Source organism: Poromitra crassiceps (genome assembly GCF_964638095.1).
Source record: "Poromitra crassiceps genome assembly, chromosome: 19".
In the NCBI taxonomy this organism is placed as follows: Eukaryota; Metazoa; Chordata; class Actinopteri; order Beryciformes; family Melamphaidae; genus Poromitra; species Poromitra crassiceps.
In genome coordinates, this window is record NC_139646.1 from 18,828,998 (window position 1) to 18,901,086 (window position 72,089).

Below are 72,089 nucleotides of genomic sequence, written 5' to 3' on the forward strand. Positions count from 1 at the left end.
GTGAAGCATGTGTGTAGGCTCACAGCTAAACAGGTGAAGCATGTGTGTAGGCTCACAGGTAAACAGGAGGTGAAGCATGTGTGTAGGCTCACAGGTAAACAGGAGGTGAAGCATGTGTGTAGGCTCACAGGTAAACAGGAGGTGAAGCATGTGTGTAGGCTCACAGGTAAACAGGAGGTGAAGCATGTGTGTAGGCTCACGGGTAAACAGGTGAAGCATGTGTGTAGGCTCACAGGTAAACAGGTGTAGCATGTGTGTAGGCTCACAGGTAAACAGGTGAAGCATGTGTGTAGGCTCACAGGTAAACAGGTGAAGCATGTGTGTAGGCTCACGGGTAAACAGGTGAAGCATGTGTGTAGGCTCACAGCTAAACAGGTGTAGCATGTGTGTAGGCTCACAGGTAAACAGGTGTAGCATGTGTGTAGGCTCACAGGTAAACAGGTGAAGCATGTGTGTAGGCTCACAGGTAAACAGGTGAAGCATGTGTGTAGGCTCACAGCTAAACAGGTGTAGCATGTGTGTAGGCTCACAGGTAAACAGGTGAAGCATGTGTGTAGGCTCACAGGTAAACAGGTGAAGCATGTGTGTAGGCTCACAGGTAAACAGGTGAAGCATGTGTGTAGGCTCACAGGTAAACAGGTGAAGCATGTGTGTAGGCTCACAGCTAAACAGGAGGTGAAGCATGTGTGTAGGCTCACAGCTAAACAGGTGAAGCATGTGTGTAGGCTCACAGGTAAACAGGTGAAGCATGTGTGTAGGCTCACGGGTAAACAGGTGAAGCATGTGTGTAGGCTCACAGCTAAACAGGAGGTGAAGCATGTATGTAGGCTCACAGGTAAACAGGAGGTGAAGCATGTGTGTAGGCTAACGGGTAAACAGGAGGTGAAGCATGTGTGTAGGCTCACGGGTAAACAGGTGAAGCATGTGTGTAGGCTCACAGCTAAACAGGAGGTGAAGCATGTGTGTAGGCTCACGGGTAAACAGGTGAAGCATGTGTGTAGGCTCACAGGTAAACAGGAGGTGAAGCATGTGTGTAGGCTCACGGGTAAACAGGAGGTGAAGCATGTGTGTAGGCTCACAGCTAAACAGGAGGTGAAGCATGTGTGTAGGCTCACAGGTAAACAGGAGGTGCAGCATGTGTGTAGGCTCACAGGTAAACAGGAGGTGAAGCATGTGTGTAGGCTCACAGGTAAACAGGTGAAGCATGTGTGTAGGCTCACGGGTAAACAGGTGAAGCATGTGTGTAGGCTCACGGGTAAACAGGTGAAGCATGTGTGTAGGCTCACGGGTAAACAGGTGAAGCATGTGTGTAGGCTCACAGCTAAACAGGTGAAGCATGTGTGTAGGCTCACAGGTAAACAGGTGAAGCATGTGTGTAGGCTCACGGGTAAACAGGAGGTGAAGCATGTGTGTAGGCTCACAGGTAAACAGGAGGTGAAGCATGTGTGTAGGCTCACAGGTAAACAGGTGAAGCATGTGTGTAGGCTCACAGGTAAACAGGAGGTGAAGCATGTGTGTAGGCTCACAGCTAAACAGGAGGTGAAGCATGTGTGTAGGCTCACAGGTAAACAGGAGGTGAAGCATGTGTGTAGGCTCACAGGTAAACAGGAGGTGAAGCATGTGTGTAGGCTCACAGCTAAACAGGTGAAGCATGTGTGTAGGCTCACAGGTAAACAGGAGGTGAAGCATGTGTGTAGGCTCACAGGTAAACAGGAGGTGAAGCATGTGTGTAGGCTCACAGGTAAACAGGAGGTGAAGCATGTGTGTAGGCTCACAGGTAAACAGGAGGTGAAGCATGTGTGTAGGCTCACGGGTAAACAGGTGAAGCATGTGTGTAGGCTCACAGGTAAACAGGTGTAGCATGTGTGTAGGCTCACAGGTAAACAGGTGAAGCATGTGTGTAGGCTCACAGGTAAACAGGTGAAGCATGTGTGTAGGCTCACGGGTAAACAGGTGAAGCATGTGTGTAGGCTCACAGCTAAACAGGTGTAGCATGTGTGTAGGCTCACAGGTAAACAGGTGTAGCATGTGTGTAGGCTCACAGGTAAACAGGTGAAGCATGTGTGTAGGCTCACAGGTAAACAGGTGAAGCATGTGTGTAGGCTCACAGCTAAACAGGTGTAGCATGTGTGTAGGCTCACAGGTAAACAGGTGAAGCATGTGTGTAGGCTCACAGCTAAACAGGAGGTGAAGCATGTGTGTAGGCTCACAGGTAAACAGGTGAAGCATGTGTGTAGGCTCACAGCTAAACAGGTGAAGCATGTGTGTAGGCTCACAGGTAAACAGGTGAAGCATGTGTGTAGGCTCACAGGTAAACAGGTGAAGCATGTGTGTAGGCTCACAGGTAAACAGGTGAAGCATGTGTGTAGGCTCACAGCTAAACAGGAGGTGAAGCATGTGTGTAGGCTCACAGCTAAACAGGTGAAGCATGTGTGTAGGCTCACAGGTAAACAGGTGAAGCATGTGTGTAGGCTCACGGGTAAACAGGTGAAGCATGTGTGTAGGCTCACAGCTAAACAGGAGGTGAAGCATGTATGTAGGCTCACAGGTAAACAGGAGGTGAAGCATGTGTGTAGGCTCACGGGTAAACAGGAGGTGAAGCATGTGTGTAGGCTCACGGGTAAACAGGTGAAGCATGTGTGTAGGCTCACAGCTAAACAGGAGGTGAAGCATGTGTGTAGGCTCACGGGTAAACAGGTGAAGCATGTGTGTAGGCTCACAGGTAAACAGGAGGTGAAGCATGTGTGTAGGCTCACGGGTAAACAGGTGAAGCATGTGTGTAGGCTCACAGGTAAACAGGTGAAGCATGTGTGTAGGCTCACAGGTAAACAGGAGGTGAAGCATGTGTGTAGGCTCACAGGTAAACAGGAGGTGAAGCATGTGTGTAGGCTCACAGGTAAACAGGAGGTGAAGCATGTGTGTAGGCTCACAGGTAAACAGGAGGTGAAGCATGTGTGTAGGCTCACGGGTAAACAGGTGAAGCATGTGTGTAGGCTCACAGCTAAACAGGAGGTGAAGCATGTGTGTAGGCTCACAGGTAAACAGGAGGTGAAGCATGTGTGTATGCTCACGGGTAAACAGGTGAAGCATGTGTGTAGGCTCACGGGTAAACAGGTGAAGCATGTGTGTAGGCTCACAGGTAAACAGGTGAAGCATGTGTGTAGGCTCACGGGTAAACAGGTGAAGCATGTGTGTAGGCTCACAGCTAAACAGGTGAAGCATGTGTGTAGGCTCACAGGTAAACAGGTGAAGCATGTGTGTAGGCTCACGGGTAAACAGGTGAAGCATGTGTGTAGGCTCACAGCTAAACAGGAGGTGAAGCATGTGTGTAGGCTCACGGGTAAACAGGTGAAGCATGTGTGTAGGCTCACAGCTAAACAAGAGGTGAAGCATGTGTGTACTAGGCTCACAGGTAAACAGGAGGTGAAGCATGTGTGTAGGCTCATGGGTAAACAGGTGAAGCATGTGTGTAGGCTCACGGGTAAACAGGTGAAGCATGTGTGTAGGCTCACAGGTAAACAGGTGAAGCATGTGTGTAGGCTCACAGGTAAACAGGTGAAGCATGTGTGTAGGCTCACAGGTAAACAGGTGAAGCATGTGTGTAGGCTCACAGGTAAACAGGAGGTGAAGCATGTGTGTAGGCTCACAGGTAAACAGGAGGTGAAGCATGTGTGTAGGCTCACAGGTAAACAGGTGAAGCATGTGTGTAGGCTCATGGGTAAACAGGTGAAGCATGTGTGTAGGCTCACGGGTAAACAGGTGAAGCATGTGTGTAGGCTCACAGGTAAACAGGTGAAGCATGTGTGTAGGCTCACAGGTAAACAGGTGAAGCATGTGTGTAGGCTCACAGGTAAACAGGTGAAGCATGTGTGTAGGCTCACAGGTAAACAGGTGAAGCATGTGTGTAGGCTCACAGGTAAACAGGTGAAGCATGTGTGTAGGCTCACAGGTAAACAGGTGAAGCATGTGTGTAGGCTCACAGGTAAACAGGTGAAGCATGTGTGTAGGCTCACAGGTAAACAGGTGAAGCATGTGTGTAGGCTCACAGGTAAACAGGTGAAGCATGTGTGTAGGCTCACAGGTAAACAGGTGAAGCATGTGTGTAGGCTCACAGGTAAACAGGTGAAGCATGTGTGTAGGCTCACAGGTAAACAGGAGGTGAAGCATGTGTGTAGGCTCACAGGTAAACAGGGTGCTATCAAGCAGGTGCCGCAGCCCCAGCAATTGTTGTGCGGCACTATTGTTGTTGCATTTCTCCCTCTGCATTTTGCCACAACGGCTGGAGGAGCCAACTTATCTTCCATTCATCCACCTGACGCTCCCTAAATGCAAAATCCTTTTAGCTCCTTTTTTTTCTGTTTGGCTCGTTCAGGAAAATTAATAACTGAAACCATAATGTTCTCCATCTCCAACAAGCCTGATTTAATACCTCACCTCAGAAAGCCTCTGTATGCACGCATCTGTGTCTGTCTCTGTACCTCTCTCTCTCTCTCTCTCTGTCTGGCTGTCTCTCTGTGTCTCTCTCTCTCTCTCTCTCTCTCTCTCTCTCTGTATCTATCTCTCTGTCTGTCTGTCTGTCTGTGTGTGTGTGTGTGTCTCTCTCTCTCTCTCTCTCTCTCTCTCTCTCTCTCTCTCTCTCTCTCTCTCTCTCTCTGTATCTATCTCTCTGTCTCTCTCTCTCTCTCTCTCTAGTGGCCGCTTGAACCTAGTGTGTGAACAATGTTGTGTGGAGGGCTTGCCTTGAACTAAGAGCCCTAGTAAACCCTCCATGATAAAAGATAATTTTCTCCTGAATGAGTCTAGTGTATTTAGGAGGAAGACAGAAGGAACGGTGGTACACTTTCACGAACCAATTAGCCAAATAAATACTCGCGTCCCACGAGTCCTCTTGCAAACACAATGCAAATCCAAGAGGATTTTGTTTGGTAAAATGGTGCATCATGAATTAATTTAAATTTCAAACACTCTTAGCGCCCCCTCCTCCTCCCTCACTGCCCACCCAGTCAGTAGCAATTAGCGTGCAGCAACAGAGTTTCAATCGGTCATGCCCAAGTCCCAAAATGTACTTTGAAAGTAAATAACGGCACTATCAATATTGCCGAGCTTCTAAGTAGCCATTTATACTCACCTGACATGTGGATTACTTTTGATGAATTCTAACAAAATGACAATTAATAACAGCTAACTACGAGGAATTTAATGTCCCCCCCCCCCCACCCTACCTCATTTGAGCTATGAAAAGCTAATGATGCCTTACAATACAAATAGGTTGGTTCAATTCAATCAATTCCGGGGGTGGATTTTCTTTCAAAATCCAAACAACTCTGAGGAATGTGAAGAATTATCATGTCCAATAGATTCAGAAATAACCGAGAAGGAATACCGTTATAAGTGAGCGAATCACAGTGTCTGCTTCCATTTTGAATTGAATGAAGTGTACGTTGAATAGATCCCAAGTGTTACTGCAGCGCACCGAACAGTGCAACTACATCCGTCTGTACCCAAACAGAAGTCACATCACTTCAGGGAGTGAACTCTGTGATGTATCGGCGTGGACGTTTTAATAGACTTTCCAACGGGATCTTTTCAGTATTCATTTCACAGTTGCGTAGCTACAAGAGGATTTAATTTGTCCGGGCCAAACACGGTGGTCTCTGTGACTCTTTGACTCGCACTGTGAGATTTGGAGTAAGTCCAGTTTGGTGGCTAGTGGCTACACAGCTAATTGTCTGTGAAATACAGCATGCCCATTTCAAGCCAAATGATATTTCTCCCTTTTCCATCATCTGCAATTCCAAAGCAACGGGGTCGCTCAATGGCACCGAACCTAATGAGCCACTGAAAACCAATACATTTCTGTATTGTTAAGCACATGGCCTTATAATCCACGTTCACAGTGTCCTTTAGCAGTACCTATACTTCGTTATCTACGCGAGGACATCTGGTGCATACTGTATGTACTGCACGTCAGGAGGACCATGCGGAGGGCTTCTTTTGTTTGTTTACGGTTCATGTTTGAGACAGAAATTGAGGTCGCTCGAAAGCAGGGCCGTGTATATAGAAGAGTCGCGACATCTCCATTCACTCCAAAGGACCAGTTTTTTTTACTCTCAAGAGTTCCAGGGAGTAAGGTCCTGGATTAAGCAGCCCTGCAGCAAAATGAACAGTTTGTGTTGTACTTTGAAAGTTTTTTATTTTATTTTTAGAATCAAATTGTACATTATCAGCTTTATTTTAGCATTCAAAAGTAGCGTGAGACACCCTTCCTGGCTGTTCATTGGCTAATAAATCACGCATTTTGGTCCTGCTCGAAAAGCTCATCCTATCATGTGTCATGACAGAGAGGAAGCAGCCAGTCATAGCAGTCCTACAGTAAAGCCCGAGGGGGAGGGGGGGGGGGGGGGGGGGGGGGGGAGTCCTAGCTATTTATAAAAACCATGACAAGACACAAATGAAACAAGAAAGAAATGCTAAAACAAAACAGAAAAAACAACAACACACTGCGGAGGTCTGCACATCAGGGCCCATGCAGAGAGGGCTTGTTTGAGGATCCGGAATTCGTCTTGGGCTCAGCCGCCGATGGTAGCCGGGTCTTTTTTCGAGAATCACTCACTGGAACCGAACACAGAGAAAGAGCAATTCAGCCAGCTGATTAGATTAGTGGACACGGGACGAAGAAAGTGTCGCTCGGCTGATTGAGAGAAAACGAAAGGCGGGCCGCGACCTGCTACAGCGGATCACATTAATTGTGCTTTAAGTCTGCTGGCCTGCGACTTAGCTAACACTCTCTTCTCTGGAACCCAATTTGTATGGAGCGTCTACGTGTCGCCCATGACATCCACGCGTGCACGCACACACGCACGCACCACACGCACACGCGCGCGCGCACACACACACACACACACACGCACACACACACATGTGCACACGCATGTTGCAGCTCAGGGGGTGATTAGAGAGTATGCTTGCTGCCTCCCAATGAGCTTCAGCACAGTGCACATATCTGCGGCGTGGTGCGAGTCCTGAGGGCAGAACATTCATCAAATGCTCATTGCTGATAGCCATCTTGTTAAAAGTCTGTTATATTGTAATTGCACAGGACTGCGGTAATGCTTGTTGCGGTTGTGCAGTTCAATTTGCGAGCCTGCTCTTAACAATACAGTTTGTCTCCGTAGTGATATACGGGGACTGGTTGACTCGCCTTGCTGTATTTCACCCAGGGTCCAGAACACGTTGCCAGATTCAAACGAACGGCAGCCGTTGCAGCTGTTGGACCAGGATGCGATGGAGAAAGCTATTTTTGGACAGTGAGAGCTTTGGAATACAGCCGTTTGTTGTTATCTAAATGTTGTAATGGCGCGATGAGATGTTCACACGCCTGTGTGCCGGGCGGCCGACCTGAGGTGGATCAGTGTCTCCCAACAACTCTCCCATCGAGGCTACGCAGCGCCGCGGTGGACAGTGAAGAGAGCAAAAAGTGCTCAAATTGGACACCAGGGAGCTCTGGACCAATTATGGGTGTGGGTGACCTATCAGTCACCCAACATGCTTTAAATAGCTGCTGTTGTCCACCAGCTGGGGGAAAAAGGCCTACAAGACAGGTAGCTGACCGATCGATCGATCTTCCTTGAGACTGGCGTTAATGAGTTGGTCAAGTTAAGTTGTTGGAAGTTTGATATATAACAAAATAGATCGTCTTTAGCTTTTCCATCTTGCTCTGCCAAGAAGTTAAGGTCCACCTTTTAAGGACTTGTTTCTCTAAACATAATTCCCCCCACACTTTAAATATCACATCTGATTCCAAGTGGGAACCCTTCCCGGATACCACCCATTGCTTCACCTTGATCTCTACTCTTCCTATCGCTGCTCATTAAATTCTCTGGAACCTTCTGACGTCTATCTCCAAGCTCTTCCTCTCATGTCATTTCCCCCCATCCTCCTCTCTCCTCTCCCCCGTCTCCTCTATTAGTCTTGTTCACAGGAGATTCCACATATCTTCTGCGTCGGTTTTAATACTTGTTGATCTCTCTCAGCTCTGTCCGTCTTTCTCTGGCAGCCTGGAGCACCAGACAGATTCACATGCTCGTGGTTCCAACGCAAAAGCCCAATTCTGTCAGCTTTTTGGATCTGGTGAGGGCTCATATTTGTCATGAAAACTTGCACTCCCTACAGTGGCCACCCTATATACAGTGACCACATAAAAAAACATGTTTGTGAAATACACTTTTTGCACCTTTCGAATTAGAAGTCAAGCAAATATGTGATTCTGTCTTGTCTGCATTTTCATGATGAGAACAAGAGTGAGTTCTGCCTGTCCCCAGGACATTAAACTGAGGATTTATAGCTTAAAGACAGGCTTAACACAGACCAACCAAGTTGCAAGGTCGTCAAGCTAGCCAATCATTGTGAAGGAAGAATACTCCTCAAGGCACTGTCTCCACCAGCTGTCTGACCCTTTCTTTAACCGTTAGAATACCAAATCCCTGGGACTTTCAGTTTCAGGATTGTTTCATTCTCTGTTTGCATTTTGTCTTAATGTTGTCAGGGAGAATATAAGAATGACATTTACAAAATGTAAAAATAATAAAAATATTTCAATGCGGTGTTAGAAAGGTTCCCTCCCGCAGGTGCCTATTCATGGCGGGGCGGCCTCCGGATCCAGCCGGCCCCATGGAACTATCGTGAATGATGACATCATCAGTGACGTCACAATGGGAACCGCGAGCAGCGATGACATCACAATGGGAACCACGAGCACTGATGACATCACAATGGGAACCACGAGCACTGATGACATCACAATGGGAGCAATGACATCCTCATTTGGGGCGGCTGTGGCTCAGGAGGTAGAGCGCGTCGTCCACCAACCAGAAGGTCGGTGGTTTGATCCCCGGCTCCTCCAGTCCGCATGTCGAAATGTCCTTGGGCAAGACACTGAACCCCAAATTGCTCCTGATGGCCGTGCCAACACCCTGCGTGGCAGCTGGTCGCCTTCAGTGTGTGAATGGGTGAATGTAGGCACTTTATATGCTTTGGATAAAAGCGATATACTGTATAAAATGCAGTCCATTTACCATCCATTTACCATCATCGGATGTGACGTTTCGGTGATGACGTCATCAGAGCTGATGATGTCACAATCGTTTAATCGCATGTCATAGGCGCCACCAGGGACAGCTCAATGGGGAGGCGCGCGACATGTGCCAGCAGTACGTTCAGTACGTTCAAGTCTGACGACGTAGATCACACGTTCACTCCACTCCATGCTGGACGTGAGGAGCTGGACCACTTGCTTGCTTACTTATGGCTCTTCTGGGAAACCCTATTCTCCACCACACTTTACAGGAGGTGCTTAATGCCAACACTACTTTCACAACCATCCAGTTGGCAGCCAGCGGGATATGGGTACGTGGGGCCTCCATCGTGCCGTGATAGGCACGCCTGCGGCAATGCATGCTAGCAATGATGAATCGAGCTTATCACCCAAGGGCAAGAACACTCTGCTAGCCAACCTGCTGAGGAGGAAGGTCCTCCAGGAAGCGGCGTATCAGGTTGGTGTGTCAACGAGTGGCAGAGACCTTCTTGCGACGGATTGGGCAGACTCCGGTGGGCCCGGCCGGATCTCCAGAACAGCTAGTCTGCACAGATTCGGGTAATTTCACAGCCTAGTGTGCTGCCTGTTTCGCCTCTCCAAAACGGCATTAGGTGGTGGAAAATACTGAATGATTTACTGGACTGGATTCCTGAGAGGATGTTAATGTTAGATCTATGTCTATGCACGCATATGTGTGTGTGTGTGTGTGTGTGTGTGCGTGCGTGCGTGCGTGTGTGTGTGTGTGTGTGTGTGTGTGTGAGAGAAGAGAGAGAGTGCTTAAATTCCTGTGTGTGTGTGTGTGTGTGTGTGTGTGTGTGTGTGTGTGTGTGTGTGTGTGTGTGTGTGTGTGTATGTACGCACGGGGTACCAGTGGATGTTTCGGACTGCTGAACATATACTGAAAGCAGAGGCGGATCTTGAACCAGGCAGAACAGGCAGTCGCTTGGAGCCCCGTCCACTAGAGGGCCTCGCAGACCAGAGCATTTATTTTTTAGTTTCTCCCGAGTCCGTGCTAAAATTGCATCAGAACGACAAATTCATGAATGATGGCTGTCTCGGGCCGGGGCCCCCCCCTCAGTCCCCACTAGTTGGACTATTCCATGAATTTACTGCCGGATTGGCTGGTGTGACGGGGGAAGGAGGGCCCCCGGCACGTCACCAACCAATGATCACTTCACTTCTCCATGTGTAGGAAGTAAACGGGAACAGAACTCAAATGAATAGTAAACATGAAACGAATGTACCCCAGCGGTGATTCAAAAAGGAAAAAGAAAGAGGTTAAGGAAAACCCATGACCAAAATGGATGGAATATAGTGAAAATAAATTACCACCCATTTTGCTGGGGATCCCCTGGAATTCCCCTTGGGGTTCCCGGACCCCACTTTGAGAAGCACTACTATAACAAGCTGAAGTGTTTTCTTTTTACCACGTGCCTGCGCAGTGCGTGGTCAAGAGATTCAGGCATTCATCCATTCATTCAGTCAGTCAGGAATGGATAACGGCGATGATGTCATCAGTGATGATGCTATCAGTGATGTCATCAGTGCCATATTTGAGCTGTTGAAACGGTGATGATGTCATCATCAGTGATGATCTCATCAGTGCCAAACTTGGGCTGTCGAAAGATGTAGTTTCCTCGAATGGCCTCGAGTTGCATGAGGTCGCCTGCGGTCCGGGGCCGAATTTGCCCTTGCTTCTCTTTAGGATGAGGAGGTAGCCTATAGCTCCTGAATCCGAGCTAGTGTGTCATTCTCCTTGTGGTTTAATCTTCCTTCTGATGCCATGCTACACTGCTCACACTGACACAAACAGCTACTGAAGGCTCCCTCACAACCTCAGAAAGCCCATCGCACTGTCTCGACTCAGACAATTATAAGTTCTGTACGAAATTTGCCGCCTGTCCGACAGCATACCGTGTCAACCCTCGGACAGGCTATGACCACGCGTCGCACCCACAAACACGCCTTGCGTTGCTGAATAACTAACCGTCTGATGCGAAATGACATTTTTTAGATAAGAACAAATGGGGTCCTGCCCCCTTTTCTTCCATCCGCGGCCCAGCTCACTAAACTGTTTAAAGTGCTAAGGGGTTCTTTCCAATCGCCGCCGTGCGCTTTCAATGGGAGTGGCGAAAAGGTTAATGAATTCAACACTGTAAGCCATGACTCCCCTAACAGTGGGCACAGCCAGGGCTAGTGGGTGCTGCGCACCGCTCTGTGCAGCATGCTGATGAAGTCACCGCAGTAGGGGAGAGTGCCGCTGCCCCCTGAAGGTTGATGTCGGCAATTGCAGGCAAAAAGAAGCTGTGGAGATGTCAGATTTCACCCCCCCCCCCCAAATATCTGAAATGAGATCATCTCTCTGACCATCGCTCCCTGCTCTCCTCTTTGGATGAGGAATAACCGACTTGAGATGGGTTGAATCGAACCACTTTCTCTTGCCCTGGAAACGTATCAGACTTAATTACTGGAACTTTTTAGAACTATATGGTAATTAGAAGCAGCCTTGACACAATTTGAGATGTATTTTCACCTTTTGCATTCTCTTGTCGGCAACATGGGGGTAGTGTTTGAGCAGGATTCGAGAGAGGGGCAGAGTGCGAACACTACTGCATTGTGAGATCACCACACTCCTCCCTCTGTAATCTTCTCAGTAAGCAGCAGCACATGCAAATTCAACAGCAACCAAAGAGAACGGGGAGAGAGAGAGAGAGAGAGAGAGAGAGAGAGGGAGAGACTAAGGGAGAAAGTGTGTGTTTAAATGTGTTGATGCCACTTGGTTTCTGTGTGCACAAGTGCCTGTATGTATGTGCCTGAGGAAGAGAGAGAGAGAGAGAGAGAGAGAGAGAGAGAGAGAGAGAGAGAGAGAGAGAGAGAGAGAGAGAGAGAGAGAGAGAGAGAGAGAGAGAGAGAGAGAGAGAGAGAGAGAGAGAGAGAGAGAGAGAGAGAGAGAGAGAGAGAGAGAGAGAGAGAGAGAGAGAATGGTTTTGATCTTTGTGTATTTCTCCATCTCAGTATGGGAGCTGTATCTCACTCAGTAGCAGGGGACCTGAACCAGTGACCAGAAACAATCCCCAGACAGACAGGCTGTGCATATCCCTCCACCTGCCCCTCCGCTGTAAATCAAAGCCACATACAGTACAGCACAGCACAGCACAGCACAGTATAGCACAGCACAGTACAGTACAGCACAGCACAGTATAGCACAGCACAGTATAGCACGCCGCTCACGATTGACCAGTAGTACATCAGGTGGAAGAAAATCCAATTGATTTGATTGAGATATGATTTGCTTTGTGTACAGTGTGTCCATTACTGCCATGATTAAAACAATAACTCCCACTTGTTCCCATGGAAAGCCAGCGGAGCGTAAATTACATTATCGCCCTGATTCGCCGCGGATATAACTTGAGCCATGCGTGACATCGAGAGAGAGAGAGAGAGAGAGAGAGAGAGAGAGAGAGAGAGAGAGAGAGAGAGAGAGAGAGAGAGAGAGAGAGAAGAAAAAAACAACCTTTGAAGGCGTAGCGTTGTTCCACATCCCATGAGCCCCCATCATTCAGCCTGCGATCTGACGTATGGTTCAGCCTCCTGAGTCACAGGCCAGTGGCTTTGTGTTTACTCAGTAGTTATTAAGTCCATGGACTCATGGCCTGAGCCAGCGCTGTGTCTTTCTGCTCCCTGTGCACTTACCCCCTAGCTCTTAAAATGACGTGCTGCCTATGCTATGGGGGCCTGCGACTGGAGCGGCCCAGGCCTCCAGTCAACACTGTGGGAGGGAGAGGTCCAGGCCTCCAGTCAACACTATGGGAGGAGGAGGGAGTGGTCCAGGCCTCCAGTCAACACTGTGGGAGGAGGAGGGAGCGGTCCAGGCCTCCAGTCAACACTATGGGAGGAGGAGGGAGAGGTCCAGGCCTCCAGTCAACACTATGGGAGGAGGAGGGAGAGGTCCAGGCCTCCAGTCAACACTATGGGAGGAGGAGGGAGATGTCCAGGCCTCCAGTCAACACTATGGGAGGAGGAGGGAGTGGTCCAGGCCTCCAGTCAACACTATGGGAGGAGGAAGGAGAGGTCCAGGCCTCCAGTCAACACTATGGGAGGAGGAGGGAGTGGTCCAGGGCTCCAGTCAACACTATGGGAGGAGGAGGGAGTGGTCCAGGCCTCCAGTCAACACTATGGGAGGAGGAGGGAGAGGTCCAGGCCTCCAGTCAACACTATGGGAGGAGGAGGGAGAGGTCCAGGCCTCCAGTCAACACTATGGGAGGAGGAGGGAGTGGTCCAGGCCTCCAGTCAACACTATGGGAGGAGGAGGGAGTGGTCCAGGCCTCCAGTCAACACTATGGGAGGAGGAGGGAGAGGTCCAGGCCTCCAGTCAACACTATGGGAGGAGGAGGGAGAGGTCCAGGCCTCCAGTCAACACTATGGGAGGAGGAGGGAGAGGTCCAGGCCTCCAGTCAACACTATGGGAGGAGGAGGGAGAGGTCCAGGCCTCCAGTCAACACTATGGGAGGAGGAGGGAGAGGTCCAGGCCTCCAGTCAACACTATGGGAGGAGGAAGGAGAGGTCCAGGCCTCCAGTCAACACTATGGGAGGAGGAGGGAGTGGTCCAGGCCTCCAGTCAACACTATGGGAGGAGGAGGGAGAGGTCCATGCAGGCCTCCAGTCAACACTATGGGAGGAGGAAGGAGAGGTCCAGGCCTCCAGTCAACACTATGGGAGGAGGAGGGAGAGGTCCAGGCCTCCAGTCAACACTATGGGAGGAGGAGGGAGAGGTCCAGGCCTCCAGTCAACACTATGGGAGGAGGAGGGAGAGGTCCAGGCCTCCAGTCAACACTATGGGAGGAGGAGGGAGAGGTTCAGGCCTCCAGTCAACACTATGGGAGGAGGAGGGAGAGGTCCAGGCCTCCAGTCAACACTATGGGAGGAGGAGGGAGAGGTCCAGGCCTCCAGTCAACACTATGGGAGGAGGAGGGAGCGGTCCAGGCCTCCAGTCAACACTATGGGAGGAGGAGGGAGAGGTCCAGGCCTCCAGTCAACACTATGGGAGGAGGAGGGAGAGGTCCAGGCCTCCAGTCAACACTATGGGAGGAGGAGGGAGAGGTCCAGGCCTCCAGTCAACACTATGGGAGGAGGAAGGAGCGGTCCAGGCCTCCAGTCAACACTATGGGAGGAGGAAGGAGTGGTCCAGGCCTCCAGTCAACACTATGGGAGGAGGAGGGAGAGGTCCAGGCCTCCAGTCAACACTATGGGAGGAGGAGGGATAGGTCCAGGCCTCCAGTCAACACTATGGGAGGAGGAAGGAGTGGCCCAGGCCTCCAGTCAACACTATGGGAGGAGGAGGGAATGGTCCAGGCCTCCAGTCAACACTATGGGAGGAGGAAGGAGTGGTCCAGGGTGGCTTCATCATGCTTTATTTATGGGGCTGGAGTCGGTCCTGATTGAAAACCAATATGAAAGAGTCCATCCAACCCTCCCCAGCCTCAGGCAGTCTCACACCCAGGATGACAGAGAAAACATCACTGCTACAAACACACGCACACCGATACACACACACACACACACACACACACACACACACACACACACACACACACACACCTGCAGGTACACAAATACACACACACACACACACACACACACACACACACACACACACACTCACACACACACACGCAGGTACACAAATACACACACACACACACACACACACACACACACACACGCACGCCACACAGGTACACAGACACACACATACACACACACAGGTACACAAACACACACACACCCACGCACACAGGTACACAAACACACAAGTCGTTGCTGTCGGGTGAAAACCCTCTCATCTTTCCAGGATTTAATAAAAAACATGCATTGTCTCAAAAACGAGCATTTTTGAGTTGGTCCGATGGGTTTTGAAAAGACTTTTGGAAACAGAAGGTTACTGGAATTTCCCAGCTGGTAGAGCAGCATATCGTCCTTCTATTGAACTTGAAACATGAAAATCAACTTAGTGGGTTCTGCTATGGCAACGGCAAAATGTATATCATAAGTATAGGGAAGCTCCAAGGCGCATCGTCCTACACTGACTGCACACACACACACACACACACACACACACACATACACACACAGACACACACACACACACACACACACACACACACACACACACACACACACACACACACACACACAGACACACAAAACGACTTTAGATATGGATGCAGAAGCAACAGATAGATACACAGACATTGTATCATAGACATCATAGACATCATAGACTTTGCTTCAGTCACATTCTGACATGCTTTGATGCTGTGAGAAGAAGGTGTTTCCTCTGCTGGCGTGTGTCCTTCCACGTTGCTCTCTGGCTAGATGTTCTTCTCTTCACCTGATGTCCACTCTTTCCACTCGGCCCTGTTGAAGCTCTAAAGCGCACATGAAAGCCCCAGCTGCAACGGCGCCCCATAAATATTGCATGACACAAACATGATTTTGGCCAATTTACACTTTTCCCTTTGACAGCTCCATCAACAAGGGGCTGGCTGAGTCCCATGCATATAAATAAAAGATCAGGATGAACAATGGATATTTTTTGAAAAGGTTTTCTCTTCATGATGCACAGCGTGGATGCCGTGGCGTGGACTACAGAGGAGCGAGTGCTAGCTCTGCCATAACTTTGATTTTGTCTGTTCTACTGTGACAGTAGCTCTGGAACACCCCCCCACACGCGCACGTGCACACGCACACGCACACACACATGCACGCACACGTGCACACGCACGCACGCACACGTGTGCATGCACGCACACGCACACGCACATGCACACGCACACGCGCACGCACACACACACACACACACACACACACTTTCACTTTTTTTTTACAGTGCTATATATAAACTTCAAAGCAATAGGGAAAAACACACACGATCATGGAAATACAATGCAGAGATCCCTCTCAGGACTTGTGCTTTGCTGCAGAATGTTTAAAAATTAAACGTGCTTGTCGCAGCCGTTACAAAGTGCCAGACAAATTACTAGTAGCAATTGTGAAAACATGAAACGGCTCTCAAAATCCAATGTTTGACTGTGGAGCTGGTGTGCGTATACTGATGATGAAGTGTTGTCTGTTTGGTTGGAGTGGGATCACTCCCATGGACAGCGATGCAATACGTGTCGTAACACCTATATAGCAACAGGATGACAGGGCCTTTTATACATCCTGTTCACTGATCAATAAAGGAAGAAAGCTCACATCCTCTTAACAGCAGTGTAAGCTTGTCCTGTGACTTTTACATAAGTCTGAGGAACATACGGGTTTAATGGCTCAGAAAGTTTAGCAATACAATATACAGTAAAACATCATTCAGCTGTCTACATGTTCGTTTTTAACCTCAGAAAAACTTCAGTACCAAGGATAATGCTGGTATCTTTGGGAGCAATTTGAATCAGAGAGGCGCTCAAACCCCGACCGGTTTTGCCTGGAGCAAATAGCACGTTATTCATGTACAAACCCTCCTTTCAGCTGCTTGTAGCTCGTATTCAATTTGAAGTTTTTTGAAGTAGATACACACAGGGGTGATACAGTAGTACTGTAGATACTGGGGTGATACAGTAGTACTGTAGATACACACTGTGGAGATACAGTAGTACTGTAGATACACACTGTGGACATACAGTAGTACTGTAGATACACACTGGGGTGGAGAGAGTGGGCTGAAGTCTACGTGGCAATTAGTACAGGTGTGGTAGGGCTGAGTTGTCAGGTTGATGGCGTGAGTGTTTGTGCTGCTGCTGTGTGTGTGTGTGTGTGCGTGTGTGTGTGTGCGCGTGCGTGCGTGCAAGTAAAACCAGGAAGAAAAACCCCCCCATGATGACTTCATGCGCCAGTGAGCAGCCTCTGTCTGAATGCATGGGTGGGCGTGGCTCGTCCCCTATCCAGTTATTTTAATACATCCATGGCGCAGACGCCACTGGCTCCATTCCGTTTCCGTCACTTGATGACAACACAGGTGAGGATGGCTTCATCATGCATGTCCCGGTCTTCTGACCTCCACAGATCCTCACCTCTTTGGCTTCCAGTGTCTCGGTCATGACCACGACAAAGCTGAGCCAACACACATTCATGCACACTGAAACTCTGTTCTAGAAGTTTAAAACAATTCTAAAAACATGTGTAGTAGATAACCGGATTTCTGATCATAGCCTGGAAGCCTGGATGGTCTTTCTCCACAAGTTGCTGAAGTGTCAGCAACTGTCAATGCAACACTAGCTTACAAGTGTCTGCTGTGGTTAATATCCTGTAGCTGCCTGCCCCGGTCCTGTGGTGAAGCGCAGGGCTTACTGTGTTGTCTTGTGGCAGAGCTAAGATGCTAAGCTAACATTGGCAGTCGCTCAGTGTGGAGGAGGCTCTGCTGTTTGTACCCACGAGGCTTTTGTGCCACTTATATTTTACCATTTTGTGTGTGTGTGTGTGTGTGTGTGTGTGTGACACACTGTGTGTGTGTGTGTGTGTGTGTGTGTGTGTGTGTGTGTGTGTGAGACAGTGTGTGTGTGTGTGTGTGTGTGTGTGTGTGTGTGTGTGTGTGTGTGTGCGCGCGCGCGCGCGCGTGCGTGCGTGTGTGTGTGTGTGTGTGCGTGCGTGTGTCTGTGTGTGTGTGGCCAGGCGTGGTGAGCACAGCCTCAGGACTCGTGGAGTGAGCGCTGGGCTTATGGAGGATCTTTTCTCTCCCACACTCTCTGCTCTGACCCAAGCCAAGCCGGCTCTGATTTCCCTGGAGTGAGCTGAGCTCCACTAGCTCTGATATTCTCTCGCAAAGTTGATCTCTCCAGCAAAGTAATGGTGACAAGACATGTTGGCTCAGCTGATCACTCAGAGGAGCTTGGCACGGCCAAGAGGCGGAGTCAGCCTCGGCCAATCGATAGCCCTCTCAGCGTTAGTGCTTGGCCACCGTGTTCTGCATTGACAGAAAGACAGGCTTAGAATGTGCTGCCTTTATTTCGAATGTTCATCTTTTCAATCAATCTTTTCACCTTCTAGTCTCCAAGGTTTTACATCATCTGAGATATTGTTTTGTATTCACATGTTGTGCTACCGAATTCACATTTATGTACCTGCCTTCACTGATTTCATGGCCATATCTATATCGTATACCTTCAGTAGATGGTGCAAATCAATCAAAAGGAAATCCACATGTTTATGATACAACATCCTCAAATGAACTCAAGTACTGGAACTTTGACAGTTACAATTTGCTGTTCTCCGGTCAATTAAGTCATGAGACGCTTGAGAAACCCAGCTCTCGTCTCTCATCCCGCCGCCTGCAGCTGTTGCAAACAGCTGTGGTCAGATTTTCTCATGGGCATCATGTAATTGGTATCATACAAAAGTCCCTGTGTCCCTCTTGAACGCTTCACTCCCTGAAACAAAGTCACTGCAATGTGCAGCAGCAGTGCCCTCCGAGTGCCAGCTGCGTGTCTTAGCAGAAAATCATAATTGTTTTGTTTACTTCGACAAACGGTGCAACCACAGAAATGCTGGTGGCAAGCAATCACCTGCATCAGGAGGGTAAGTGAGAGTCTACAGAGTATTGATTTCAACAGCTTAATAGTTGGCCTTCAACTATTCCACTTGAGTCTGTAGATGTAATATCTAAATATATATTTGACAATTCATGAACATGCATCTTCTCAGAACAGTTTACAGCTCCGGGTGATGAGAATCAGGTGTCACATCACGTGGAATGGGATCGAACCAAACTGTTCTGAATCTGTTAAACATCTACAGACAAAAGCGAAACAACAGTTGAATTCTTGAATGTCAAACTAATGAGCTTTTGAAACGTTACCAATACTAGACTCTGTAGGCGGACTATCCAAATAAAGTGTTCCCATGTAGGTAAACAAAAGCGGTTGAAAGCAGATGGCTTTCGCAATCCCAACGACTTCTTTCTTTGCAAAGGTCTTTAGCTCTGATCTATTCTGGACTTCAGCCATGGGAACCTGTCACATCCATCAGCTCATGTTTTGTTTGCTCTGGCAGATGCATTTTTACGAATTGGTCCGGTGGTGATGTCAGGCTAATTCTGGACAACTGGCAGAACAAAACACCCAGAACGTTGGAGATTGTATCAAAAGTAATTTTATTTTGCTCAAACACAATAAAAAACCTCTATAACAAACGGCATAATAAATAAGTCGACATAAATAATAAGGATATATAAATACATAATGTTTCAGTTCCAACAGTGATCAAAACATTTCATGGATGGACATGGACACAGTGGTTCCCCTTTGAACTTCCCACCACCCACATTCTTCCGAGCCTCCGGCCCTCCCGCCCCCCTCCATGCATCCCCCCCACCCCCCTCCATGCGTCCCCCCTCTTCCCTGGCTGTCACTTCCCGGTCCTCTCCAGTGGAACCTCTGCTCTCAGCATTCTTCATTGTGCTTTTGTCTTCATGTGACCTCAGGGGCTCCCAGTGGGTTTTCCCAGTCAGGCAGGCCTGCTGCACACTATCTTATGTTCTCTCCCCCTCTGGAACTCGTCTCTCGTTGCTTCGTTTCACACAGTTCACCTTCTGGCCAGTCGCCTTGTTGATCTTTCTGCAGGAATAAGATACAACAAGAGGATTGAGATTAAGAGAAAGGACCAACTAATTCCAAACATATGTATTGTGCAAGGAGTCACATGCTGAACACAATGCTTTGAAAGAAGACTTTACAGATGTGCTCCTGAATGAAATATCAATAGAAAAAAAGCGACTACCAGTATTATGCGGTGTTGGGCAAGTTACTTTCAAAATGTAATATACTACATATTACTAGTTACTTTCATTTGAAAGTAATAGATTACTGTCTGTGTAGAGTAACTCATTACTTATTATACACTACTTTTGCATTACTTTCACCAAAATAACTGCAGTATCAGAATGACATTGCCGCCCCGGAACCATCCCGATAAATAATTTAAACCGTCTTGAAGTCAGTGTAAACCATTCAAAATTCGAAATGTGGTCATTTTCCTTTGTTATTGTCATCTATAGTGGTTATTTGCATAAGAACCTTGGTATAGTTGGTGTGACTGAGTGGTGACGATGTTGCCGGTGTTGATGGTATAGTTGTGTGACTGAGTGGTGACGATGTTGTCAGTGTCGGTGTTGATGATTTGGATGTTGTAACTTACCTCCAGCATATCAGAAAGGCCCTGCCCAGCCTTGCAGTAGGATTCAGGCAGACATCCTCTGTGCTGTTGTCTGGATGTCTTTTGGTGACACTGAGAAAATAGAAATCAATATAAGTCAATATAACAATAACATGACTCATCACGGCAAATGTTACAGAGCTATACAGAAATTGAATGTTTGAGTGTTTATTTAAAACTCACATGACTTCAACTTTATCGCAGCCTTGAGTATTTTCCATGACTCTGAAATCTGAGAAGGGACCTGGGGTGTAGTTGACGGTTGTTTCACACGAACACCTGGATCCAGGAACGAACTGAGCTGCAGGGAGAAGATTCAGAAACCCATCAGACTGCAGCCTCAAGTGCTACGATGGAGAAGATTTCATTTTGCTTTTCTTCAAACACTGAAACAGTAGCTCCTTTACAAGATGGTTGCATTCATGCATCATAACCAAACAAATCAGAATAATCTTTTACAGTTGTGTTTGTTTTGGCATCAATACCGCATCAGGCACTGAAGGATGCTATCCTTTCAATTGAAGTATACAAAAAAGTTGAAGAAAACAAAATAAAGTTCACTTTAAAAGTGAAGTAAAATGAAGTTATAGTAAAAAAAACTCACCTTCGTGGAGTTGTATGCAAACTGCAATCACAAATCCCAGGAGGAGCAAGCAGGTTTTGGGTGAGAAGGTCATGTTGCTCTGCAGACAGATTGATGGGTGACAAGTCAAGAAATCCCTCCAAGGAGAACGAGAGAGCTTAAGATCCACTTGAGGGGAGAAGTGAAGACTGAAGAGCTGCTCTGATCCACTTGCCTTTTTATACACGTGCAGTGGGTTTTCCCAGAGCCTTTTCCCGGCAGGCTGAGGAATGTGTTCAGTGGGTGGGCGGGAATCGGGAGAAAGGGAAAGCAGGAGGACATACTCACACTTTAGCTTTACTAAGGTGAGTCAGCTACATATGGAAATGATGCATGCTTAAAGCTTAATACTTAAGCATTCATCATCCTGTTCATCTGATATGTTCCAGTGCAACCTAAATCTTAAACATACAGCTCCTTAGGAATAGGCACAGCTGGAGCCATAGGCTCTACGGCTTCTCGGGAAACAGCTCAGTCAACTTTTACAGACTTGCTGCTGTGAAACCTGATGACATCAGAGTTGCGGTCTCTTGGTGTCGAAATGCAATACAGTCATTTGAAAGGACCACACATTCCTACTAATTGCGTAATTCGTCAAAAGTGTATCCAAAATGACTGTGAATTTGCCAGAACATTTAATTGAAATTCTAATTAAATCTATTGAAGACATTTATTTGGAATCGACACAAAAAGGGACTGGAAAGATCAGTTCCAAGTTTTATCAGAGAAACAGGAAATAGAAAAGGTGAGAAACCTTATAATACACAAAACAGATTAGCCTACCTACAATAGTGCTAAAAAAATATATACAACACGTCAACGCAATAAATCAAAACAATAAATCAACACAATAGAGTATACCGGAAGACCTGGATGCTAACACTTCCAGTTCCTTCTTCTAAAAGTCAATGAGATGTTTGTATGGGGATTTTGGTTAACAAAAGTTTATGAAATAGCGAACTTTGTGTTCAGCAAAATAATCTTCACAAATGAGGACCACTATTATGATTTTCGAAGTGTAGGCTAAATGCATTTTTTTAATCGCGATTTTTGCGAAACGCTTCAAAAGTCATAAAAGTGGTCCTCATCTGTGAATATTATCTTGCTGAACACAAAGTTCGCTGTTTCATAAACTTTTGTTAACCACAGTAGACAGTTATTTCATGCATTTAACCAAAATCCCGATACAAAAATCCCATTGACTTTTAGACTTGGGAAGTGGAACTAGCATGACTAGCTGACTTGGCCTACAAAAATACGTACATAAATAGCTCTGATATGCTTGGTTGAGCAGCTACTCTTGTAAGACATTTTAAGTTTGGTGTTTTTGCTCAGGCAGCAGTGCCGCTTGTTGCTTCAAGTTTGCAGAACTAAATTGTATTTTTATTGCATTCTTTCTAGTTACTGGCAGACCCTTAACTTAACGTGAGCTGTTAAAGCTTATTTTCTAGGTACTTTGTGCTAAATGTATAGAAAGCAGGCCAAAAATCAAAGTCAGCTGTCACTTTCTCTTTTTTACATTAATTGCTATCAGATTTCTATTGAAAAGGCCACTGCAATTTGCATTTTTGCGTAACAAGTTATCAACAATTTATGCAGAAAATGTAGACTTCATGCACTCTTTCATCAGGTACAATCACTACTTCAAATCAAACAATGGCTTGTTACTAAATGTATCTTTCCATCGTAGTTAATCCAGGGGCAATCATGCCCTCAGCACTTCCACATATATATAATAAACAGTATTGTCCCTGCTCTGCAAGTCCCAGCAGAGACTTGAGAGACTTGTTGAGTCTGCTGAATGTCCAGGTAGCACTCAGCAGGGGGGTCCATGTACTTTTGATATTTCTATATTCATATAGACCTGGCCAAATTGGCTAATGTGAAAATTAAGTCAGTGATCAGCTGATATCAAAGTTCAATTTGTCTTGCGACAGAGGAGGGGAGACCAGACGACTGTGATGACATTCATGAGCAAAGGAAAGTAAGAGCCTGCAACACTGAAGTAGCAGTGTCCGTAGTGAGAAGCTGACTGACAATAAGAGACCTTTTTAATGTATTTGTCAAGTCAAAGCAACTTTCCCGAGAAGAAGAATGTGTAGAAATATGACTCTCTCTTCCGCCTCTCTCTTCTTTACTGTCATACCACACATTCCACAGAATCCACACATCCAACTGCTCCATGGCAGCCACAAAAACATGATGACGATGTGAGCAGTCATGAGCGGACTGCTATAATCTGTCTCTCTCCAAGGAAGCAGCTCAGATGCCAAGATGAGCAGCACCTGCTTCAGACTCGGTTACATACTGAAACAGTTAGTGGTGTGAATAATAACTTAAGACTCAGGATGAATCTCTTCCTGTCTGTGGCTGGTAGAGGGTCTGGTTTGGAACACACACTTTCTCTTCTTATGGAAACTCGTGACAGGAGGACTGTAACATACTACGGATGTCATTCACAATTAAATAATCCACATTCAGGTGCGATAAGCAAGGCTTTTACGATAGCGCAAAATTACCATAATAATGTATCTGCAGATGTTTGCCAACCCAATCACCAGAATAAAATATCGGGATTGTATGTTTTTGGAATCCACGGAAATGTATAGGTATGAACATTTCTGAACCAAAATATGTTGCTTTTCAAGTTTCTAAAACGTGTGGCATTTTATGTCTACTATCGCAACGTTTGAAACAAAGCGCCAGCTGATTTGAAAAGATCGCTGCCTTTCCGATGTTAAATGCAAATAAAACAACTTTGGTTATGTTTTTAGACAAGGCAAGTACAACAACTTGGTTAGGTTTAGGCAACTAAAGCAACTTGTTTAAGGTTATGGTTTGAGTTGGGGTTTAAAGCGAAAGTAAAACACGACATGCTTCGCCGGGAGTCAAACTGGCGCACTCTTTCTAAGATGGGAGCGCTACAGGTCTGCCAATCACAACGCTACTCCCGTAAGCCCGCCCCCACACATGATCCGCGCTAAAACAGCTCTGCGCCGCTGTGCCGTCGTTTCCTGTGGGGAAGAGCGCTGCCTCTCAACTATGCGACAGCACTACCCTTTGGCGTCGCGCTCAGCTCAAATTTGCCACCGTGCGCTGCGTTCAAAGTTCAAATAGTTTCAATATATATTTCATATTATGTGAAAGAAGCTTTAGGCGTCAGCGACATACTTCAACATGAGACAGTGGTGTGAATATGAATGTGACACGTCATAGGACAGTCGTTAGACTCTACATTATACTACTGTATAATGTTAATATTCACGCACAACAGGAAAAGCAACGTATTTTGGTTCAGAAATTTTCATATTGTACATTTTTGTTGATTCCAGAAACGTACAATGCCGACATTGTATTCTGGCGACTGGGCTGGATGATTTATAGGGTTAATGGTCAGTTATACCAGTGACTCAACAATTATGTTGCCAGGCGCCAACATTTCTGGCTTTCAGAACTTCCTGCCCATTGGAATTTAAAAACACTCCCAACCCACTATGACCCCCCACACACACACATACACACACACGCACGCACGCACGCACGCACGCACGCACACGCACACGCACACGCACACGCACACACACACACACACACACACACACACACACATACACACACACACACACACACACACACACACATACACACACACACACACACGCACGCACGCACGCGCACACACACACACACACACACACACACACACACACACACACACACACACATACACACATACACACACACGCACGCACGCACGCACACACACACGCACGCACACACACACACACACACACACACACACACACATACACACACACACACACACACGCATGCACACACACACACACGCACGCACACATACACATACACACACACACACACACACACACACACACATTGTCAACTGCTCAGCGATAGAGGATGAGCAACCAGCGTCACAATACACGAAGACTAAAAACCCTTCTTCTCAAGTCAAAAAAGCAAATATGACGAAGCCGTATTATTTGGCATCATGATTTATAACCTCTTCAATAGACTTTTCTGTTGTATCCCTGCTGTCATTAGCTATAGCTTTCTCTAGTCTCTATTGTTGCTGCAATTTCTTGGTCGCTGATCGAAGTCAATAGAAGTCATAGATTACTTGATGCGCCCTTTAAATAAACAGCTTTATTTCAGAGCCAATATGATGATAGCACATTGCAGAGCAGCAGTCTCTCACATCATTACACGCTCGTCACATTTCATTTTAATGTGCCTGGCTACAGATTTCATGTGCCTGGCTACAGATTTCATGTGCCTGGCTAGATTTCATGTGCCTGGCTAGATTTCATGTGCCTGGCTAGATTTCATGTGCCTGGCTACAGATTTCATGTGCCTGGCTAGATTTCATGTGCCTGGCTACAGATTGCATGTGCCTGGCTAGATTTCATGTGCCTGGCTACAGATTGCATGTGCCTGGCTAGATTTCATGTGCCTGGCTAGATTTCATGTGCCTGGCTACAGATTTCATGTGCCTGGCTAGATTTCATGTGCCTGGCTAGATTTCATGTGCCTGGCTAGATTTCATGTGCCTGGCTACAGATTTCATGTGCCTGGCTACAGATTTCATGTGCCTGGCTAGATTTCATGTGCCTGGCTACAGATTGCATGTGCCTGGCTAGATTTCATGTGCCTGGCTACAGATTGCATGTGCCTGGCTAGATTTCATGTGCCTGGCTAGATTTCATGTGCCTGGCTACAGATTTCATGTGCCTGGCTAGATTTCATGTGCCTGGCTAGATTTCATGTGCCTGGCTAGATTTCATGTGCCTGGCTACAGATTTCATGTGCCTGGCTAGATTTCATGTGCCTGGCTACAGATGGATGAAAACTTTCTAAACTGCTTATGGCAAGAAAAAAATTATCTGAAGGATCTATAATTAAGCAATATAGCATGAGAGCCAGTGTGTTGTGGCATATATATCCCGCTGATCAGCTGTTATCCCACGAGGCCTGTGGCCTCGTGGGATAACTGCTGAGCAGCGGGATATATGCCACAACACACGCAGCTCGAGTGCTATATTGCTTTTATAAAACGGTTTCCAAGTATGATAATATAATAATAATAATAATACTATAAGTCCGACTGGCATGGCATTCTGATAGAGTCAGTTGAAACACTACTGTAAGGCGGGACCTCTAGCAAGAAGATAGACGTGTGGGTGATTTGATTGGATCGTTCTGGAGACTGAAGTTGACATTGGCCAATCCTGGCGCTTGCTGAGAAGCTGAGAGCTTTCTGCAAAGCCCGACACCAACTAACGTTACGTCTTATTTAGAAATGCGGGGTTAACAGCCATTTTTTTTACATTAGCCCGCGTCTATTCTTGTACAAAACATAATTTTCTGCGAAGTATTAGTAAAGTTATAAGCAAAGATTGATTCACAAGGATCTGACAGCTGTCTCCGCCATTTTGTTTTTTCTACATTGTCATTTGAGGTAACCAAAGCCTTTTAGTAAGAGAGTTGCGCCATCATGCGTCATGGCTCTTCAAATAATAATCAATGGCCATGGGTTATGAGAGTGGTATACGGTATTTATACCATGGCTGTGAACCAATCAGATTGCTTGATTTGAGAGAGCCGTTTTATAATTAAGCAATATAGCATGAGAGCAAGTGTGTTGTGGCGAATATATCCCGCTGATAAGCTGTTATCCCACGAGGCCGATGTTATATATATATATATATATATATATATATATATATATATATATATATATATATATATATATATATATATATATATATATATACCATATATATATATATTACAGTATATATGTATTGTTTTTAGTTGATTTATTGTTTTAATCAATATATTTTATGTAAAACACTGAGTTGCTATATAAATAAACATATTATTATTATTAGTAGTAGTAGTAGTAGTAGTAGTATAGTATTATTAGTATTACTCGCAAATGGTAATATTAATCAGGTATTTGCTCACATTGATAATAATAATGGAACTAAGACTTTGATATCTTCAGTGATTATGGTTGCATCCTTTTGCTGTCAATTTTTAATATGAAGGTAAATGTAGATTGACAGCAAAAGGACACAACCATAAACACAGATTTATTATAATGATTAGATTATAACATAATACCAGGATTATACTATAATCTTTGTGAGACATGTTTGAGCGTGGCCCTGGATGTTGCTCTACCTTGAAGGTGTTGATTATAAGAATCTTAAGGAATGTTATTTCTAACAATATAGCGCTGATTGAGTTTAGTTTAGGTTATTTATTTATTCATTCTCTCGGTGAACATGGAAGTAAAGTAATACGACCACAGTGACAAAGTACGATGACAAAAATCACAGAAAGACTTAACACAAAGTCATTTTTGCAGGTGAGATAAAAGAAAGCCCAAGGAGCTTATAAAATCATCTCACCTCAAACCAAACAATAAAGATAAATCAGTCAAACAAAGCAACAGCAACAGCAGACATGGGACCAAGTCACTTTGGTCCAAGTCTCAAGTAAGTCCCTAGTCATTTGGTCCAAGTCTCAGGCAACTCCTAAGTCGTTTTGTTTTGGGCAAGTCAAGTCGAGTCGAGTCCTTAGTTAAGGCAAGTCAAGTCACTTTCCCCCGAAGATACTGCAGTCTTGCCTTCCATTATAAAGAAAAAAAGACAAGCTATTAGTACCTGTCTAATAGTGATATTATTGGCCAATTTATCTAACCTGTTAAAAAACAATGACAATGAATTGAATTTGTATTATAATTAAATGTAATCAAACAAAAGTCAAATAACGTTGTACTCAACTAACTACCAGCATATTAGTGTCTTCTCCTTGAACAATCAAAACCATCCAGTGAGAGGAGTGTGATTGACAGCCAGTCATCCAATCATGGCAATGCTATAAGGAGGAGCAGAGGTGAGTCATCCAATCATGACAATGCCATTTCCAGCTTGCACTCGCATACCGGATAACTTTACACAGACTCTTGACAAGGTTGAACATCTTAATATTTTATATTCAAACTGAAGTCAAGTCTCAAGTAATTTATTTTTTGTCAAGTCAACTCACAAATCATCAAAACAAGGACTCAAGTCGACTTGAGTCCAAGTCACCAAGTCTCAAGTCCCATCTCTGAGCAACAGAATCAAAATAACAAGCAAGGAGATAACTGAACACCAGAATCTGAATGAGAAAATAAACACAATGTTCGAAAATGGTAGAACAGTGAGATCCTAAAGAAACTATACGTAGAATTTTGCGCGTGTGTGTGTGTGTGTGTGTGTGTGTGTGTGTGTGTGTGTGTGTGTGTTCCACCTGAGCCACTGCCAAAATCAAATGTCAGGTGTTTAATGGCTGAGTGGACATGAATTGAGAGATCAGGAATAAATCTATTGGCAGATAAGAAAATCATAGTGTTGAGTGGAATTTTGATCTGCGATGTATTATCATGTCCCAGAACTGTGCAATGCAGTCAGTAGAAAAGAAATGTTCATTCATGAATATGTCACTAACATCTGGTCATGACCTGTTATGAATGTGCAAAATAAACCCCTTACAAAAGCTGTATTGGTAATAATTTAACCAGGATGCAGTGCGTCTTCACAATGTGCAGAACATCATCCCAATGTTGCCTTTATTTCGAATTGGTGCTGTATTTTGGACTGATGGTAGGTAAGGTAAGGTACTTTGTGAGATGGATTATTTGTATATGATTACCTCAATGCAGGGATCTCACACAGTCTATTTTGACACAATGCTCTATCTTACCCCTCTCTCCAGTTGTATTTCATATTTAAAGCCACAATTGAGAGTGTTTACACATCAGCTGCTTCTCTGGGACATGACAACCGAATAAAAGTGTGAATTGACTGTGGCAAATCTGCTTTAGATCACTCTACTGACACGCTGCAGTACATCTTATTGCTGAGCGCAGCTCACTGAAACTCAGTCCTTTCTAAATTAACGAGCTTTTGCAGAATAGATGATATCTATCTGCACCTCGACCATTAAAAAGAAATCAAATGTTGTCGACAGCCACATTGCTGGAGCAGCAATGAGTCTGTGTGAGCTGGTGCAATAGTGAGAGTAAAACAAGTTTACAGGAAATATAATGCAATGGGTGTCCGTAAGTTGCTTTTTTATCTACATGTCATTGCTGATTATGTTGTGATGCATCCGCTCCGGTCTCTTGACTCTGTATATTTCTCAAGTTTGGTCATGATCAGTTTTCCTACAGTAGAACACTTTCAGTGTTTGAAGTTATGACATACGCATGATAACATCTTCTGTGGAAACTCCTCCCTCTCCCTCTCACCACGTTTAACGGGTTGGACCGGGCCCAGTAAGACTACAGACAAGACCCAGCTGGAGACACTTTCCACATGGTCACATGATTTAGGGGAAAACGAAAAGTAAAGCACTAAGCGTAGAATAAAATAGGAAAGGACAGCACTGTTTCTGCACTGCATCTTAAGAAACAGAGAAAGTAATTGCTGAAGCTAGTTGATGCATTTCATCTTTATTCACCCAAATGTTTTATTCAAAATTGCACAAAAGGTCTTCAAAGATATCTGGGAAATATTTACAGCAAAAGCAATCTTTATGAAAGATATCCTAGAAAAGCACTCTTATCGAGTGAGGCAGAATACAGTATAAATTAAGGTGCTAATCAACTGAAGTTTATTCATCCTGCTTCATCTTCCTTCCTTCCTTCCTCGTTCACTTTAATTCAAATGTTCACTCATTCAAGGCCTCAAAGTGCAAGGAATGCATGCGATGCCACTTTGTTTTTGTTTTTTGTTTTGTTTTTTTTATATTTCCCCCCCCCCCCCCCCGATTTTTTATCCCATTTTTTATTCCCCATTAGTGCTAACTTAATTTATTTATCCTGGTTGCTACTCCACCCTCTGCCGATCTGGGGAGAGCCGAAACTGGCTCCATGCTTCCTCCGAGACATGGGCAGTTAGCCAGCCGCTTCTTTTCACCTGACAGAGGAAGCTTCACCGGTAGGACATAGCACGTGGGAGGTTCACGCTATTCCAACCAGTTCCCCTCCCTCTGAACAGGCGCCCTTAACGACCAGAGGAGGAACCACATTAGCAACCAGGATATTGCATGTTTTTGTGAAGGGGGTTCCTATATGAAGGAAACCCCCGGGAGGCACGGGGGAGAACATGCAAACTCCACACAGAAAGGCCCTTTTGACGACCCCACCCGGGCGGTGGGCACTCGAGGACATGCGGACGGGCAGGCATTCCTTCAGCGTTCACAGCGTCCCAGGTGGGAATCGAACCCGGGACCTTCGAGCTGTGAGGCGACAGCGCTTACCACTGCACCACCGTACCCCCCGATGCCACTTTGTTAACACATTGAGTGCCAGCGACGCCATATGGCGTCATTAGAAATTTACCGTAGGCTGCCAGCGACGCCAAATGGCGTCAGTAACTCGAAATTGTTTTTTTGACGGGGGGGTGTCGATCTATGCCTCTTACATCGCCTCTTACAATATGATAGCTATTGAATGTGTCTAACCTATTTTACAGAACCCTTAGGTGGCGACAGCGCACTCCAGATGAGAGAAAGTGGAGTAAAACCATAGAGTAAAACACACAGAAGAAGTCGTTTGGGAAGAGGAAATCGCATCGCATCCGTCCGTATGCAGCTGCTTCATTGAAGCATAACGTAGCTGTGCCCCTGCAGCAGCCAATCTGCTGTCACAATTGAGCACCTCGTGTCCGCTGCAACAATCCATTCGCATGATCAGCCGTGGAGTTCTCAACTGGAAGCATGGTGACATACACGCGGGTGTAAAAAAGCTGGACTAGCGGACTTTTCACTGCTGTGAGCACACGCAGAGCAAACGCACTCACAGCAGAGCAGAGCCGAGCAGAGAGATACTCCTCCCACAACGGGGGGGGGGGGGGGGAGGAGGAGGGGGGGAGGTGGGGCACGCAGGACACTACAGCATACAACACACCCAGGCAGCTGCAGCATTACATCAGAAAATATTAGCAATGAGTCAATGATGTGCTTGAAATGCTTCCTTTCACAAAAGGGTCATTATCTCAGCTCGTAGAAAAAAAGGGCTGTTTTTGGTCTAATCAAGCTATCTTCTCCGGCTCATAACTAAAGAACGGAAAATGGGATCAATAAACTTTTTTTTGCAGGTGATAGAAGAGAGTCTCATCGTTATTTGTGCGTGTTCAGTGTTTACATAGTAATTATTAAAGAAATTATATGACTGTTTTAAAATGCATTGCGGCCTATGTGGCACAGTACAGCACCTTTTGCCCAAGGGCCGTGGCACTCAAAGTGTTAAGGTAGCACTGCTGAACTGACTCTTGTAATTCTGTAATTCATGACGGATGGTGCCAGTGTCAAACCACCGTGCTGGGATCATTTAGTAATCCAGTCTTGTTTCCTCATGAAGGTAATCTGTTGCTAAGCTGAGCCTCTTGGCTCAAACCAGACCTGCGAACGGTGACTGAGCAAACACGTGGTCCAACATGTTGCGGTCAAAACGCTGTGATGTCTCGCAATCTGACTGGTCGATGAATGTGAGCGACACATCCGATAGGCCGATGGGAGTCCAGGGGGCGTGTGTGCTCGAGGAAGGGTATGACGATGGAGCCCCGGGTGTAGCGATGGAGCATCCTCCACTGGCACGGGGCGATGAGCGTCTCATCCACCGCCGGTGGCCCCTGAGCGGGCCGTGGCATGGGTAGGGCGCGGGCTGGGACAGCTCCCTGATGGAGTCCACGTATTCCTGCATGCTGTGGGTGGGGCACTCTGGGTCTCCGTCCTGTAGGTCGCTCTCCTGCATCTCACTGATGGTAGGCAGGATGTCCACTGTGGAGAGAAGATATCTGGGCTTCATCCTGCAGAGAGAGGACACTGTCATTGCGCCTTCTGTGGTGAACATTAAATCACATGGGTATCCACTCCTTTGAGACATTTCTTCATTGAAAACAAGATCAATGAGTTTTCATATAAACTAACTAATTACTTGAAGTCATTTAAGATAGTCAAGTCAATAAAGTTCCTTCCAACCACTCGCATGCACTTTCAATATTTAATTGATTTTTGTTCTAATCATAGAAACACTCTTTAAGCAAAGTAAGAGCATCCCCAGGTCAAACATAACATATGGGCACTATATATATGGGACGATAATAGCCACCAGAGCACTTTCCCTGTACCACAAGAGCATACTTCCCTCCCTTACTGTATAAATAGAGCTCCTATACCCACCCTCCTCTATGCGCTATACAGGAATATTAATATGATGACCCTTTTTAGGCAAATTCCCACTCCCGTTAATCAAACAACTCACCTGTAATGGCCTCCCTGAGATTTTCCCTCGCAAGGTTTGTGGCTGCCAACAGTGCTGTTCCTCAGGCTCTCAGTGTGTACAGAACATGTTGCGGTGAGATGAAGCCGGAGGTGAGATGAATCTGGATGGATTAGCCAGGCCGGCGAGGCTTTTACACTAAAGTGCATTAGCACAAACTAGGCTACCTGAGCTGATTATAGCACAGGGGGAAATGCTCTGTTTTGTCAGGCAGGTGAGAGTACATGTGGGCGGGGATGTAGGCTACTGTACAATAAGTGGGAAACAGGGTGGTTCGCGGGTGAGGCGGGGATCAGTGAGTGCATATCGATACAAGAGGCTGACCACCCTATTATCGCCCGTCCTGACTGCTCCTGGCTTTAGTGCTGGACCTCAGCTTTTATTGATTCGTTGAGGTTTGCGGTTAATTACATGATCAGTCTGTGGGTTTTCTCTGTTTAGACAAAGTGTTATCAAATGATATCATTTATAATCCGACAATACTTTTGTCCAAACAGGAGACAAACATGGGAGTGATTTTTTCAATTTACAGTCGTTTAGCTTTTTGTTGTTGCATTGTACTGGCACTAAATTCCAGTCACAACCTGTAACATCATTATAGTGTGCGTCAGTTAGTTGAATTAAGTATTTATGCCCCGTTAAGCTTAATAGGCGACAAAATGATGATTAAATTGCTGGATTAACCTATTTCTTTTTGTTTTGCTGTCGTTTCACTGAAAGTATTCGCTCACAGCCTGAGCAAATACAGTAGGTAGTGGAAGCTCATAGCTCCTGATTAGAAGAGTTTACAGTAAGTGTGTGCAGTCAGTGTGTGACTAATGTGTTTCACTTTTCATTGGCCTGGCTTTATTGACAGTCTGGATGTGAGGAGGCCAAAATAAGATAAGTGATAAGATAAGATAATCCTTTATTTCTCCCACAAGGGGAAATTACAGTGATACAGCAGCAAGTGGACAGGGTTAAAAAAGAGACAGCAACATAATAGCACATAATAGTCAACAACAGTAAAAACAGAATATAAATGCAGTGCATCCAGTGCATTTCATTTTGCAAGAAATATTAATTTATGCTATATTATTTCCTTTGGAAAAGTAAATCCACAGTCTGAAGTTCATCATATCTTTTTGAGTCTATTGTTATTAGTATACCTTTCCTATTTTCTTGATCAATGTCTTGTTTATTCAAAACAATAATTGAAAATCAAAAAAGAAATGTGCCAGTTATCAAATCCCCTCCTGCTCCCGGTAGTACTGAGGATTTAGTTTGCATTTTTAATTGCTCGTGCTCCTCTGTTTTGGATTCCATTGCCCCGCAAAAAAAAAAAAAAAAGCTAATCTAAGATCTGTCCTTGGTTTAATGATCAGACACGGTGCATAGAAGATCTTTTAGTGAAATATCAGTTGTCAGTTAAGGATGCGAGAGCAAAATATTTCTCAGATGCTATCTCCAGAAGTTGCCATAACTCCTTTTCAATGTCATTAACTCTCTAATTAATCCATTAATCCTCCTGGTTCCGTCGCCAATCCCCCACCAATCACCTGTGAAGATTTTCCAACATTTCTTCCTAAACAAAGTTGAGACTGAACATAGTTCCCCCGAACAAGGAGCTATCAATATACGGGAATACTACTTTACGCAATACCTTCCACCCATCTCCCTTCCTCTCCTCAATAAAATCATCATAGGCAGGAACCCCATCACCCCCTGCTGCCTGGACTCCATCCCAACTAGGCAAGGTTTTGGAAGACATTGGCCCCAGCATACATTGGCCCCAGCATATAGCCATACAGCTAGGGAGCTGTATGACCGCCTCCATCCCATGCTGTTTCAAACAGGCTGTGTTTCATCAATTATTAACATTTTTAAATAATCGCAACATATTTGGAAAATGATCTGGTTTTTGTGACCCGCTCCTTACAGAATCCACCGATATGATCTATGTTCTCCTTGCAGTGGATGTGGGTGATTGCTCTATCTTGATCCTCTTAGATCTCAGCACAGCCTTTGATAGTGTTGATCACAAAATCCTTATTGGCAGCTTGCAGCAGGGGGTAGGCATCTCTTATTGGCAGCTTGCAGCAGGGAGTAGGCATCTCTTCTTGGCAGCTTGCAGCAGGGGGTAGGCATCTCTTCTTGGCAGCTTGCAGCAGGGGGTAGGCATCTCTTCTTGGCAGCTTGCAGCAGGGGGTAGGCATCTCTTATTGGCAGCTTGCAGCAGGGGGTAGGCATCTCTTATTGGCAGCTTGCAGCAGGGAGTAGGCATCTCTTATTGGCAGCTTGCAGCAGGGGGTAGGCATCTCTTAATGGCAGCTTGCAGCAGGGGGTAGGCATCTCTTATTGGCAGTTTGCAGCAGGGGGTAGGCATCTCTTCTTGGCAGCTTGCAGCAGGGGGTAGGCATCTCTTCTTGGCAGCTTGCAGCAGGGGGTAGGCATCTCTTATTGGCAGCTTGCAGCAGGGGGTAGGCATCTCTTATTGGCAGCTTGCAGCAGGGAGTAGGCATCTCTTATTGGCAGCTTGCAGCAGGGGGTAGGCATCTCTTAATGGCAGCTTGCAGCAGGGGGTAGGCATCTCTTATTGGCAGTTTGCAGCAGGGAGTAGGCATCTCTTCTTGGCAGCTTGCAGCAGGGGGTAGGCATCTCTTCTTGGCAGCTTGCAGCAGGGGGTAGGCATCTCTTCTTGGCAGCTTGCAGCAGGGGGTAGGCATCTCTTATTGGCAGCTTGCAGCAGGGGGTAGGCATCTCTTATTGGCAGCTTGCAGCAGGGAGTAGGCATCTCTTATTGGCAGCTTGCAGCAGGGGGTAGGCATCTCTTAATGGCAGCTTGCAGCAGGGGGTAGGCATCTCTTATTGGCAGTTTGCAGCAGGGGGTAGGCATCTCTTCTTGGCAGCTTGCAGCAGGGGGTAGGCATCTCTTCTTGGCAGCTTGCAGCAGGGGGTAGGCATCTCTTATTGGCAGCTTGCAGCAGGGGGTAGGCATCTCTTATTGGCAGCTTGCAGCAGGGAGTAGGCATCTCTTATTGGCAGCTTGCAGCAGGGGGTAGGCATCTCTTAATGGCAGCTTGCAGCAGGGGGTAGGCATCTCTTATTGGCAGTTTGCAGCAGGGGGTAGGCATCTCTTCTTGGCAGCTTGCAGCAGGGGGTAGGCATCTCTTATTGGCAGCTTGCAGCAGGGGGTAGGCATCTCTTATTGGCAGCTTGCAGCAGGGGGTAGGCATCTCTTAATGGCAGCTTGCAGCAGGGGGTAGGCATCTCTTATTGGCAGCTTGCAGCAGGGGGTAGGCATCTCTTATTGGCAGTTTGCAGCAGGCGGTAGGCATCTCTTATTGGCAGCTTGCAGCAGGGAGTAGGCATCTCTTAATGGCAGCTTGCAGCAGGGGGTAGGCATCTCTTATTGGCAGCTTGCAGCAGGGGGTAGGCATCTCTGGCTCAGCTCAGCTTGCAGCAGGGGGTAGGCATCTCTTATTGGCAGCTTGCAGCAGGGGGTAGGCATATCTGGCTCAGCTCTCAACTAACTCCACTCCAGTATCATTTATCTAGGCAACTCATTCTACACCCCTGCCTATACTCCCTCTGGGCTCCATCTTAGGCCCCCTTCTGTTTTCTCTTTACAGTACATGCTTCCACTACGTACTTAATTATTTAGAAGTACAACATGTCATTGTTATGCCGACAACTCACATATCAACCTCCCCTTAACACAGATGGCACAGAACTTTCTTAAACGAAAATAAGACTGAGGTTTTATTGTTTGCCCCCCCCCCCTGGCTCCACCAATATCATTACCCAGAACCCGGATCATCAATTCAGGTATGTTAAACCACACGATAAAAACCTATAGAGGTGCTACTTGACCACTACTTGACCGCAGATCAGCTCAGTTGTAAGGTCTAGTTTCTTCCAACTTCCGGTTATTTCCAAAATCTGGTATACATGACCTTTTCTGTCTTTCTCTGAAAGTAATTCGTGCATTAATATTCTCCCAACTTGACTATGGTAACTGTCTCTGTATTTTGGCATGAATCAGTGTTCCATCTCCTTACAACCTGTAGCCTACAGAACGCTGCAGATAGAATGCTGTCTACATGTTAAAAGGGGGCGAAGAGACCATCACTACACTGGCTCCCTGTCCACTTCAGAATTCAATTCAAAGTTATCTTGTTTGCAAACGTTGCATGGTCTTGACGAACTCCTGACTCCCTACACACTGTTAGCCTGCTTAGTTCCACTGCCAATTAGCCATTCCATGGGCTCGACTGAAGGAAGCTGGCGACAAGGCCGGTTCTATCCACCTTATTTTTGAATGCCCCGCTGTAAAATAATTATGGGTACAAGGTCCGGTCTAGAACGTGACTGATTGTTGCAGCTGGCGCATTTCCTCAAAACGCCGACACTGGAAAAAAGTTGCTTGTCACAAACACTCGTTTGACCACTTATTTGAGCGAATGTAATAATGTTTTCTATCACATCCGCTATTTCTGTTCTCTTTGAACAACTCGGGATATTTATCGATGAGATTTTTTACCAAGCTGGATGTGATTTGCTCCGTTCGCAGTTCGCCTGCCTGCAGCTTTGAAACATGGTTTACAGACGGGCTAAGTTGTGTCCGTGTCAACAACGTAACGGTGGGAGGGGCCTGGGAGGATGACACCGGAAGAAGCACCCATATTTCACATAAGGCATCATGGCAGCTAGAAATAAGGTGGATAGCAGCTCCAAAATTGTGCAATACTCTCCCAGAAATGTTGTTATTCTGATTCAGTTGATGCTTTCAAAAGTCATCTTAAAACCTCATTTTACTTGCTTGCATTTTGTTCCAATTGATCTGGTCTCTGTGGATGTTTGTATACATGTGTGTGTGTGTGTGTGTGTGTGTGTGTGTGTGTGTGTGTGTGTGCGTGTGTGCGTGCGTGCGTGCGTGCGTGCGTGCGTGCGTGCGTGCGTGCGTGTGTGTGGGTGTGTGTGTGTGCACACGCACGTGTGTGTGTGTGTAGCCATGCACACTGCACACCATGTGTATCCTTGTTTTGTTTATGATCTGCATTTTTACTCCTACTTTGTTTTAAGCAATCCCTGTGCAACAATTTTGGTATACAAACTTGTTTTGTCTTTTAAAACGCTATATAAATAAACTTGAACTTTATTTCAACTAGTTGCTTAATATGAAAGTACTTTCACATTGAATGTTTTCCACAGAAAAAGACAACAATACTGATCTGTTCAGATAAATGATCTTTGACATACACTGGTCTACCACCACTTCTTTGGAAGTTTTCACAGGAATGGTTACTGTCAACAGATAGGAACGCGGTATGTGAGTCATTTTTCTGAGACACAGTAACACAAACTGGTGCCTACTGTATCTGTTGCAATCAGTGAAAGACAACTAACACACCGCACAACTTGTCATGTCACAGTTCTATCCTATATCTCACTTTAATATCACCTTATGCAGCCCCGCCCAATTTTTCTCGTGTTAGACGCAATTGTATTTGTTCTTCCCGTTCAGCGCTAGTTGGCGGCCAATTTCAAAACAAAATGTAACTATGAATGAAGTTTGGCAAAATTCAGAAGCTACACTGTTACATGTTCATAGCGTTACTGCTGCGAGGAGCCGATGGCTGTACCCGGTCGGCATTTGACGTTAGTTACAAAAGCACGTCGACAGTGTTTTCTCACTGCCAGTAGTAGCTGGGTTGACAGATACTAGCGTTAGCTAGTCCGACTGGTCACACAGCCAGCGCTCTCAGACCTCGCTGCTCGTTAAATATTTCCAAATAGGCGTTATTCTGATAAACTGGTCACACATTTGGAATGTTACGTTCTCACCCGGAAAAAAAATTAAAACTTTAAAACAGTTAGTTTTTTTGCTTGAAAACAGCTTTTTGGCAAGTCTAAAAATGATTACGGTAGGCGTAATCTACTTCCGGGTCTAAAACTGAAAGACGATAACAAAATGACGTTATGCGGAAGCGTCCTTATATGGGCATATAATAACGTGAATAAGCTAAGATTGCTCTTTACCAAACCATGAAAAGGGGGGGTGGGAGGAAATCAAATCCTATAGGCATTAGAGGGGAAGCCTTTGCATGAATACCTGCACATGTAAGGTAAGTGGAAGGAACAACTATTGTTCTCAGATCTGTGGCTTATATTTTACAGTTTGAGCACGCCGCTAATTTCTTGACATTATGACGTTATTCCAGTTCAGCCCTTTCATAATTCTCACTTTAGGCCACCAGTACATGCCCTGCACTCATTAGTCCATTAATGGTAATATGTTAGATAGAGCAATTCATCCTCATTAACATGTGACATAATCTGGACGCATTTAGACAAAGCCATGTTTTAATGAAAATAAATGGCAAAAATTTGCATCAACGATGGCCTCGCTGAGGGGGGTATGGTGGTGCAGTGGTAAGTGCTGTCGCCTCACAGCTCGAAGGTCCTGGGTTCGATTCCCACCTGGGACGCTGTGAACACTGGAGGAATGCGTGCCCGTCCGCATGTCCTCGAGTGCCCACCGCCCAGGGGGGGTCGTCAAAAGGGCCTTTCTGTGTGGAGTTTGCATGTTCTCCCCGTGCCTCCCGGGGGTTTCCTTCATATAGGAACCCCCTTCACCAAAACATGCAATATCCTGGTTGCTAATGTGGTTCCTCCTCTGGTCATTAAGGGCGCCTGTTCAGAGGGAGGGGAACTGGTTGGAATAGCGTGAACCTCCCACGTGCTATGTCCTACCGGTGAAGCTTCCTCTGTCAGGTGAAAAGAAGCGGCTGGCTACCATGTCTCGGAGGAAGCATGGAGCCAGTTTCGGCTCTCCCCAGATCGGCAGAGGGTGGAGTAGCAACCAGGATAAATAAATTAAGTTAGCACTAATGGGGGATAAAAAAAATGGGATAAAAAAATCGGGGGGGGGGGGGGGACGATGGCCTCGCTGTGTGGAAGAACACATGCTGCTGCATCCCTTCCTGTCTTATCTAACAGTGTTTCCTCAGGTTCTAATCTCCCCATGAGATCTGACCTCAGGGACACCGTGTGATCCTGACTGTAAAACACATCTCCTCGTCAACACAGCCCCAACATAGGCCCAGAGAAGAAGGCCAGAGCAGAAATAGATGAACCTGTGATTAAGAATAGCTGCTGAGGCTCAGGTGCTATAGACACACCGATGTTAAGGAGGATAAGATTAGCTAATGCCACCAACCTGATATCTTGTTAGTCTAGGCTGGTAAACCATCCGGTCACGTGAACTCACATTCTGTGTCGTTCTGCGTTTCCATCAGGCCTCCAGTCCTGGGCGGGCATTTTCAGAAATTACAACATGCACTAGCCAATCAGGGACCTGCCTCGTAGTTGACATCGTAACGGGCCAATCATGAGCGCTGCTGGCAAAGCAGTAATGGCTGCCTCCATAGCTCTCCAGCTCGAGCAGTAACGTCAAAGTTTATCGAAGTTTGTTTAAAAAGCCATAAGTGCAGTTATTGAAGAAATAGACTCAATAACAACAATTAAATAAGAACAGGAGTATGCAACAGCAGAGTTTATCGGAAATACGTTATTTTGCCGTTCTTCCAAGTGGATTTGTATTTAACTGGGTCAGACACTGATTGGCTGAAGTACTGGATACTTCCACCCACTGACATGACTGTGCAGCTCTGAGTCCAGCAGATCCACAAAACCAAACAGAATGTGAGTTCATGGATCCATGCATGCGACCATCCGTTATTAAAATCTATTGGCCTACGGCCACCCTGCCAATATTCTGGTCGCTGCTGCCACCGCACTGTTGTGTAGGCCTATTCATATTTGGGAGAAGAGAACGTCATTAATATCACATGTCGCTTTGTTGTGTGTGTGTGTGTGTGTGTGTGTGTGTGTGTGTGTCTCTCTCTCTCTCTTTCTCTCACTCCCCGACGAGGGAGGTGGAGAGAGCTATTGGGACGCTAATGGTAGCCTAATGGTTGGAAAAGATCGGCATTTGCTTTTTATTTTCTCCTACCTATTGTTGGTGTGGATATAATAAAATATTGTTATTAATGGCGGAGGGAGGGTCATGCATTTTCCTCCAGTCTCTCAGGGAGGGTCAAAATATTTGTAGCTCCAGGGAGGGTCAAGGAAAAACAAAGTCACCTCTGATAAATAACGAACAGCCCCTTAGTTATTTTGTTAGTCAGTTTAATAATTTATTTTATAGATGTATTTTCTATTGTCTTCTCTCATTTTTCTCTAATTTTATCATCTTAATTTACACTTAATATGTTCATTATTGTTATACTGACGACAACCTGTATTTTGCACATTGCGTTGGCACTGTTTAGTGAAACAAGCTCTCTACTGAATGTCAGGCAGCTCACTGATCCAGTGCTGCCATCTGTTGGTGCTCTACAATAACTGACTGCCTGACTCATGCTGTGGCCTCGTTCCAAGCAAGTAAGGGGTCAGATCTGCTGCAGTTCAGCCGCCTCAAATTCCTCAGCACTCAACAGCCTTTTATAGTCACTTCCTGGCAACCGGGCTCAAGGAACAGAGAGGAAATGTCCCTGCCTGTCCTTCAACTCTGCTTGTTCTATCACTGGTGTGATTATGTGTTGAATCCGACACTAGATGGCCCTGTTGTTAAAGCTTAGAGCCGACACTGATCTAAAAGCTTCTAATCCATAACTCGCTGCACTTCTCTCCTCTCCACCTACAAACCTGCTTTAAGGAGACACCCGGTGGAAAACATGAAGTGCAGCGTCCCTGGAAATATCATTCTGAGACTTTATGTGAACTCTATGGTCATCATACTATCACCCATTTACTCAATGGTCACATAAGAGAGCTGACCAGCTTGCACAGTAAACCAGCTCACTTGTCAAAATCTCAAGTAGGACAGAGATGGCCCAGTGGGTTCTTCTTGTTTGATGTGTATTGTGTCTTGAATATGTTTTTGTAATGTTTCCAAGTTCCCCTCCCCAAATTCAATTTCCATATTGCCAGGACTCGCTATAACAGTATTTTGTATAAAGTACAGAAGTGCAGTCAGTTATTTGATTTCTGCTTGCAAAACAAACAGAATTACAACTGTATAGTAGGGAAACATATTATGTGAAGTAAATCGACCCACAATTCAGTTTCCCATCTTTTTAACCTGGATATGGATACATATTTATTATACAATTAAATTATTTTTCTGCTGCTGCTGTTGTTGTTGTTGTTGTTGTTGAGGATGCTGATGCTGATGATGCTACATAATGTGGAATTATTCTGGCTTTGTTCGCTTGTAGGTATCCAAAAAAGGTTTGTATATCGTTATTGAAATGAGGCATAGGAAAGTTTGAGCCTGTGATAATTCCCCACAATGCCCAACTCGTTATAGGACACGACGGTGGACTCAGCCTCATGATTCAGGTTGAGTGACTCAACCTCGTGATTGAGGTTGAGAGCTGAATCCTCAAAAAACGACTGCTAAAGAAAGATCCTGAGCAGTCCCCATTCTTTCCTTTCTCCTTTTCATTGCTGTGACATGTGAAATGCATGTTGTTGAGGCATCTAACTGACGCTCTCATGCAAAATGAATGGGCACAACAGAATAAGCTTCAATTCCTCTATCAGCAAAAAACTGACAAGCAGCAACCAAAGTGAAGGAAGAGGAAAATGTCAGGACCCTTACTGCCTCTGTAACAGGGAGCATGCCGTGATCCTGTAACAGTGAGCGCTGCATGGGGAAAGACACAGAGGAAGAGCCAAGGAGGAGAGAGAGAGAAGAGATATTTTTAGAAAGCAAGAGGGGGACATCATTCAGTGGGAACATGGAGACGTTCTTGAAGAGTTGTCAGTCTGTGAGGGAAGATGGGGAGTGGGGAGTAACTGCTGTTCTGACTGCACTGGGAAGACCGCTGCGTTTAGAGCCAAGAGGGAGAAGAAAGAGTTCAGACCAGCTGGAGTCATGCAGGGACCACAGTCTGGATGTATTACTGGTCCATAGGGGCGGACTGGGGCAAAACAAATGGCCTGAGAATTTGTCCGTGGTCAGCCCACTCTCCGGACAAAGCATTTGCCGGGGGGGGGGGACCTTTATTCTTGACCTCATGAGAATTTTATGCAACTACGTCATGAAATGAGCCATTAAAAGACATTTTCGAGAAACGAGAAACACCTACAGTATCTAGTCCTGCTCAAGTAAAGTATAATCACATCACCTGAGCCCTTGAATACAACAAATAAATGAGTGAAATGTAACATAAAAACCTAGTGGCTGCAACAGAAACAAATCTACACTATAGACTTGTCTGCCTCTTGCGGGGTGTAAACGGTCTAAGGCCTGCCTCTGATTTTGGCCTTGTTAAAAAAAAATCAACATTTGAGGGGGCACTGACTTTCTGGCCCTGCCTATGTCAACAGCTGCTGAATTATCCTTAGCCATAGATGAGTAGTTATTATTGGTTATGTTAGTAAAGCTATATGACTAACAGTATCAGTAAAATATTAAAATGGTAGTATAATTTAATATTAGGTCATAATGTTCTGATATTAGTGTACTAGGCCTCTAGTGCTATACTGTAGATGTGTGTGTAGCCTTCTGAAGGCAGGAGGTGAAACTGAGTAGCACACAGTGTGTCTTGTTCATGGTGAACGCCCAACTGGAGTTCCTGGTTGGTTTAAACACTTCCTCCACCCTACCTCTACTCACTTCTCTGCATCAAATAAAAGCACCAGTGTTATCACAGGCTTGTAATCCACAGCTAGGTGAACTATTACTCGCTCAATGGGAGACACAGCGAGGCGAGGATTATTTAGTCTCCTTCATGTTGATAAGTGTGGCAGCGAGGCTTCCAATTCAACTGCAAGTGAGTCCAAGTCAAGCAGCCAGAACATCCATAGATGTGAGATGAAATAACAGCCTACATTTTCTTTTTCTTTTTTTTTCCATAAATTTTCCAAAAGAGCATTGTCTTTTCATGCACTTAGAGAGTGCACTTTTTGTATAGAATTTTTATATTGTAAAATGTTGATCCTATGTGCAAAATAACTCATTATTCATCAGTCAATTAAAATAATTGGCTGAAGAGGTTTTTCCATCCAGTCTGTCTTTGTCTTTATAGGGGATAACTGTCAAATTATATGATATTTTGGTCTCTTCCAAGACTTTCACATTTCCATATTCACCGTGCCCCATTGGAACCAATTTATTGTAAAATATATTTTTGGGAGGTAGGACCGAAGTGCAGAGAAAAAAAGGACTTCTAACACTCGGGTAGCCGGTGTTTTCATTCAGTTTATGGATATTTTTGGACTCAATACCAATTAATGTGTCTTTTTTTTTATGTCTTGAATGGATTGTTGTATTGTAGGTTACTTTAAAGTTAGTTATTCAATAAGTTCCAAAAGTCACAATAAACCATAGTTAATAGCTGGAGACAGCGATATTTATGCAGTAAATATCAATAATCTGTCTATCTATTTTCTAAAATACGAATGAATGAAAGTAAAGTAGGCTACAGATCAGATCATAAAAAATAACTAGAAACTCAGAAAGATTTCTAAACACTCGCACGCACGCATGCACGCTCACACACACACACACACACACACACACACACACACGCACACACACAGACACGCATGCCCACACACATTAACACACCCACCCTCGCCTACTCTTTTCCATAGACCACGGCCTAATTGATTCTCATTTTAATTATGTCTACCCAGGCTCTGTCTCTCTTCCTCGCTGACAACAAAACCGGCGCAGGCCTGCAGTCTGCCTCTCACACTGTGACCATGACACCTCCGTCTCCCTAAAGAGCAAGAAATAGAGGATCCACTTTGATGTCACTCCCCCGCAAAGTAAAGGTCAAAATAATAAATGTAGGCCCAATTGATGGGTTGGCAGGGGGGCCCAGGGGCCCGGGGCCCATTTTTGGACGAGTGCTCCCCTAAAGGCATAATGAATTCATACAGTCAGGCACATCCAAAGACGGCAGCAGCATGGGTCCTCTTGCCATGAAAAGGTTGATCTAAAGTCTGCAGACGAGCCTGGCTCCTGCTCCCACTCATTTTCTACACCATCACTCTCTCTGTTTCTCTCTTTCTCTCTCTGTTTTTCTCCCTCTCTCTCTCTCCCTCCCACATACACACACACACACATGCCACACACCACAATGCAATACAATGCATGCATGCATACATACATACATACATACATACATACATTACATACATACATAAATACATACAGTACATACATACATACATACATACATACATACATACATACATACATACATACATTACATACATACATACATACATACATACATAGCCTACATACATACATACATATATATACATACATACATACATACATACATACATACATACATAGTACATACATACATACATACATACATACATATATATATACATACATACATACATACATACATACATACATACATACATAGTACATACATATACATACATACATACATACATTCATAGTACATACATACATACAGTACATACATACATAGTACATACAGAGTACATACATACATACATGCATACATTACGTATACAAACACGCATGCATGAGCTTTGTGTATCTCTCTCTCTCTCTCATACACACACACACACACACACACACACACACACACACACACACACACACACACACACACACACACACACACACACACACACACACACACACACACACACACACACACACACACACACACACACATTTAAATACTTTTATTTGAATGCAAAAGTAGGGCAAATATGAGAGATCCAAATATTTTGGAAGGTAAAACCAGACACTGGATCCTATGGCTTGTAGAAAAGGGAAAAAGTGTAGCACAATGATAACATACAATCGATGGAAGCAGATGTAGGCAAGGGTACAGGCTGCCTATAGTGACTGATACTGAACAATATTTTGCCCATTATAAAAGTAGCTACAAGATAATCTGAATCATAACCTGTTGCATTAAGTGGCATGTGTCACTTATGCTAAAGACTGGACCAGCTGCAGCATAACAAGATGTTCAAAATGAATATTTTGATATTAACACTGGTTTTTCTATTAACAATTTAAGAATATCACGAATTGGAGCTATTAGCCTAGCTATACTAGCCTAGTGCAGGTGATGAGTTGCAACACCATAGCTCCCGCGGGCTTGTTACCAGCTGAGGGATAAAGCAGACTTGATCGCATGCAGGCCTGTGGTGCGTGCTGTGCCGTGCCGTGCCGCATTGTGCTGTGTGGTGACGCGCACTCAGATGGCTGTGATATGATTTCAGAGAGAAATGTAATTTCCCCATCAGCCACACTCCCTCAGCCGCGTTAAGATGCGCATTCATACCGAGCTGCCAGTTTCCTCCGGAGGACGGGACGGCTTCAGCACACCGAATCACATGCGCAGTCCTGCCGTGAAGCACACATCACCACGGTAACCGCTCACACCGAGCGAGATCCCCGGGCCGGCGTCAGCAGCATCCGCGGTGTCCAATCCACAGGCTACCTGCTACTGTAGCCTACCGGCCAGCTAAACACAGTAAGTTGCTTTTCCTCATTCCATTGATAGATATTTGCTCTAAATTGCTGGCGTGCTGTATTTGTTCATTAGACAGATGAGGCTGATTGAGGCTGCGGGTAGCAAAAGCCTTAATTAAGACGCGGAGCATAGCTGCGGAAAATCTCACTGAGAAATGCGTCGGCAAACAATCGTGACTAATAGGATTTATTTGGGCTAATTCATAATTATTTATTTGTTATGAGGATGAATGGAGATCGCATCATCATCTTGTAACCGGTTTCGAAGTCGGACTATCCATGATGGGCTGAATAGCACTGTAATTCGCAACAGCCTGCAGATTAAAAAAAATAATAAAAAATTTGCTATTTTAATTTGATCGTCCCTTTATAAACCAAGGCGACAGATAAAACAAATGGACGTTCTTCATCAGGTGGAACATAATAGTAGCCTATAGGGTAAGCTATCATCATACATAGGCTTCATAAAACTGCTGCTTTCTATAGCCCATAAAATATACCAGCCTTTTTTATATCCTAATTTATTTAGGCTATGTCCTCTGGTTGCTGCTTCAGTCTCTACATATTGTCGCAGCATTATTCAATGCAGCAAGTTCCGTTATGCATGACCAGTGAACCCTGAAGAACTTGAGAGGCAGGGGCACAAACAGAAACTGCTTTTACCAATTCACAACAGCATGTAGGGAACTGTCTCTCCTGCGCTATTTGGTGAGAATTATTTGGATGCTAATGTGTTGATAAATCGGCTACAGCATAATAATGCCATCATCCTTAAAGCTGGGAAACTGCCCTCATAATGATATAACCCACTGAACTTGTTCCGCAACTCAATCGCCAGAATAAAATGTTTGCATTGTAGCCTAGCAAATGTTTCTACAATCCACCGAAATGTATGAATATGAAAATTTCTGAACAAAAATACTGTAACGGTACAGGCAAGGCTGGTATCGAACCCGGGTCTGCCATTCACAGGTGCAACACGTTAACCATCAGACCAAAGGGACAATCCCCATAAATGAAACTTGTGGGTTAGTGTAGGTACAGCTTCAGTTGAGCGTTGCTTCGGCGTCCTGTGTGAACTAGGGCTTAGTGTAGCTGTGCTGGATTTGGCCAAGGACCAACGTGATCACTTTATACATCAAGACACCGGATCGCTACAATACAATATGTTGCATATCACATCTGGTCCTCGAGCACAGACACCAGCACTTCCTTGCCCCCGCCTCGGAGGAGCTGCTGCTACTTCCTGGTTACCATGACCACCTGCTCGGCCCAGTAGTGACTTGTGGGAGCCTCAGCTACCGCAACTCGTGGCTACCGGCCCGGTAACGTGTCGCAGGAGCCATGGCTCGAATCACCGGTTAAGTTGAGGGCGGTGTCCTCTCTCCATACTTCTTCGTCCCGGACACCAACAGCTGCACCTCCAGCCACCAGTCCATCAAGCTCCTGAAGTTTGCAGATGACACCACCCTCATAGAGCTCATCTCAGACGGAGACAAGTCTGAATACAGGCAAGAGGTCAACCATCTGGTGACTTGGTGCACTCAAAACAACCTGGTGCTCAATGTTCAAAAGACAGGGGAGACGGTCCGTGGATTCTACAAACATGCAATGTCGACATTTTAATCTGGCAACTGGGCTATGTTCCGAGGGAACATGAGGTGTTTGACACCAGCTCATTGGTTAAGATGCTGATGACTCATCGTACCCACACTCCACTCCAACTGTGGGGGTGAAAATGGCGGCCACTCAGCAGCACAGATGACCACTTTAGCCTCCCACTCACATAAAGCCACCAAGGACACTGGATACGTATAGCCTTGAGCGCTACGCTCCTCTATCCTGGATACGTATAGCCTTGAGACAAATGCTGCTCTTAAATTGCTTGTAAAGTGAGAAAGGTGAGCAGACAACTGATTCTGCATCAGTGGGCGGGGCTTAGTGTATGGCTTCTGTTCAATGGGATTTACCTGCATTCTGGACTGGATTCTACGTCACCAGATGAGAATGTCGCCATTGTATGTTTGAATCCACGGAAATGTAAAATGTGAACATTTCTGAATGAAAATACGTTGCATTTCGCATTTCTATACAGTACGTGAATAATTAATGTTGTACTGTGTATTCACTGTTCATTGTAGCCTACTATCACTGTAAAAAAAACTAAACAGCCTTATTTCTAACGTGGATGTTTTTGCTTCAGTATCCAGTGGGGCTCGAGAGTGTTTCATAAACCCAAGAGTTGTCCAATTTTCTCAAACCCTTGGAGATGAAAAATTAAAATTAAAACATGGAAAATCACCAATATTGGAGCTATAGGAGGTTTTAACCCAACTGCGATAACATATCCTATATTTTATTTGTATTTGTTCAAGTCTTTTCCTCACAGTGCATGTGTCCACTGGCCTTTGTTACAGCCTTTATCACAAGGAGCAGTTCCTGTGCATCAGGGTCTCTAATAGGCGCTCCTCTGGAACATAGATCTGTGCCTCCTTGTGTGCATCATCATTGTGAGTCAGTGGCGTCAGCCGGCCTCCGGGGGGCCTCGGCTGGGGGAGGTGTTGTGTTGCACTGTGTGAATCAGAGAGATAAGTGGCTCCTCACCTCTCGCTTCCACATTTAGACGATCTGTTGAACGAGGGGGGAAAATGGCGTCATTATCAGCCAAGACGCACTCGGCACTGTGGGGCGCGTTGGTGGCGTCAACAAAGGCGGCGTGCAGGATTTACCATCCCATCGTACAAACACACAAGATAAGAGTTTGTAAGAAGAGATGGAGCTGAGATATGGGAGATGAATCACAAAACAAGAGATTGTTATGAAACCATGCCTGCTGCAGACTGTGGGATTTGTTGAACAGATTACAACAGGTTACAAACACAAACCTGTAGGAGTCAGTCAGGAGGACATATTACAGTGATTTACACCCAGAATTATAATCCATGTGCCATAACCTTATTGAATTGTTAATTTGGCAAATATGTACCTCTACCAGAAATTTCATATTGCAATTATACTCAAATCTTATGTTTTCTTAGCATGTATTTATGGTGTTTTGTTTGTTTTTAATTAACCAGAGTGAAGCTAAAGACCCATTCCCTCAACAAATTGGGTTTCTATTCTATTCTATTCTATTCTATTCTGTTCTGTTCTGTTCTGTTCTGTTCTGTTCTGTTCTGCCCTATCCTATCCTGTCCTATTGTGCCCTGTCCTCTCACCACCACCACCATCATCATCATCATCATCAAGAATCAACAATATTCTATTCTATTCTGTTCTGTTCTGTTCTGTTCTGTTCTATTCTATTCTATTCTATTCTATTCTATTCTATTCTATTCTATTCTATTCTATTCTCTCCTGCCCTAGCCCATCCTTTTGTGCCCTGTCGTCATCATCACCACCACCACCCCACTGTCTTCTCCCTCTTCCCTCCTGTCTCAGTCTCAAGTGTCCTCACAGCACTTGGGACACTCAGGACAGTCAGTTAGCGCTCCAAGCAGCCGTCAGCAGTCTCTTCTGGGTCCAAAGCACACAGGCTGACCTGAGCTGCCTCTCCTCCTCTGCCTCCTCTCAGCTCTGTGGGGCATTGTGCAGGCAGCCATGGTGAAGCTGGGCAGCAATCTGTGCGATAAGCTGGAGAAACAGCCGTCTGTGGACGACGGCTTTGATAACATCCCCCTGATCACGCCTCTGGAGGTCAGCCAGCTGCAGCAGCCCTTCCCAGACAAGGTATACGCATGAGCATGTGAAGTCTGCCTGTATGTGCCTACTGGTCTTTTACTTTTTATGTTGTGTGTCTTTTCCTTTTGTGTGTGTATTTGTGTGTGTGTGTGTGTGTGTGTGTGTGTGTGTGTGTGTGTGTGTGCGCACGCATGCGTGCGTGCATGTGTTGCACGGCTACGACAAACCCCGCACTACAACAGTAGCATGTGCTCAGCGCAGCTGGTCTCGCTACATAACACGTCTGGACAAACACCATTAAAATTCATGCGGGCATACTTACCTTCTCAGCACAAGCCTGCACGACACCGAGACTGCCGTGTCGCTCCCTTCACCTGAGCTGTCCTCCCAGGGAAACCGTGGCATCTGCCCGCACACCCTCTAAGTAGCTCTTTGAATGCATGTTAGAAGACAAGAACCTGCAGAAACATACTGTGATGACCTCTGTTCCGCTGGCTGATTAGACGGTGGTGAAAACAACTTGTAGGCTATTTCCCAAATGTGTGTTTCAGGTATTGATAAACAAAAAAAGTGGTGGCTTTTACAAATGATGCTCATGTATTTTTCTGTCGTTTAACAACATTTAATTACGCTAAACACGGTGGTGGATGAAGTACCTGAAAAGCTATATTTGAGTAAAAGTACAGAATGATGAACAGAAAATGACTTTGGTAGAAGTTAAAGTCGCATATCAGGATATTATCTGAGTAAAAGTCAAAGTGCTGCACTGTACTTATAAGTATGAAAGTAATTTTCTCATATTAAATGTAGCCTACTTAAGTATTGTAAGTACAAATGCTGTTAATACAAAAAAGTAAGCAGTCATCATCGATTTCCACTCGTTTAATTTGATAAAACGAAAGGTTTTATAGCAGTTGTCAAACAACGTTATGGTGCATTACTGCCACCAACTGGAATGGATTGGGATTAACGTAACTTGCAAGCTAGCACTGATTTGAGAAATCTGCTTGCTTGCAGGCTAACAAATTTATTGCGATTTTATTTTGTAGTAACGAGTAACAAAGATTCTTAGGGGAAATGTAATGGAGTACAAGTATACATTTTATTTAGTAAATGTAGTGGGGTAAAAGTGAAAGTTGACAGAAATATAAATACTCAAGTAAAGTACATTATCACACCCAGGTGTTGAAGTAAGCAGTGCGGGTTGTGCAGGTCGTCCCCTTCTCCCTCGCCCCACTCCCTATATGCATGCCACTCCTGATTGGTCTAAGCTCTCGTGTTACAAACGGACATGTCAAGTATAGAAGTGGCTGCACCACTTACAAATACATACATACTATAACAAAGTATTATTACTTTGTTACATTGACCACTGACTAAACATTGGCGACAACACAATCCACCAGCTGCAGTGTCGGAGCAAATGAGGGGTTCTGGGTGTTTTTCAGGGAAGTCACAGTGACAAATTCTTCTTGCTGCAGGTCATTGTGAAAACCACGACACAGTACCAGCTGCAGCCCAAGAAGAAGAACAAGCTGTACGTGCCAAACATCAGGAAGCTGAATATCAACTTCTACAGCGATGTGTCAGAGAAAGCCAAGGTACAAGAACCTGATGCCTGCTCTGGAAATCATCTGGTTAGGTTCTGATACAGTAGGAGCTCTTGTTGAAAAGACATGCGTGTGTGTGCGTGTGCGTGCGCATGTGTGTGCGTGCGTGCGTGTGTATTTGTGTGTGTTGTTGACCAGATCACAGGTCTGATCCTCATCACTTTGGCCTTCCTGACAAGCCTGCTCCTCCTACTCATGTACAAGGCCATGTGGTACGACCAGCTTACCTGCCCAGAGGGCTTCATTCTCAAGGTATTCAGCGGACGCACGCACACCCACACACACACGCCCACACACGCACGCACGCACGCACACACACACACACACACACACACACACACACACACACACACACACACACACACACACACACACACACACACACACACACACACACACACACGTCATTAAAACCATATTGGTTTGCATCTTGTTTTCCATGTTGTTGTATTATTTGAACTCATCTTCATTCGGAATGTATCCTTGAGGTAAAAACAAGCACACACAAACATAGTCACTTAGGCACACACACACACGCTCGCTCGCACGTACGCACGCTCGCACACACACACACACACACACACACACACACACAAACACACACACACACACACACACACACACACACACACACACACACGCACGCACACAGTCCAAGTCATTAAGGGCATTTGTTTGCGACCATTTTGTTTTTGCTTGTTATTTGAACTCATGTTCAAGGTTCAATTTTATCCTCGAGGTAAGTAAAGCGCGCAAAACACAGTCACTCAGGCACACACACACACACACACACACATGGATTTATACGATAAACAAAGGCAAAGAAAGAATATGTAACATATCGACCATTTCTGCTCCATTGTCTTCCGGCGATGTAGCAGAAACAGACAAAGATAGCTGGGACTTGCCCTGGGCTTAACAACACAGACTTCAGCTCACACTGTCCAGTCCCCAGTAGTCTCACAGGATACTTACACTGCTCTACACACAATGCACCTCATCTGCTGCTTTGCTCCTCGGCACATCCTCGCTCACGTCCACACTTCAGAGGGATTCTTCTCGGAGAAGCGGAGCTGGAAACAAAGCCATTATCCCCGCGCCACACCTGGCAGGCAGGGCGTACGGAGGCCAGCACAGCCACCACGCACGTTAGCTAAAGGGCCGAGGAGAAGAGAGATGAGAGAGCGCGAGAGAGAGGGGGCGAGAGAGACTGCTTTCTGGTCAGGCAAGAGATTGGGACGCCCGCCTGTGAATCGGAGGGGTCTTTAATTAGGGCTGAGCGTGACTAAACTGTGATTAAAGGCTTAACAGTGAAGGGGGGGGGGGATGGGGGATGGGGGAGGAGGAGCTTCCGGCAAAGCGTTTGAAGTTTCGCCCGGTTGCAGTGTAACAGTGTTGCAGTGTAACAGTGTTGCACTGTGCTCTCAGCAGTTTCTCTCTCCTGCTAATCTATGAAAGGAGGAGCAGGAGTGGAGAATGGAGGGTGGCGTCGTCTTGCTTTGGCACGTTACACCGCCGCCATGTTGTTCAGAGGCGGACCACCTGCTGTGTCAGGGAAGGTCAGGTACAGTGGTGGATCTTCCTAACGGGAACGCTCGTTAGGCCAGTGCGGCGCAGGGGGCTCTTCCCCCGGGGGTTTGGGCTCGACAGGATGGAAGTTGGGTTGGTTTCATTTCGTTCCCCCGTGACATAATAGCCTACAGCTTTCGTCTGCTGAAAATGTTGCTGCCGTGGGCACATTTTGCTTTCTAAATAGTGTGTCAGGGATGCTTTTGGAGAGATGAAAGCTTGGCCCAAAGTGGCTCTGCAAGCCGCGGCGTATTGATATTGTAAATCTCTGACTGTCCCCACGTGCACCAGGCCAAGAAAATTTACTTCTTGTTCTGATTTTTAGATACATTTTGGGCCTTTTTGTGGGAAATTGAGCCATGAAATGATGCTTCCATTGCATATTGGCAATTTTATGTATTTATCTATTTATTTATTTATGTATTTATTTATGTATTTATGTATTTATTTATTTATTTATTCATTTATTGTCTCATTTATTATCTCATGGGACACCAGGCTACATCATTGATCATCATGGACATACTGATGCGTTACCCACTCTGTCCTCTAGGGCTTTACACAAGCTACATAATATCCATGTCCTTATACGCTCCAGTGATTCTGCAACTTGCACAATATCATACAATGTTACATAAAGCTTGATGGACACTTTACAGTATTGTTTAATATCACAGTCATAAAGTCGCAATTGTTTACTCTCATAGTCATAAATTTCACACAGCTTTCTTACAGCGTTTCCATCCATTGTGCTTCTGTCATAATACATCACACGTCTCCTCCAAGAGTTTATTAAGCCGTATTAATAATAAAAAAAAAAAAGAACAATCATGAATTAATTTGAGCAGTAAACATACATTCAGCGCTGACCCTGTGGGAGCGAGTGTGTTCTGTGTCGTAAACGTCGGGGACATTTCTCATGTGAGCTGAGACAAAATCCAGATCAACTGGAGCTCGTAAAGCAAAACCACTTGTCTATGTCTTTCCATTTCGGCAGCAGAAGCACTGCACCCCAGCAGCTCTGGAGATGTACTACACAGAGGAGCAGCAGCAGGAGGTGGTGGGCCGTGGCGGTGCCGCTGCCGGGCTTTACGCCACCCTCAGTCACCTGAACCAGGTCAAGAGGACCGGGCCCGAGCTGCCGTCGCCATGGTTACCCGTCATCGGCGCTCTGAAGGAGGCTGAGATGGCCAAAGGAGGCAGCGGTCCGCTCAAAGAGGCGGAAGAGGGAGAGGAGTGAAGGAGGACAACGGAATGGGAATCCGGGGCGTTTAGGGAATAAGATTAGGATGGGGGAGGTAGTGTGTGTGTGTGTGTGTGTGTGCGTGTGTGTGCGTGTGCGTGTGAGTGTGCGTGTGAGTGTGTGTGTGTGTGTGTGTGTGTGCGTGTGCGTGCGTGCGCGTGTGCATCGTGTGTATGTCAACCGTTCCCACTCCCAACCAGTGATCAATCCCCAACCCCCCCGCCCACATCCCCCACATCCCGGCTTCCCTCTGATGACGTGGAAGTGAATTGAAAAGCTGTAGTTCCTCGACTGGCCACACTAGGCGTCGGGGGCAGTAGGCATTTCCCCCATGTTAAAATGCCTGACTTTGTAACAGGATTATACATCTTTCCAGTCAGGGGCAAAACAAGGTTTTGGTTTTATAGCTAATTTAACCTTTTCCTAACAACTGTAGGGGGGTAAAAACAAATATATAACTCGCCCGCTTGGAGTAAAATAGATGATAGAAAAGTCGGTGATTGACAGCTCACTCTGCTGTCGAAAAATCAAGATGGCGACGGCCAACGTTTCAACTCCAAATGGGAGACCAAGATCAATGGGATAGCTCTGTCCATATTATTTAGGTCAGTGCTCCCAACCGGGGAGGAACCCTTGTCGTCACTTTCCGACGAGAAAGTTCGCCCCCTCTCTTCAGAAATCAACGGTGCGGGCGGGGTGACGGCTTGTCACGAGTCACGTGACCGCTACTCACGCGACGACAGTACCCTGTCTCGTCAGACATCGCTGTTGCGGGCGAGGCGACCACTTGAACGTAACGACAGTCTGATGACCTGTAGCGTTCCCGACTTCCGACTTTCTCGTCACAAGAGAGCTGGTTCGAGCCCCGACGTGTCCAGTTTTTAACCCTGCTGTAACCGTTTTTACCACCAACCCAGACCATAAGCCTAACCCCAACCAAGTTCTTTTACGGGCCTAAACTTAACCGGCGAGTTGAGCTGTGACTCCCGTGACACGTTATCGGGCCCGGGGGCCGCTAGCCACTCCAGGGCCGAGTCAGGGTTTGATAACCAGGAAGTAGCGGTGGCTCCCGCAACTCGCATACTGGGCCGAGTCTGTGGTCACTCCGGTGACGAAGAATGATCAGAAAGAGGTCACCAAAATGTGAGTTTTTGACGGGTTGGGAGTGAGAATGCGTTGTCTTACTCTAAGAGGGAGGTTAATGTCTTTGCCTGAACCCACAGTCTCTCACACCACTCGGCCACTCTGCTGCTCCAAACAGGATTACTCACATTCACCAATATCATCACATTTCTGTTAACAGTTAATACAAGTAAATACCTAACTGTGGTTGTGTGTGTGCGTGTGTGTGTGCGTGCGTGCGTGCGTGCGTGCGTGTGTGCGTGTGTATGTGTGTGTGGGCCGGGTGGGATTTGACATGAGTTGTCGTGGTTAGAAGCCAGGAATGTTAGTTAAGTGTCGGAGAATGTGCCTGACTTTTGCAGTGTTATGGAGTCACCAGTAAACAAAGACTCCGCCATGTGCTGTGTGTGTGTGATGTGTGTGTGTGTGTGTGTGTGTGTGTGTGTGTGTGTGTGTGTGTGTGTGTGTGTGTGTGCGTGTGCGTGTGCGTGTGTGTGCGTGCGCATGCGTGTGTGATGTGTGTGTGCGTGTGCGTGTGCGTGTGCGTGTGCGTGTGTGTGCGTGCGCATGCGTGTGTGATGTGTGTGTGCGTGTGCGTGTGCGTGTGCGTGTGCGAGCATGCATTTGTGCGCACACATCACGTGCGTATGTGCATGTGGTGTGTGTACTTGCCTCGGTGCTTGTCTGAGAAGGTGAGAGGAGAGAACGCGAGGAGAGAACTCACACAGTGAGAAGTGAAGATAACGAGATTTAAGGAGATTTGCTCTGGTTCCTCCTGGCTGTCGTCAGCCTGTGTTGCTATCTGGCTGTCTCCTCATGTAGTCAGAACTAAGTATGAATGTATGACATCATAAGTGAATGTGCTCCCAACCGAACCACATAGAACCGACATAGTCTGTTTTCATTTTTGTTTAGAGTTCGTGATTCCAAATCTCATGTCTAAACTGCACATTGCAGTGCTGTGTGTACGTCCACAGTTAAAGGAACACTCCGCCCATTTTCACCCAGCTTTGTATCATTAGAACATCAGTAGTATATCAGAAAACTGTAAACGGTTTTGAAGTCTGTCATTTAATTTGACAGTTATTGAGTGTTAAAGTGTGGACCAGTGACATCCATCACTGGTCCACACTAACTCAAATTAATAACTCATTAACTCAAATCAACTCTCAATAACTGTCAAACTATTCATCATTCATCTAGTTTGACAGTTATTGAGAGTTGATTTGAGTTAATGAGTTATTAATTTGAGTTAGTGTGGACCAGTGGTCCACACTTTAACACTCAATAACTGTCAAATGAAATGACAGACTTCAAAACAGTTTACAGTTTTCTGATATACTACTGATGTTCTAATGATACAAAGCTGGTTGAAAATGGGCGGAGTGTTCCTTTAACGTCAGAACAGGCTGCTATTTGAAATGATGCATTACAATCACACTCAAAACGACTTGGATTGAATGACACAACTGTACGTGTGTGAAAGCTTTCAACTTGCAATTACAAACCAGTATATACAAATCTCATTGTGTGTGTGTATGTGCAACCTGATTGTAAAAACTAGCCAATCATCCAGGTTGTCTATAATTTTTCGTTTGGTTTGAAGTAAAGTGCTTGTAAATGAACGTGTGACATGATAATCAGAAGGATAATTTAGTTCTCTTAAAGATCATTATATGAATGTACTATAGCAGCTCTAATCATGCATATAGTTAGTGCTTAAAATGTACTAGAGGCTTCTATGATCTTAACATTTTCCTATTTATTTACTGTATTTAGCAGGCTATTTAGTTTCTTTGGTGTTTTTTGGATGGAAATGCTGCAGTGTTTTTATATTGTGCTATGTGAGTATGAAGAGTTTTATTTCAAACCACTTGACATTATTCTTATTATTCATCAGTCGGAAAAGAGGTTGCAGTTCCATTTTCTCAAACACGGTCAAAAATTGCCAAGCTATATTGTTATTTGTTTCCATTTTGTGCCATCACTCATTTGGTGATGGAGCAGCCATTTCTCCGTGTCTCCCTTGAGTGTCACTGTTTTTCCAAGTGGCGGACATGTTGTTTTGGAAAAAAGCTCTTCATATGCTGAGGACGAAGGTGAGATCACAGCACAGCTTGTCCCCCTGGGTTCAAGTGCCAAACGTTTATGTCAGACCCATCTGCTCTGATGTCATCCATTGAACAGAAAATAAATGACTGCAAGTGTTGCCTTTCTCTCGTTGAATTTTGGATCCATTACCCAGAAGGATTAATGATTCGTTGAGATTCGTTGCAATTTCGGTGGTTGGATTTAATATAACATGAAGCATTTGGTGCGTGTTTCTATCCAAAGTGCTTTGCAGTGAGTGCATATATTTTAATATGCATAGCGCGGGAATCAAAGTGACATTTCTACCCACTGAGCCCACACAGCAATAAGAGGTTTATGCATAAGCGTTTTGTGGAACATTTGCTATGAGTGACTGCTTCCAAGAAAAAAGAAATACAAGAAAATCTAATCCCAAATTACCACCAGAGAGAAAATGTAAAGCTGCTTTTTTACAGTCCATCGCTCAAAGATGACCAGTATGAGCAGAATTCAAAATATGATTTCTTCCATCTCCTCAAACGTTAGTTTAGCAATTCAAAGCCAAGCCACATCCTCTCTCTCTCTCCCCCCCCCTCTCTTTCTCCCCCTCTCTCTCTCCCTCCTCTCTCTCTCTCTCTCCCTCCCCCCCTCTCTCTCTCGCCCCCTCCCTCTCTCTCTCTCTCTCTCTCTCCCCCCCCCTCTCTCTCTCCCTCCCTCCCCCTCTCTCTCTCATTCTCTCTCTCTCTCTCTCTCTCTCGGGTACATTGCTGTGAGCCTGTCTGCATCTCATTTACACCCACATATTTTCACACCATCGCTCTAAACCCAGGGATGTGTGGCTTTGCAGGATGTGTGTGTGCATGTGCGTGTGTGTGTGTGTGTGCGTGCATGTGTGCCTGTGCGCGCGCGTGCGTGTTTGTGTATGCGTGTGGGTGTTATGAGTGTGAAGTCTGAATGTGTACATGTGTACACAACTTGTGTACTGTACATGTGTTTTGTTGCCTGTCTGTGTGTGTGTCCGTGTGTGATCACATGTGTCTGTGCGTGTGTGTGTGTGTGTGTGTGTGTGTATACATACACAGTACAGTATGTGTTTGCTGTGTGTGTGACGTGTGTGTGTGTGCGTGTGCGCGCGTGCGCGTGTGTGTGCGTGCCATAGCCTACATGCATCTGTATGCTACAGTGTCTGTTATGGTGTGTGTATATATTGGAATGTGTCTTTGTGTGGCATGGTGTGCATGTGTGTGTGTGCGTGCATGCCTGTGTGTCTGTGTGTGTGTGTGTGTGTGTGTGTGTGTCTGTGCGTGTGTGTGTGTGTGTGTGTGTGTGTATGTGTGTGCATGCGTGTGTGTGTGTGCGTGTGTGTATGTGTGTATGTGCGCACACATACACGGATGGTGTGAGCCCAGGCTTAACCACGCTTGTTAATTAAATCTACATTATGCCCCGTTTAGCCTTTGGGATTTTTTCTCCCCACTGTTACCGGGTGACATACTTTGGACGGCGTTGGCCTAGGGCATGGAACTAAATAAAGTGCTAAAAAGTCTTTATGAGGGCATTTACAGAGCCCATGCTCAGTGGAGGCATGGCGTGTTGTGCCAAGAAGCCTTCGATTCAGGGCCGGGGAAAAGCACGTAAAATCAGCCGAGTAGTCACGTAAAGGCCGCCAGCCCCCATTTTCCCCCTTTTATAGCATCAACAGATCTCAACAGTAAAATAGCAGGTTGGCTTTTTAATTTTTTTAACTTCCCATAGCATTCCCCTGCCAAGAGTCCTTTAGCCGTTAACATCCACCAGCATCAAATTCCTCTGAGCCCTGGTGTGTCACTCAAACCAAGGGAATGTTCGAGAGGAGGTGGGAGGGGGGGGGGGACTTTGGGGTGATGTAAGTGCACTCTCTCTCTCCCCCACTCTCTCCCTCTCTCTCTATCTCTCTCCCCCACTCTCTCCCTCTGTCTCTCTTTCTTTCTCTCTCTCGCTCTCCCTCCCTTCCCACTCTTTCTCTGTGCATCTCAAGCTGATTAGACGGGTGTTATGATGCAGCCCCTTCAACAAGAGAGAGAAAAAAAGGCAGAGTCAGCATTACAGCGACATAAAACGCAAACAGAAAAGATAGCCCAAAAAAAGGTCGACGGGCGGAGGAGAAAAAAGAAAGGGGGAAGAGGGAGGCACAAGGCAAAAACACACAGAGAGAGAGAGAGAGAAGAAAAGCATGAAGGATGAGATAGAGAGAGAGAGAGAGAGAGAGAGAGAGAGAGAGAGCAGATGAGAGGCGGGCAGGCATGGTGGTGGGCGGCGGCATGGGGGGGTTGGAGAAGAGGAGGCGGAGGCCAAGAGGCACTGGCGGTGGGGGGGTGGTGGGGGGGTGAATCCGGGCTGACCTCTGTGTCTGTGTGTGTTGTTGTGTGTCTCAGTGGGTTTCCTCTGCCCTGGCGCCAGCTGGAAATGCCTCCACTAAGCAGAGGCAGTACACACATCATCCTCCATTCACCCCCCATTCAGTGGCCTTTGATGAGGGTAACACTATACATGCCCACCGCGCCTCACAGATCCTATCAGGGCGCTGTTTAAAGGGGGGGGGGGGTGGAGGAGGAGGGGGGAACGAAGCGATCATAACTTATCAACTGTTTCGGACGCATTGTCATCTCGTTTCGTTGCCCACGGAGCAAATAAAAGAGTCCGGGTGGGGGTGGGGGGGGGGGGGGGAGGGTGTACGAGTGAGGAAGAGCAGACGTTTGTAATTGGGAGTGATGTGAAATGAGTCGTTGTTGTTGGGCCAGTCGGGGGGGGGGGAGGAGGGCGGTTTGGTTTTATGAGGAGCACACTGCCACCTAGGGGTCATCTCCCGTGGCTGCGGAGAGGAATCCCCCCCCTCTCCCCCCTCTCTCTGCCCCTCTCTCTCCTCCTGCATCGACTTTGAACTTCAACCGTCCTGGAGCGACGGTCCGACGGGAAGCGTCGCTTTGATACGCGGAATTTAATCGGCTTTACGCTTTAACTAGGCCCCCGCTCGGGAAGAAGGCCCGGGCGGTTAATTGGCGCGTCTTAAGTGTGTATTCTCACGCCGCTCGTCCTTTTTACACGGGAATTATTACCTTGTTGACAATAGGTAGCTCCCGTAGCAGCTGTGAGATTAGACACAGTCGCTCTTTAAAGTTGCAATAAGATCCTCGAGATGGCCTTTTTAAAAATGACTCAACAGCCATGAAATTAGTCATTAGTTTGTTATCCTGCCGCGCGATGTTGCCCGCATGCAACCAGAGAAAAAACAACCCTCGCCAGTAAACAATTACCCCAGAGAGAGAGAGAGAGAGAGAGAGAGAGAGAGAGAGAGAGAGAGAGAGAGAGAGAGAGAGAGAGAGACAGAGAGAGAGAGAGAGAGAGAGAGAGCGAGAGAGAGAGAGAGAGAGAGAGAGAGAGAGAGAGAGAGAGAGCTAGGTAGGCCCAAAGCTGCAGGCCAGACATGCCGTGAGGGAGGAACACAAACCGCTGCTTGGCTTTGTTCTGTCCATTACGCAGCCGAGATATTGTCATTACTCACAGAGCAAATCATTTTATGACATCCTGCAATTAAACTTTCAGCTAATAAGTTAATGAGACAAAATGCAGTTTGAATGCTGGGAGTTGGTTTCTATTAGCGATGGGAGCGCATGGAACGCTGGATGGAATATTGCACGCTCTGCACACACGCACGCACGCACACGCGCACACACACACACTTCAGATTATCACTCTGTCTCACACACACATGCACGCGTGCACACACATACACACTTTCTTTCACACACACACACAAACACGCACATGCACACACATACAGCAAAATGCCATTTTCTCTCTATCCCTCTCTCTCTCTCTGTCACACACACACACACACACACACACACACACGTCTCTCTCTCTCACACACACACACACACACACACACACACACACACACACACACACACACACACACACACACACACACACTTTCTCTCATGCACACCCATGCATGCACACACACACACACACACACACACACACACACACACACACACACACACACACACACACACACACACACACACACACACACACACACACACACACACACACACACACACAGACAGACAGACAGACATTCTCTACCCCTCTCTCTCACACACACATACATACACATGCAAATTCCCCCTTTCCCTCTCTCTCACACACACACACACACACAGACACACACACAGAGACACACACAGAGACACAGACACGCAAATACAAACAGAGCGAACAGGCTGATTTGATTTGGGCTTTGCGGTCCCGGCCCGGCGAAGCCTCAGACAGGCAGAGAGGGGCTGGAGCAGAGTGAACCCCGGTTCAGCTGAACCAGGCCGTGTCTGCTCAGCTTCAAGTTGAAACCATCCAAATTGGGTTTAATCTGTGTTTTGCTTTGCCAATTATCGACCCGCAGAGCTGCATGGCAAATGGGGATGAATGGGCTTTAGATGGGCCCGGTTGAGAGGAAGGTCACAGTGTGATTAATGGTGATCTATTGAATCCATGACTCGGCCGGCGAAGCCGGAGTACGGGATGAATTATCGGCCGACGCACATCTGCGGAGAAAATGTAAAAAGCGTGATGCGGCAGAAATGCAATACGAGCAATGAATACTAAAGATCTTCAGGTGACGACTAACCGCTTAACTCGACGTCAAACTATTACGATAAACAATGGGAATTCACCGCATAGAGCTGCACAGATCACGTTTTTTTTCTTCTGTTTTTTGTTTTATTCAAGTGGTTTGTAAATGTATCCAGATGAGACGTCTGGTTCCTGTGTCAACAAAGTCTGATCCAGTCAGGCGGTACCAGCGCCTTGTTATCAGTCGTGTAGTGTGCGGGGAGATGAGTATACTGTGACCACTTCCATTAAAAGAAATCACTGGTTGTGTCGTGATCACATCCTATTGGAAGAAGCGGCAACTGTCTTGGAGGCGTTCACATGTTTCACGCGCTGGAAACGGCCACATCTAAAATAACTTCCGCTTAAAAGATTTAAAATCAACCAGAAACAAATTGCAGCAGACATTACTCACTTTTTCTGGTTGATTCCATTGATGTGAATATAACTGCCCACCATTGTGATTTGTGTTATGTTGGGACTGCCGACATCGGGGGATTTGCTGGAGTATTGACATGCTTCCACAAGTGGGACGCCAAGATATGACCGCCCACAACAAATCTACAGTATGATGTGACGCTTTTTTCCCCCAGTTGACAACTCGTATTTATGGTAATTCCGACATGACTTGAACGCAGCATTAGAATGGTGGATATTCACGAGTTTCCTGGTGAGACCGTGGGCGCTTCCATGACACACTCCCTCCCTGTTTCCAGCTGCCGGTTGCCTGTTTCCGCCCAGGACCGTTCATAGCGAAAGAGACTGAAAATAATCATAATAATTGTTGTGCATAATTGTACAACGGAGTGACAATATCTTGAATCTTGAAAGAGAGAGACCGCTAAAGCTACGTTCAATCACCAAATAATGAGTTCAGGTTTGGATGTTTAGCCTTCAAAACAAAAGTGGCCGCTATGCAACCACATACTATTTTTAGCCATTTCGGCTAAAATAAGCCCATACAGTACTAGTGAATTGACATTCACCTCGTTTTTGTAAAATATCGCCGCTATGCAACCACACAACGTTACTATTTTGAGCCATTTCGGATAAAATAAGCCACTCTTTGACAGCGGCGCCACCTCCTTGCTAGTGACAAAATGTAAACAGGAAGTCGACAACCGGCAACCTCTGAGAATCATGGGAAACGTAAGTCCAGGAATAAGGTGAATACAAAGATAATTCTGCCCGCAAAAGCTGTTTAGTAGGCAAAGGCCTTAATGTTCCTTTAATAATCATGTCCATAATGTATGTGCTTAACTTGAATCCTATAGCAATAATCATTTTGTAAGCGAGAGTGTCAATTCTGTTTAATGGCTGGATATCAGAATGAAATTCTCGCTTCTATCAGCGAGGTCACTCTGGGGAAATATCAGCAAATCTATTTTCATGGTTTGGATTTCACAGCGAGCTCCTTATTGATTTGTGGAAAAGAAAATTAAAGAAATATGCCAGTGCTGGAGGTCAAAGGGTTAACACAGTCAACACGGTACAGAGAGCAGTGAAGGAAAATCCATTTCAGCTTGACTTATTTTAAATGTAACTAATTAAGGTCTAATTGGTAAAATGGTTGAATCCCCCTACTGGCAGGGCCCACTAATACAAACACAATGTTTGATTTTCCTCTATAGCGTATCTTCCCTGCCTCCATCTCCATGTGGATTATCTCTCTATCTGTTGGCCCGCTGGGAGAATTATGGCTCTAATAACTTTCATTCCAAGCCCCTGTAGCATCAGTCAAATGTTTACTGCAAGAACACAGAAAGGTCCTTTGGTGAAGCCATGCATTCGTTACAGGGCCTTTGACTCAATTCGGTGTGTATAAATATATCCATTTCATTATGGAGGCCAGTCAAATATTTGTTTCAGCGGTTTTCCCCCCATATAACGTAAATTGCTGCAAGCTGTTGCACTTGGAAAATGTTTTCTCATAATGCTTTTCTGCCTTCACATAAATCACGGCTAAATGTTGCATTCAAATGACTACAGACAGACAATTTATTCTTGGCTCCCCCTGTTGCCCCTCGAGAGAAGCTTGCGGCCAGAGGGGTCGCTTCGGAGTTTAATGGTGACTGTCATTATTTGTTGACAGTTGTTCATCATCATTTCCAATTTTATCGTTTTCTGTAGTGTGCATCTTTTTTTTCCCCTCCAGTTGTGACCGCTGTCAAATGAAGTGAGGGGTGAAAACATGTCAAGAATTAGGCCACTGTGAGGCAAGATGGCGGATGACATGATTTTTTTTTTTTTTTTTTTTTTGCAGAGATATTTATGGTGAGGTTATGGGGGATACGTGATTCTTATAACCGGCATTGTATATTGCCAAGAATCCTGCTCCAGAGATGCACTCATAAATTTCAATCTGCTTCATACTTGACGGAATGCTATGCCTTTGCCTGCACCCTCGTTTCCCAAATTCAACTACTATGCATCCAGTCCTCCACACTACAGCCTATAACCACAATCATCCAGTCCTCCACACTACAGCCTATAACCACAATCATCCAGTCCTCCACACTACAGCCTATAACCACAATCGGACACCTGAAATGCAAACGCCAAATCCATATTGACATTTGGATTCCCTCTTTATGGATGGATCATTTTGCATAATATACAGCGTTCATCATCTCTGAGTAGAGAGACAACCCACTGGTGAAATCTCAGTGGGATTCTCTCTCTCTCTCTCTCTCTCTCTCTCTCTCTCTCTCTCTATCTCTCTCTCTCTCTCTCTCTCACTCTCTCTCTCTCTCTCTCTCTCTCTGGATAAGTAGGCCTAAAGTCAGGATACTGTAGGTATTACAGAATCTGTCAGCAGTGATTTGTTTGATTCAAAATTGATGAATAACTTTAAGAAATCCTACATCCTTTCATTTCAAAACTAAGAGTTTGTAAAATAGCTGTACAGTATAGAGTGCAGAATAAATGGACCCCCCCCCCCCCCCGAACACACACACCTACACACACACACACACACACACACACACACACACACACACACACACACACACACACACACACACACACACACACACACACACACACACACAAGAACGTCAACCTCATACAGTAAATAATACTGAGAAGTCCTGGATGTCTTGTCAGGTATAGCTCGGACAGCCCGGGCGAGACAGTGCATGAGGACACTCGGTGTTGAGGAAATGCAATCTTCGTTCCCGGGAGAACAGTACCGCTTTTGTCCACAGGTGGCGCTAAAATCAACACAAAATGAAAGTCCCTCGTAGCTGCTTTAATTTCTACGACTTATATATTTACTCAGACTTTGTCATATAGTTGTACTGCGATTGAATGGACCCCCCCCCACCCCCAAGCCAACACACACACACACACACACACACACACACACACACACACACACCCAAGCATGAGGAACTCCAGCACCACGCACTCTACAGGCGACGGGACGTGACTGTAACACCCCAATGAATATGTCACAGAGAAAATATTTTAATGGCTTACAAATGGGGGGTGTCTGCACCCATAAGACTGCATTCTGCCCTGCGCCATTTATTTACAGTGAGGCTGAGACTTACTGGCATGAGGCAGCGCATACAGCAAATTCTTAGACATCTAAATTACAGGGGGCCCACGGTGTCGTGGCTGCAGATACATGTGTGTAACCCCTGTGGTCTCCTGTCCCCCAAATTTGCGTCTTTCCTAATCAATGCCAAATGGAGCTTTCCCCCCCCCCCACCGCTTGGCGATAGAGAGCGAGAGAGGAAGGAAGTCATTGCATTCAATGAGAACCTTCCATTTTTATTTTTTACAGCCGCGTCACATTCGACCCCCCCCACATACACACACACACACACACATACACACACACACACACACACACACACACACACATACACACACACAGCAACTCTTACAATTACCAGCGCTTTCATGTGTCCCAGGCAGCGGTCGGTGGGGGAAGGAGGGCCAATTGCTTATAATTAAGAGGTATTTGTTTGGGAGCTGCAGGGTGCTAAATTCTTCATGCACATGGCACTTTTCTGTCATACTAGCAGTTACACATGGCACTTTTCTGTCATACTAGCAGTACAAATGGCACTTTTCTGTCATACTAGCAGTACACATGGCACTTTTCTGTCATACTAGCAGTACACATGGCACTTTTCTGTCATACTAGCAGTACACATTTCACTTTTCTGTCATACTAGCAGTACACATGGCACTTTTCTGTCATAGTACACATGTCACTTTTCTGTCATACTAACAGTACACATGTCACTTTTCTGTCATACTAACAGTACACATGGCACTTTTCTGTCATACTAGTACACATGTCACTTTTCTGTCATAGTACACATGGCACTTTTCTGTCATACTAGCAGTACACATGGCACTTTTCTGTCATAGTACACATGTCACTTTTCTGTCATACTAGCAGTACACATGGCACTTTTCTGTCATACTAGTAGCCTACACATGGCACTTTTCTGTCATACTAGCAGTACACATGGCACTTTTCTGTCATACTAGCAGTACACATGGCACTTTTCCGTCATACTAGCAGTACACATGTCACTTTTCCATCATACTAGCAGTACACATGGCACTTTTCTGTCATACTAGTAGCCTACACATGTCACTTTTCTGTCATACTAGCAGTACACATGGCACTTTAAGTTTTCCGTCATACTAGCAGTACACATGGCACTTTAAGTTTTCCGTCATACTAGCAGTACACATGGCACTTTAAGTTTTCCGTCATACTAGCAGTACACATGGCACTTTTCCCGTCATACTAGCAATACTGTATGATGAAATCTCCACGGCAGAACGCGCTGCAAACACGAGGTGTTCAAGCCAGAATTCTCTATTGATTTATGATTCTCAGTCAAATGAAAAGGTGCTATGCATGTGTTTGTCCATCGCACGAGGGAAGCCATTTTCCCCCTCAGCTGTCAGCTGTGAAGCCAGTTCAAAAGTGTTGGGAGGGAAAGGATCTGAGGAGCCTTTGCTGCACATTTTAATCTCATTTACACCTAATGCCACAGTAAAAGAATTCCACACGTCGGCCCGCATATGCTAGTGATTATTAATTAGCGTTTTGCCTGCATTTAGGTAATAACCAGAGAGAGAACCAGTAAAAAAGAAATCAGCCTTATACCCAAGGCAAAGGCGTACAATTAAAGTTTACTATGTGTTTGTTTTTACTTTTGGCTGATGCAACGACCTGGCAGACTGGGAGCCCGAGCAGTTTTAATTCCCCTGCAAGATAAACACAAAGCTGCAGTCTGAGTCAAGGAAAACACACTCAGCACAGCGGCAAAGGTTGAGGGACAGTGTCACACACACACACACACACACACACACACACACACACACACACACACACACACACACACACACACACACACACACACATTTCCCAGTGGGAAAAACTGGTGCGGTCAAGGAAGCTGCTCAAGGTGAGCAGGCGGAGGAGGGAACAGTTTTGTGTGTGTGTGTGTGTGTGTGTGTGTGTGTGTGTGTGTGTGTGTGTGTGTGTGTGTGTGTGTGTGTGTGTGTTTGGGGGGGGGGGGTAGGCTATGGTGAGGAGAGGCAGTCAGTTCATTCCTCTGAAACTTGTGTAACGCTGGTGTTGTGTAGCGTTAACTCCTTAATTAATAAACCTTTCTTCGGGCGTGGATAATAACTGCACGAGGAGAGCTTCTGTCTTGAATCACTTCAGGTAACTTTATTCTTCGACTTCACAATCACAACAGCCACCAAGCCTCTCTGCTTGGGGTCACTTCCCTGTTTGGGATATCACTCCGCCCATTCTACTCCCTACACAGCCAAGCTGTATATAGTTCCTACTTTAGAATAGAACTAGACAGAATATATTTATGACCTGATGAACCATTAATCACAGCATGTAAACATAAACCATACACAAAATAAGATCATCTTAAAACAATGATTAACAAAATAAATCTCATCTTACATTCTTCCCCCTCTTTAAATGAAATGTCCTCATTTCAACATTTACCAAACAAAATAAATCTCATGAACACTAAATCTCATCTCCAATGAAAACCAATACCAATATCACTATCACTGCTAAATGCGAAATAGAAAGAAAATGTAAACCCGCACAACAGGTATATGAGCAGCATATGATCAGGAAAAGTAAACTTATACGGTCAAAATTGACTGAAAACAGTGACATTACATCCACATAACACAGCAACATGTTCTTTTTCTTTTTTTTTTTTTTTAAACAGTAAATCATTTTTTTTTTTTTTTTTTCTTAAAGTGCAAAACCAGAACAGTGTCACACTAAGTGTGTATCAGTCCATATTATGAGCAAAACAGTCCATAACATGTCCTTTTGAGTGGAAGGGATTGATCATGGCAAGAACCGCGGTGGTCTGCGAACAACCCGTCCCAAACGAGTCGTAGACGAACCACGTGTCCCAACATGCACTGCCGGAGCAGCATCAGATCGCGGGTTTTGTTGTGGTACAACCTGAGAGACCCGTCCTGAAGGTCTCCTCAGCAGGGGAACAGAGGGGCAGGCAGGAGCAGAAGCCTGTCCCGTGTCAGGTTGCTCTCTCTGATACAACGGGAGTGAACCAGATAATGCTGTATACCTGGGGAGAGTGTCCATATGCTGTGGAATCACAGGTTGGTTCACTTGTGCTGAGGATCCATCCCAGGTGGATCGATATGGTTTTAAGCGATCATAGTGAACAACCTTGGTTCCTCCTCGAGCATTCCTCAAATCCAATAACTTGTACAGGAGTCCCTTGTCATCTGAGGAGACAACTCTGTAAGGTCCAGTCCAGTTTGGTTCAAGTTTCTTTCTCTGTGTAGTGGGATCATCCATCCAAACAAGATCTCCACATTGATATGGTTTGAACCTCACTTGCTTGTTGAAGTAGTACTCACGCTTGAGTCTCTGCTCCTCACGATGAGAGCGAACAGCTTGGAAAACCGTGTCAAGCCGTGTCACCAGTTCTGTGCCATAGTTCTCTGGGGTTAGTGATACCACTGGCGTGGAGAGAGTGACAGTAGCAGGCAGACGAGCCTCCCTGCCATGAGCAAGAAAATAAGGTGAGTATCCAGTGCTAGAGTGAGGAGTAGAGTTAAAGGAGAGGACCACTGCTGGAAGATAGTGATCCCATTCACCTCCATTTTGGTGAATGAGTTTAGCCAACTGTTCTTTTAAAGTCCGGTTAAATCTCTCAACCATCCCGTTACCGCGGGGGTGGTATGGTGAGGTTCTTTTCTTTTTGATGTTCAGTCTCTGACAGATTGTCTGGATTATATCTGATTCATACTGTCGTCCCTGATCTGAAAACAGTTCCTCTGGAACTCCATGTTCAGGAATGTAACGTTCACACAATAGTTGTGCTACAGTAGTTGCTTTCTGATCAGACATGGGGAAGGCACTGACATACTTCGTAAAGTGGTCTTGTACTACAAGCACATATCTATGTCCCTGTGATGTGATGGGCAACTCAGTAATATCTGTACACACAAACTGAAATGGTCTCTCTGCCTGTATAGATTGTAAAGGAGCTCTATGTTGCGGTACAGGCTTTCTATAAGCCTCACATGTCTGACACAAATCACAAAAATTCTCAATGTCAGACCTCATGCTAGGCCAATAGCACATAGTTAGAGCTTTCTTAAATGTGCGATCTGCACTGTAATGACCAGAGCAGGGGTTACCATGTAAAATGTTCATAGTCTGTGTGACGAGTGTTTTGGGAATTAGCACCTGAAATACCACTGGCTTCCCTGGCGCAGTGTGTGCTTCTCGACATAGTAAGTTATTACACAGTACTAGTTTAGGGAACTGCCACCACAATTTTCTTAGCATTTTTCCCTTAACCTGTCTGAGATATCACTCCGCCCATTCTACTCCCTACACAGCCAAGCTGTATATAGTTCCTACTTTAGAATAGAACTAGACAGAATATATTTATGACCTGATGAACCATTAATCACAGCATGTAAACATAAACCATACACAAAATAAGATCATCTTAAAACAATGATTAACAAAATAAATCTCATCTTACACTTGGAATACCTCAGCAGCTCATATTTGTGAGTTCAGGGTTGAAAATGGCAAAACTATAATGGCAGGAACAGGAATAAGATACGTCAAATTTAAAATATATTTCGATCATTATTCATCATACAATCAACACAAATTGAGATTTTTGCTTAAAAAGGAGTTATCCACCATTTGAAAACATAAACTCTTACAAATGACAGTTATAGACCAAATCACAGTGTTTGTTTACAATAACATCTGGGTCGACAGCGCCTGTGTCACGTACATACAATTCAATGGAGTGGAGCAAACGGGGGTGGTAACAACTGAGATCAAGAGAAAATGGTTCAGTCTAAAACGCATGTTTGATGCTTTCATATCTCATTAATTAACAACACTTTCACTAACGTTATAGTTTGGAGAGCTAATTTACCTGTTGGGCCACAGAATTCTTAATTCTTCCTTGTTTACTCTCTTTACTCATGACTGTATCGCTCACTACCTCAACAATCTGATAGTAAAGTACGCGGACGATACCAACGTCATTGGGCTTATAAAGTCAAATGATGAGTCTAACTACAGCTCGGAGGTGCGAAACCTATAGTCAGGTGGAGTGAGGCTAACACAACCTCATTCTTTTCTAAAACAAAGGAGCTTGTCACTGAGTTCCACCGTACTAAGGCACCACATCATCCTCTCATAAACAATGGCCCCGAGGTTGAGATGGTAAAAGAGTTTTACATTTCTTGGTGTCACTATTTCGGATGATCTCAGTTGGCACTCTAATACCAGAACAATTGTTAAAAAGTCCCATGCAGCAACGGCTCTTTTTTAGGCCGGTGCTTGCACTGGCCTATAGGACCATGTGTGTCCCAATCGCTGCACACACGGCTTCACACACGACTCCTGGCACCCTTTCATCAAGATGGGCTTTTACTTTGAAATTTGCTTTATTTGACGAATGTCCGGTTTCGGACTTCCTGTCTGCCCTGATCTGATCGTTCAGCTTGACAGAGTCGCTCACGGCCGCAGAGGGTCCATGTTAACGTTACACGCGACGCAACAAATAAACAAACACACATTTCCCAGTGTCTCTGGACATCAACAGTAGCGGGAGACGTCTCCCCTTCCAGCAAATATACATGAATGTTATGCGTAAGGAACATGGACATCTTACCGCGAGGCAGCTAGAGAGCTAAGATAAGTAGCTAACAGCTGAGCTAAGTAGGCTATAACTAGCGTGTTAGCCGATCAGAAAAGCATGTAAACAGCGGTGAGATCTCCTTTATTAAAGTATGCAACCATTTCCAATGAACAAATGGCATGTAGCCTTCAACTTTAAAACAAAACAATGTGCTTCTGCTTACTTCTTACATTCAACTCTGTATGGCAGTGAGTGCAGACAGTGCAACACCAGTGGCATGTAGCCCTCAAGTATTTAAAACAAAAACAATGGTGCTTCTGCTGCTTACTTAGCCTACATTCAACTTTTTATGGCAGACCAGTAGCCTGTACTACGAATGTTGGATAAGAAGATCCAGGATCTGTCCCTTGATCTGGTTTGTCTAAACCAGATCAGCTCGATTGTAGTTAACTTGTACTACGAACCTCGTTTGCCAGTCGTTAACTCGAACCAGGTTTTTCTAATCAAGTTGACTGCGCGTGCACATGAAAATGCCCGTGCACACGAGCTCGTGCCCGCAAAAGAGGCGTGGTTTTTAACAACTAGCCAATCACAATGCAATATGGACCGCTCAGCTCAGAACCGTAGCTTTTACAGCGCCAGACACGCCTATTTCCTCATTCATCAAAGCCATCGACTACTATGTCAGAATCAAAATCCGCATTGGATATTTTTAGTCTGTTCCCGAATGACTGTCTAAAGTTACCACTTTTATTCACATCAGTCATTTATTTGAAGAGCGGTTTCTGCCTCCACGTATCCTACAGCAGCTGAATTCACCCTCTCAATAAACTGCGAGTGGAAGCAATGTGTAGCCTAATGTCTCAGTCCAAAATCCGTAGACCATTTAGGCTCAACGAATAATAATGATGTCATGTTTAGTCGCACTGATTGAATAATTCCTATAGGCTATCAATAAAAAAAAGAATGATAATAAAATTAAAAGAGGCTTCTGAACGACACGGTATGTGCGGGCATAGATTTCATTTATAAAAAATAGCCTATTTTGTGGTCACATATATTGTCAGCAGAGTCGCATATCTCCATATTTCATATAATGATGCTGGAAATATGAAGTTCAATCACATCATACAGGCCAAAAGCAACACTTGCAGCTG

At 45.4% G+C, this 72,089-nt stretch overlaps 2 protein-coding genes across 2 annotated transcripts; one reads left to right on the top strand and one right to left on the bottom strand.

The window, feature by feature from the left end:
- Positions 1-19,479: 19,479 nt before the first annotated feature.
- Positions 19,480-21,055, bottom strand: LOC310793556 (uncharacterized protein). The gene is made up of 4 exons (XM_083655370.1): positions 20,904-21,055; positions 20,483-20,600; positions 20,282-20,371; positions 19,480-19,701 (listed from the first exon to the last, which is right to left on the bottom strand). Exons 1-4 carry the CDS (start codon positions 20,974-20,976, stop codon positions 19,617-19,619), a joined length of 366 nt encoding a protein of 121 aa, XP_083511496.1. The 5' UTR covers positions 20,977-21,055; the 3' UTR covers positions 19,480-19,616.
- Positions 21,056-49,414: 28,359 nt separating this feature from the next.
- caly (calcyon neuron-specific vesicular protein) lies at positions 49,415-53,917 on the top strand (the record flags this gene model as incomplete). Its single annotated transcript, XM_083656018.1, has 4 exons — positions 49,415-49,546; positions 50,980-51,099; positions 51,247-51,360; positions 53,675-53,917. The coding sequence occupies exons 1-4, from the start codon at positions 49,418-49,420 to the stop codon at positions 53,915-53,917; spliced, it is 606 nt and encodes a 201-aa protein (XP_083512144.1). The 5' UTR covers positions 49,415-49,417.
- Positions 53,918-72,089: the final 18,172 nt, after the last annotated feature.

What these genes read in the sequence shown, in the direction of transcription:
- LOC310793556 (XM_083655370.1), bottom strand. Translation starts at nt 20,976, where the DNA reads ATGACCTTCTCACCCAAAACCTGCTTGCTCCTCCTGGGATTTGTGATT. An exon ending in TTGCATACAACTCCACGAAG is followed by an intron (nt 20,601 to 20,903) that starts GTGAGTTTTTTT and finishes TTCTCCCTGCAG; the next exon opens with CTCAGTTCGTTCCTGGATCC. An exon ending in GCCTTTCTGATATGCTGGAG is followed by an intron (nt 19,702 to 20,281) that starts GTAAGTTACAAC and finishes TTATTCCTGCAG; the next exon opens with AAAGATCAACAAGGCGACTG.